Source organism: Microtus pennsylvanicus, chromosome 1 (assembly GCF_037038515.1).
Source record: "Microtus pennsylvanicus isolate mMicPen1 chromosome 1, mMicPen1.hap1, whole genome shotgun sequence".
NCBI lineage: Eukaryota > Metazoa > Chordata > Mammalia > Rodentia > Cricetidae > Microtus > Microtus pennsylvanicus.
In genome coordinates, this window is record NC_134579.1 from 74,314,330 (window position 1) to 74,386,418 (window position 72,089).

A 72,089-nucleotide genomic window follows, 5' to 3' on the forward strand; every position below is an offset into this window, starting at 1 on the left:
ACCCTTTGGTTTGTCAATGCCCAGCGTTCATGCCCCTCACGATGCCTACTTTCTGTACCTTTTCTCATCCATGGCTATGACAGATTAAAGTGAGTTTCCAAACCTGCAGATTTTCCCTGATCTTGGGCCCCTAGCTTGACTTTTAACAATTCTCTCTCATGATGGCTCTGTCCTCTGCCTTCCAAGTCATAAAAAGATTTCTCTCCAACACTGAGTCATCTTCTGGAAGAATCACTTTCATACCAAAACTTGCACCTGAATTTGAAGCTTGTGAGGTGTTCCAACTTGTCCTGAGTGTAGGACTGCTTGCCTTTTGTCTGGGTTACCTTTTGGAATTGGCTTCTGTATCTATTCCCTCTGCCAGGGAACTGTGTAACCGGATTGACAAAGCTATTACTCTAGTTCTGTCTTTGAAATATAGTCTATTATTTCTTCTTCTGACTCTCTCATTTACTAGCATACAAAGAATCAGCCAGTAATCAAGTTCCACATAACCATGTAGGGACATTTTGTTGGAGAATTGTAGCAAAGTCCCTAATCCTTTCCCACAAATGTGAGACTACTTTCTACACATCACTGGAGGCTGAATTCACCACAGTCATCTTTCCCACACTTGTTCTAACTTTCTGGCAACATGCAACATGCTTATTCTTAAATGCATATGGCAGCAGGAGATATGTGTGTGTGAGAGAGGAGGCAGGGCATCAAGGACACGGTAGGGTTCACAACAAAAGGCAGTTGTGACAGTTTTTACTGATCCTTAATACGACAGGACCTAGATCCCAAGAAGAGCCTCTTGGTGTGACTGAGGGATTGTTTTGATCAGGCTAACTGAGATGAGTAGGAGGCCTGCATGTAGGCAGCATCATTTCATGAGTTGGGTTCTAGACTGGCTAAAAAGGAAAATGGGGACTAAGCATTCAGTGCTCTCTTGCTTCCTCTCTTCAGGTATATGAAACAGTAGCCTCAGCATCCTACAATTCTGACTTTTTCCACCCTTGTAGGCAGAGGCTATTTGTTTGTTCCTGGCTGCCCAAACCTGAAATAATCACACAGAAACTGTATTATTTGTGATACTGTTTGACCAATAGATTAAGCATATTTTTAGTTAGCTCTTAGATATTAAATTAACCTATTTTTTTAAGATTTATTTATTTATTATGTATACAGTATTCTCAGTATTTTGTCTACAGGCCAGAAGAGGGCACCAGATCTCATTACAGATGGTTGTGAGCCACCATGTGGTTGCTGGAAATTGAACTCAGGACCTTTGGAAGAGCAGGCAGTGCTCTTAACCGCTGAGCCATCTCTCCAGCCCCAAATTAACCTATTTTTATTTTTTATATTTCGCCACGAGGCTCATGGTTTACCAGTAAGGTTCTCTGGTCTCTGTCTCCTCTGGTAGCTACATAGTGTCTCCCTGGCTCCGCCTACTTTCTCCCAGCATTCAGCTTAGTTTTCTTGCCTAGCTCTGTTCTTCCCTGCTATAGGACCAAAGCAGTTTTATTTATTAACAAAACACATTCATAACATACAGAGTGGAATCCCACAACCCACTCTGGTACACTGTGCTTTCAAACTGGAAGCCAAAATAAGTCCTAGTCCTCTGGTCTACTTACTTCTCTGTGTGATAATAAATGCCATGGCCAAAAGCAACTTGGCGAGAAAAAGGTTTATTTCACCTTACAGGCTATTTGTCCATCACCGAAGGAAGTCTAGGTAAGGATTCAAGGTGGGGATCTGAAGGCAGGAACTGAAACAGAAGCACAGAGGAATGCTGCTTCCTCCCTCTCCATGGTTTGCTTGCTTGCTTTGTTTATACAACCCAGGACCACATTACCAGGGGTGCTACAGTTCTCAGTGGGCTGTGCTCTCCCGCATCAGTCATTAATCAAGAAAATTCCCCAAACACATGCTCACAGGCCAGCCTGATGGAGACAATCCCTCAAGTGATGCTCCCTCTTCCTAAATACCAGTTTGTATTAAGTTGACAAAAAGTCCACCAGCTCCTCTTCTTTCTTTACATTATTTTTTTTAGAGATTTGCCACAGTGGTAAGACAAGAAACCAACACAGCAGTGTTTTCAAAGAAGGTTCCATCCCTTGTGGCAGCTCACGGTGTAAATCCTGAGTCAGAGTTAACATTAATGGTTCTTGCAGTAGTGAGGAGTCTCACCAAGAATTGCACCAACATGGGTGCCTAAACATTAGCTGAGGAGGAACAACATCAACAGGCATGCAAAGGAAGCTCAGGAGGCCTCAGTTCTAGACAGAGGACCATAGGCAACTAAGGATGCTGGGAGTGGGAGAAGGCATCATCTCTAGGCTATCCAATTGGTTATCCATGCAAACATACATCCGAGTAACACTATAAAGACTGAACAGGTTGTATTTATGTATTTAGGAACACACACATATGTGACAACATTGAAAGAAGAAAGCCATAAGTCTGAAAGAGAGCAAGGGCTTATGATGGGGGAGTGTCATATATCAATCTGTTGATTTCATTGTAAGCAATAAAGAAACTGCTAGGCCCATTGGATAGGCCCACCCTTAGGTGGGTGGAGTAAACAGAATAGAACGCTGGGAGGAAGAGGAAGTGAGGTCAGACTCGACAGCTCTCCTCTCCAGAGCAGACGCCTTCAGAGATACGCCATGCTACCCGCTCCAGGGAAGACGCACGCCATGCCCCAGCTCCGACCCAGGATGGACTTAGGCTAGAATCTTCCCGGTAAGCGCACCTAGGGGCGCTACACAGATGATTATAAATGGGCCAGAGCAGTGTTTAAAAGAATACAGTGTCCGTGTAATTATTTGGGGCATAAGCTAGCCGAGCCAGGCGGCTGGGGATTTGGGGACGCAACCCTGCCGCCGCTCCATATTACTACAAATGACGCCCAGACGTGTGGCTAACTAAACCCACTTAAAAAACCTGAGAAGGCTTAAAAATAATGGAGAGAGAGTTTAACACAGATTTTTGCTGTTTGTTGGTGGCGTGCTGTAGAGAGATTTCCTGATTCGGCAACAGCAGCAGAAAAAACACTGTGTCATTTCAAAGAGTGGCTTCCTGGGGCTGTGCCGCCAGTGCAAACTCTGGCTTTATGTTTGTGTTCCCGCTTGGGATCGGAAGGAGAGTGCTCTGAGACCGTGCGATGACTCAGAGCTCCCTGCCTGCTCCTGGGAAGAAGGCAGAATCAGGTTTAGGCAGGCGGAAGAGCATGGCGGATTCCTGCCGCCATACAGGGACGTGTTTTCAGACTGCGCAGTGCTCTGTGTGTCAGATTTGGATGTTACTTGGATGAAAAGAATTTCTGTGCTGCACGCTCAGTCTCAGAATTAAAGTGCTGAGTGCTGCTCCTACCTGGTAGCCCCAAGAGGCTTCCTGACTCAGCTTTAGCTGCAAAGCCTGCGGCTCATTAAGAGGTCCTGCCACAAAACACTTAAACAGTGTTGATGAAAAGCTGAACGCATGCTTTTCGGTTTTCAGGCGTAGCAGGAAAAAAGGTGCGCCGTTTAAAAATGCCGGCTTTCTGGGCTATCCTGCCAGGGCAAACTCTGACTGTTTGAGGCAGGAGGGCCGGCTACTGAGAGAGGACTTGAGTGTTGTCTGTTGTAGCTCGCTGGCTGGCAGGGACCTTGAAATGCTATAAACATGGCTACAGACAGTACCTCAGCCAAGAGGCTGAAAAGCTAAGGAATGGACTGGATCTAGCTGGCAAAGCCACGCCTTTAGTCCTACTGAGATTGCTTGGCAAATTAAAGACTCACGTGGTCAGAAAAAGAGAGATATACAGTAAAGAGAGATTCAAAGACAGAGAAAATTTCTGAATGGTTTAAAGTGTGTTAAAAATATATGCAAGCTGAAAGTTGAAGTTCTTAAAGCAAAAAACAAAAAAGGAAGAGAGTTGTTGTGTGTCTTAGTACACACCTTTAATCCCAACACTTGGGAGGCAGAGGGAGATAGACCTCTGTGACTTCAAGGTGTGGTAGCACACGCCTTTAATCCCAGTGCCTAGAAGGCAGAGACTAACAGATCTCTGTGAGTTCAAGGTGTAGTTGCAAACACCTTTAATCCCAATGCCTGGGAGGCAGAGACAGGCGGATCTCTGAGAGTTCAAAGACAGCCTGGTCCACAGATATACGCTCAAAAAGCAAAAAGTTAACTAAGGAATGTCTCAGCTTAGATTCTTAAGCGCCTAATGATTTAAAGGCGCAAATCAAAAGTGCTCCTGGATAGTAAAAAATTGCAGATTCACAATAGGACAGATTCAGACCACTAAATGAATCACACTGTTGTATGAATGTACGTTGGCTTGGGAGAGAGAAGAAAAAGAATATAGAGAATAAAGTTAATGGTTTAAAAAGAAAAAAGTAAAAGTAAAGTCTTTAAAGAGACAGAGTACAGATAGTTATAGATATAAATAAAAATAAGCCGCGTAAAGATGGAAAATTCACAGAGAGTCTGGATTATGTACATTGTGTTTTCTTTAAAATTTTTGACTGTGAAGGAGCTAAGTACAGAGAGACATTTCATTACATGGGCTGCCAAGCTAAACCAGAATGGATATAAGGGTATTATGATTTCAGAATTTGGGTCTAAGGATATGATGCTTTGGAGAGAGTCTTCTTTTGTTTTCACAGAGGATGAGACCCTGTTCATTTCTTCAATTCCGATTTGGTATGATGGACCACGTCCTCCTGAAGGTTTGCTGTGAACACCTTCAGAAAATTGCTTCGCTCAACTGCCAACTGAGATGAAACTAGCACACAGGTTATACCATGAAAGACCTAATTAACGACGCCCCCATTCAGCAGGAAGCAGTTTGGAGAGAAAAAACTGCGCCCATGTTCCCAAAAATTGTTTATAAATGTTCTTTTACATTTAAAGGGGGATATGATATAGACATGAATAATTTGCATTAGTATAGATTTTGCTTTATTGATAGAGATTTACAGTCAATTTTGTTATATGTATAAATGTTTCTGATGTAACTTTTACTTGATAACTTTTGTTATATGTAATTTTGCTATGTTAAAGTTAAAGCCTTTTTTTTTTGTTTAAACTGAAAAAGGGGAAGTGATGGGGGAGTGTCATATATCAATCTGTTGATTTCATTGTAAGCAATAAAGAAACTGCTAGGCCCATTGGATAGGCCCACCCTTAGGTGGGTGGAGTAAACAGAATAGAACGCTGGGAGGAAGAGGAAGTGAGGTCAGACTCGACAGCTCTCCTCTCCAGAGCAGACGCCTTCAGAGATACGCCATGCTACCCGCTCCAGGGAAGACGCACGCCATGCCCCAGCTCCGACCCAGGATGGACTTAGGCTAGAATCTTCCCGGTAAGCGCACCTAGGGGCGCTACACAGATGATTATAAATGGGCCAGAGCAGTGTTTAAAAGAATACAGTGTCCGTGTAATTATTTGGGGCATAAGCTAGCCGAGCCAGGCGGCTGGGGATTTGGGGACGCAACCCTGCCGCCGCTCCATATTACTACAGGCTTAGGTGTACATTGGAGGGTTGGGAGGGATGGAAGGGAGAGGAAATGATATAATTGTAATCTCAAAACATGAAAAAAATTATTTTAAAAAGATCCCACCTTATTCTAGTCAGAAAAGAGTGATGGCAAATGCCTAGGAGGATGTGGGGAAAGTGCAATGGTTGTTCACAGCTGGTGAGAATAAAGGCTTGTGCAGATGTTATGGAACTCAGTGTGGGGGTTCCTCAAAAACAAGAAAATAGACCTCACATGATCCAGATTGATCACTCCTGGGCACAGCATAGAGATACTTGCACATGCACGTATATTGCTGCACCTGTCACAATAGGCAAGCCATGGACCACCATAGACCAGTGAAAATGTAAGACACAGACACATTGGATTTCATGTAGTCTTAAAGAAAAATAAAATAATGTCTTTGTAGTGAAATAGATACAACTGGAAAATTATTGTAAGCAAAATAAGCTGGACTCAAATATGTATACTATATTTTATCTTTATTTAAAACCTAGATTTAAAATTACATGCATGTGTGTGTATTTGTAATAATTCATCATATTGCTAGAAAGAAGATCATACAATGAAGTATTGTTAGAGAAGAGTGAGATAGGGAGGCAATGGAATGTATGTGTGTTGTGCAGTACTACTTTGCAAGTCAAACAAATGCCACCTGAGGCATTCAACTATGCCAGTTTGTAAAATATCTTGCTGGCTATCAAAGTCCCCTCACCTGAGTATCCACCTGCTCTCTACCACTTCTATATGCAACTCTGTCTTACCTGCAGATGATCTAGGAAGGGGATATAGACCCAGCTGCCAAAGTATATAGGCTAGAGTGTATGAAGGCTATATAGTCTCCACCTATGTGGCATTGACAAAGGTCAAACATATGAGGTTGAGAGGGATCAGAAACTCCCTAAATCTTCCTGCAAAGTACAGATCTCCTCCCATAGGAAATGAACAAGCTATAGGTTGTGTGAATGCCAAAGTGTAGGGCTAGGAAAAGATGTTCAGTGCTCATGTGCACAAAGATGACCATTTGCCTTGGATCATGGAGCCCTGCGATTATTCTTAACTTTCAGTGCATGACAAACCATCATTTGTGACCCAGGAACCAGTCCCAAAGTTCTCTAGAATAGAAACCTAGACAAGGCTGTGTTTGTTTGACTTGTATCCTGAGTGTTCTGGCTCAGGGAAATGATATCTAACCCAGTCTGTCTAAGGAAAGGACTCAAGTGCTGCATTTATTTGAAAACAACCTTCTTTCGTTACAGAGCCCTAAGTCCTCATGTTAAAAGAGGGCAGAGTTGCATGCCAAACAAATTGCTACTCATCTCAGTAATTATATTCTGCCACAGTTACGAGTTAGGGCAAGTGCAAAGAGAATAAGGTCGTCATTATACGTCTACATGAGTGTTTTGATGCTCAGCTAGCAATTATGCTATTACTGCTGGGCTGCTTATTGAGCTTGAGGCAGAGGCTACAAAGAAAAGAAAGGAAGCATAGACCTACATGGACACACTTACAGATGATACTTAATAGAACTGTAGTGTCAGGAAGTAATAGGAACATATGACAAAACAACACTTGGAACATTAACCACGTCTCTGAGTTCTGGGAAGCAGAGTAAGACACATATACACAGATTAGGGACAAAGCCTCATGAATATATATATATATATATATATATATATATATATATATATATATATATATATATATATATATATAGTGCCAATTGTTGAGAGTCAGTTCTCTGTATACCAAGCCCATAAAATCAATGGTAGGATCTGGTATGATCCAGTGGGGGAAATGCAATGTAAAATATGGGATGGAGAGATCCATATTTACCATTTATGGGAGGTTATATTGGTGAAAGAACTATGGTATGGTGGGATGGGAAAAGAGTGCCTTATCAAAGACTGCCCTTTATAGGGAGATTGAGACATGGGATCCTCTTGTAGAAAGGGAAACTGTATAAGAGCATATCTTACAGACATGAAGGAATCATTTGGGTTAGAATATTATTGTTCTTAAAGCATTGTAGCCATATCTATTACTTTTTAACTTTGTAATTTCAAGGAACTAACAGTTGACATAATACTGCAAAAACAGTTGTGTCTGGCTCAATATTTAGTTAATGTTGTAAAAATGCTGAATTCTATGTCTAGAATATGGGAATGGGAAAGTGTATTTGGGGAAGCACAAAGAGAAATAATGGGGGATTTTATAATGACTATTATGTACTTTTTAAAAGTAAAAAATAAGAGACAATAATAAAACTGTTCATGTAAGCTTGGTAGAAAAATAGTTATATACAAATACAATTAATTTGTATGTATAAATAAAGATGGCTCAAGCTATTTGGGGCCAATTGAGTGCAATCCACCAGGTGGTCAGAATCTTCCTTGCACCGATACCCCTTCCCCATCTCAGGACCTGAACTCCAGCTGAGGTTCAACCCTGGTAACTTTACAAGATCACAGTGAAACAGATAGGCTGAAACATGAGCATGTTTGTGCTCTTTACTTCATTTCCACCATCCCAGTTTTGCTTTTCTTGTTTCATTGTGCCCAACTCCCATACTGACATTCCATTCCCGGGCCGTTGCTCCCGAGCTTCCTAATAATGGCTGCATCACCCTACTCATGAACCATTTCCTCCTGTCGTGGACATTGCCATATGAATGTAAAAATATATAAAAGAAACTTTGTAATGTATACTTTAAGGAGTTCTCGTGAAGATTAAGTGCATTAGAGACATGATAGGCACAAATAATACCTGGAATGTAATAGGCCATTATCATCTATTTATTTCTGTAATAGTAATTTTTCAGCTATGCAGAGGTGGAGGCAGGAAGATCAGAAGTGCAAGATCATTTTGAACTCATAGCAAGGTTGAGGCTAGCCTAGGTTGCGTGAGGACCTTCTGTTGTCTCAAAACAGAACAACAAAATATTCTTTACAAGTACTGATGCTTCTATTTGAAAGCCAGACAAGTTTTATAGTAAGTTTTACAGTATGTTTCTGCGGGCACTAGATGGATTTCATAGTCAGGACTATGGATGCCAGCGCTCCCAGGTGGCTGTCCAGCCCCCCTCCCGCCCCCCCCCCCAGGGATGAAGATGGGAAAGAAGACAGGCAAACCATGAAGAAGGGAAAGGAGAACCTGGAAGACCATGGTTCATTCTCTGAGAGGCACTTTAAATAGCCTGTGGGAGTGGTCTTGACCCTCTATAAGGAGGGGTCACCGATTGGCTTGCTTTCTCTGAGGTGGAGTCTGGACTGAGGTAACTCCCAGAGGAGGGGGCCTGGAATGGAAAGTTTCACCCAAACATTCCAGACTCTTGGGATCTAAGGATGAAGCTTTCAAGCAAACATTTTGGTCTAGCCATTTGGGCACATTTTGCTGTTCCCTTTCTGGTGTAAAGCATTGCATTTGCATAATGATTTCCTCATAGTCCAAGTAGGTATGAGTCCTTTGGGGGACGCTTAACAAATAATGATGACTAAGACACCTTACCGTCCACTTCATATCTGCTGTGCCCCTCGAGAGCATAATTATGTTATCAATTTAATTCCTAAGACAGGAAAGAGTTCATGGCTTCCTGACATAGGCAGAAGCAGACTGAGCATTTGAGAAGTCATTGGTCTCAAACTTTAGTCTGGGCAAATCACCTGGTGACTGGCTACACCTGCAGATTCCCCAGGGCCCCACCTCAGGGAATTAGACTCAGATCATGCCAAGGAATCCATAGTTTAGTCAGCTGATTTGGGGCTTAACGGTGGGTTCTGGTGGCTCAGGGACACACCAAGAGCATCTGGGATTCCCTCCGGGATCTTTTGGCGACCACCTCTAGGGACAGAGAGTTCCTACTCAGCATGTGCAGTGGGTGGCTTCTAGAACATGTTATTGAGCCATGAGTCAGCAGGTCCATTCTCACGGATGTTTTCTGCCCCAGGGCTGGGGCGTGCATCTAGGCTGTCTACATCTTTCCATTGTCAATGACATACAGTTCTAGAATCAAATGGATTAGCAGCATTAGCTGTCAGCTGGTGAGCTGGTGCTAATGCTGAGCTTGCTGGAGGATCAGCTGCTGTTTCCTGACTTCATTCTTTCCTATTTGTCACTGAGAGGATTCCAGCTTACTGTTTCCTGCAGATCTAGACATCATGTGGATAAGAGAATGTTTTCATTGTAAGTACTGAAGCATGATGCCCTATTAGTTTGGAAATAAAAAAAAGAAAGCTGGATTTTAAAGGAAAGGGCAGCTGAGGAAAAGGCAACCCAGCCCTTGGACTGAAGAAATTTAGGGTTGGGGACAAGGTATGCCAGCCAGGAGTCCTATCCAGTATCAGGTAGGGACTGAGGGATGCAGGAAGAACTTGGTGGTCCACATCAGCTTCGATATGTTCAATAGGCACCTCAAATGTTCAGACTAACAGTAGAGACCAGGTCTAATTGCCTAGTCAACTACCCTGTATTCTTAATAAACAATTTGGATACCTAGTAGGTAAATCTATAAAGCTACTAACTGCATTTCTCTACGGTGGACCAGGTCTTAGAAATATTTCTTTCTCCTTCTGGAAATGCAGTAACTGTATTCTCTGATGCTCCTAATGAGGGGTGCCCCTGAAGTGCTGAGGTACAGAAAGGCAGCATATCAGATATGCTATTTTAGAAAAACTAGTTTTGATTGTCGTTTGTTTGGCACCCTCTTATCGCTGTATGAAAACACTCAATGAAACAGAAGAAAGGGGGAAATCATAGCCATAATGTAAGTGTGACAAAGTCTGCTCAGTCTCAGAGTTAATGGAACAGCCTGTGACTCCCAGAAGCTGCCCAGCCAAGCTCATTGAAGAGTTCTCAGAGCATGCCACAGTCCTGAGATGCAAATCGCGGGTTTCACCGGAGATTTCAGTGAAGGAGGGCTGGAGTGGGGTTCAGGAATCTCACCTGTTCACGCTCATGCATGGTGACAGGAGTGCTTATGGTACGAAGACCACACTGAGGTGACATGGCACTGGACGTCATGTTGACAGGCTCAAGGACTTGGAGAAAAGGAATGTGTAGCAAATTGGATTTGGAACTTCTAGGATAATGGAGAATCAAAAACTTTCGAAGAAGTGATTATATGAGACAGATGCTCTGTGTGCATCTTCACAAGAAGTGGTGATTATATGAAGCGTTGAGACTGTATTTTCATGAGGGAGCTAAATAGGAAATGTGGTAGAATGATTTGGTCAGCACACACTGTGATGTTTTCAAACAGAAGAATTACAGACTTATGGATAATAGTTAAACTATGCAGTCAGAGTTTCAGGTGACAAAAATATCCAGGTAGTATTGAGGATCAATCTAAACCTATCAAAAATCATCTAAACAGTAAGAAAAACAAATAATTACTAAGAATATTAATGGGAACATTAGGCCCTTAGGTATAAGAATCTCTGGGGAGAATATGAAATAGGCAAAGTATATATTTGATATCCATTTTGTCTTCTGTTTCTTAAATCATTTCCTGTTTTCAAAAACCTTAGGATCAATTATTCCTGTTCCTCAAGTCTGCCCTTCATCTATTAAATATCTTCATATCTTGCTTTCCTCTGACTTCCCCCTGGAAACCGCGACCTCATTCCCCAGGTAAAGCTCATTGGGACTAGAGATAGGAGAGTCTCTGCAGGAGCAAGTTCCCAGCTGTGCAAGCGATACTAGCTTATCCTTTTGTGGAAACACCGAGTCATTGCTCACTTTCCTGGTAAATCCCTCGGCAGTGTCCTAGGCAATGGGAACGGAAAGTAGAAATGAGCACTAACCTCTAAAGGAATAAAAATTACTGAGCCAGAGGAAGAACCTAATTTTTTTCATTCAGAGGTTGGTGGAAAAGTGGGAAAAGAGGGCTTTGAAGGACTGGTTAAGAGGAGCTAATTCTGCTGGCTGACTGATCAGCTGGGAATCTGCTCCCAAGATAGACACGCTGAGTAGTTTCTACACTGAGCATGAGAGCAAGAGGAAGAAAAAGATCCAAAATACTGTGAGAGAAAGAACAGAGATTAAAGAGGAGAGGAAGAAAGAAAGGGAAAGCCAGATGGGGGAGGGAGAGGGAAAGCAAGGGGCAGATGCAGAAGGAGAGATGCTGCTCCTCCCCCGCTTCCCAGCAATTCCAGTAGTAAAGAGATTCCTCCTCCCCCCCTTTTTCACCCTTCTCTCTGTTTTCCCCTTCTTTGATAGGATTCCTCTATGTAATTCAGGCTGGCCTTGTACTCCCACCTTAGCCTCCCATACTGGACTATAAGCAAGTGCCAGCACGCTCTGATCCTCTTCCTTTAAATGGCTTATCTCTGGCATTTTGTCACAAGGACTCACATCAAAGACCTTTCCTCCCAAATACACCACCGGGAAGAGGGAAATTTAGTAATTATTCAGTGTTTCTTACTTAGAATGCCTTTCCATCTTGGCTCCTATTTTCAGTAACTTCATATAGTTGATCATTTGATTTACAAGTGCAAGAGAATGCTTGGCTGGTGAGAGATTCACCTCTGTATGCTATGAAAGTTTTATTGCCATTGATTAATAAAGAAGCTGCTTTCAGCCAATAGCTTAACAGAGTATAGCCAGGCTGGAAGATATATATATGTGTTTGTGTGTGTGTGTGTATATATATATATATATATATATATATATATATATATATATATATATATAGAGAGAGAGAGAGAGAGAGAGAGATTAGAGGAGTCAGTGAGAAGCCTTGTAGTCACCGTAGCAGATGGACGCCTCCTCTAGAGCCTGCTGAAACTTTGCAGGTAGGCCCCTCATGGTGATTCACAGTTTAATAGAGATGGTTTAGTTTAGGATATAAGAGCTAGCTAGAAATTCATTCAAGCTATTGGCCAAACAGTATTTCAAATAACATAGTTTCTGTGTGATTATTTCGAGTCAGGGTGGCCGGGAAATGAACAAGCAGCCTCACACAATGCTTGGCCTTTAGCATCCTGTTATTATTGTTTATTCTTGGAGAAAAGCATTAGCTGTAGTGGTTCCTGATTTTAAGGATGGGAATAATGCGGGCAATAATTTTTCCTTTGCCAGCCAATGTCAACCGCAGAAAGCTTCCTGGCTAGCTCTTTCCTCGTTTGTTGTCCTTTTTTTTTTCATTTATTTATTTATTTATTTATTTATTTATTTATTTATTTATTTAAGATTTCTGTCTCTTCCCCGCCGCCGCCTCCCATTTCCCTCCCCCTCCCCCAATTAAGTCTCCCCCCAGCCCGAAAAGCAATCAGGGTTCCCTGTCCTGTGGGAAGTCCAAGGAACCCCCACCTCCATCCAGGTCTAGTAAGTTGAGCATCCAACCTGCCTAGGCTCCCACAAAGCCAGTGCGTGCAGTAGGATCAGAAACCCATTGCCATTGTTCTTGATTTCTCAGTAGTCCTCATTGTCCGCTATGTTCAGAGAGTCCGGTTTTATCCCAGGCTTTTCCAGACCCAGGCCAGCTGGCCTTGGTGAGTTCCCAATAGAACATCCCCATTGTTTCAGTGTGTGGGTGCACCCCTCGCGGTCCTGAGTTCCATGCTCGTGCTCTCTGTCCTTCTGCTCCTGATTTGGACCTTGAGATTTCAGTCCTGTGCTCCAAATTGGGTCTCTGTCTCTGTCTCCTTTCATCGCTTGCTGAAGGTTAATATTCAGGAGGATGCCTATATGTTTTTCTTTGGGTTCTCCTTATTTAGCTTCTCTAGGATCACTAATTATAAGCTCAATGTCCTTGGTTTATGGCTAGAAACCAAATATGAGTGAGTACATCCCATGCTCCTCTTTTTGGGTCTGGCTTACCTCACTCAGGATAGTGTTTTCTATTTCCATCCATTTGTATGCAAAATTCATGAAGTCCTTGTTTTTTATTGCTGAGTAGTACTCTAATATGTATAAATTCCATACTTTCTTCATCCATTCTTCCATTGAAGGGCATCTAGGTTGTTTCCAGGTTCTGGCTATTACAAACAATGCTGCTATGAACATCGTAGAGCATATACTTTTGTTGTATGATAAGGCCTCTCTTGGGTATATTCCCAAGAGTGGTATTGCTGGGTCCAGGGGTAAGTTGATCCCGAATTTCCTGAGAAACCGCCATACTGCCTTCCAAAGTGGTTGCACAAGTTTGCATTCCCACCAGCAATGGATGAGTGTACCCCTTTCTCCACAACCTCTCCAACAAAGGCTATCATTGGTATTTTTGATTTTAGCCATTCTGACAGGTGTAAGATGGTATCTTAAAGTTGTCTTGATTTGCATTTCCCTGATCGCTAAGGAAGTTGAGCATGACCTTAAGTGTCTTTTGGCCATTTGAAGTTCTTCTGTTGAGAATTCTCTGTTCAGCTCAATGCCCCATTTTATAATTGGGTTGATTAGCCTTTTACGGTCTAGTTTCTTGAGTTCTTTATATATTTTGGAGATCAGACCTTTGTCAGTTGCGGGGTTGGTGAAGATCTTCTCCCGTTATTTGCAGATGATATGATAGTATACATAAGCGACCCCAAAAACTCTACCAAAGAACTCCTACAGCTGATAAACACCTTTAGTAATGTGGCAGAATACAAGATCAACTCCAAAAAAATCAGTGGCCTTCCTATACACTAAGGATAAGGAAACAGAGAGGGAAATTAGAGAAGCATCACCTTTCACGATAGCCACAAATAGCATAAAATATCTTGGGGTAACTCTGACCAAGGATGTGAAAGATCTATTTGACAAGAACTTTAAGTCTTTGAAGAAAGAAATTGAAGAGGACACCAGAAAATGGAAAGATCTTCCTTGCTCCTGGATTGGGAGGATCAACATAGTAAAAATGGCAATTCTACCAAAAGCAATCTATAGATTCAATGCAATCCCCATCAAAATCCCATCAAAATTCTTCACAGATCTGGAGAAGACAATAATCAACTTTATATGGAAAAACAAAAAACCCAGGATAGCCAAAACAATCTTATACAACAAAGGATCGTCTGGAGGCATTACCATCCCTGACTTCAAACTCTACTACAGAGCTACAGTATTGAAAACAGCTTGGTATTGGCATAAAAACAGAGAAGTCGACCAATGGAATCGAATAGAAGACCCTGACATTAACCCACAAACCTATGAACACCTGATTTTCGATAAAGGAGCTAAAAGTATACAATGGAAAAAAGAGAGCATCTTCAACAAATTGTGCTGGCAAAACTGGATGTCAACCTGTAGAAGAATGAAAATAGATCCATATCTATCACCATGCACAAAACTCAAGTCCAAATGGATTAAAGACCTCAATATCAGTTTGAACACAGTGAACCTGATAGAAGAGAAAATGGGAAGTACTCTACAACACATGGGCACAGGAGACCACTTCTTACGTATAACCCCAGCAGCACAGACATTAAGGACCTCATTGAATAAATGGGACCTCCTGAGACTGAGAAGCTTCTGTTTGTTGTCCTTCTTAAGGGAACAAATGGGCAGGGAGTTGACTGCATGAGGAGGTAGAAAGGATCTGAGAGGAGCTGGGGAAGTGGAAGCCTTGTTCGATTATATTGTATAAAACTTTTCCCCATAAAATAATATTGACATTAAATAATACCTTATATTATCATGCACTACTGAGCTATGGCTGAGAGTGTCTTCTACACATTTATTTTTAATATCATAAAATTACTGAGCAAGAGGAAGAACTTAATTTTATTCATTCAGAGATTAGTTTTTATTTTTTAGGGAAGAAAAAAATAATTTTAATAATCAAAATAGTTTTCAAAATTTACATTAAAATAGATTGGGGGCAGAGAGATGATGGCTCAGTGGTTACGAGCCCTGACTGCTCTTCCAGAGGACCTGAGTTCAATTGCCAACAACCATGTGGTGGCTCACAGTTATCTATCATGGGATCTAATGCCCCATTTTCTGGTGTGCAGACATACATGCAGACAGAGCACTCAGATACATAAAATACATAAGTAAATATTGGTTAGACATTGATAACTTCTTCAGATAAATTAAAATAAAAAGATTTTATAAAATTCCTTCTAGCTGGAAAATAACTTGCTTACTTTTTAAAAATTGTTTTCATTTTGTTTTAAATCATGTATTTCTTCAACATATGGGGAGAAAGCATTCAAACTTTATCAGTTGCTGAGAAGACATAGAGAACAGTATTCTGTGTGCTGCTGAAGCTGTACCTCAGCTGGTGTCACTTTGAAACAGGAGAGAGGCTGCCGAGCAGTTGCGGTCAAGGGAAATGACTGTCCAGCGTCGGCTCAGCTGCCTTCATTGCTATCCTCTTCCTTAAGGATACAATGCTCATAACGGCTCCCATCCTATCCCGTTGGCCTCCTAGATGAGGTTGTTTATGAGCTGTTTCCCTCTTAGAACAGTTGGCTGAACAACCTTTAGTGTATCCCAGAGGCAATTCTACATCAGATGACTTCAGAGACATACATAGGATTCCACAAGAAAGCATGGCTGCTGTGTGCTCTGAGGCAGTATCGTTTCATAGGTCAATGAAAAGAGCAACAGAGACAGCAAGTATCACCAGTGGCTCATCTATGGTTAGTCTTTGTGGTCTATTACTTAACAAGCAAGCTTTTACTCAAGTATGCTCTCTTCTTCAGAGCTTTTAGGAAGGGTAGTTCAAGGTTTCCCCCAACAGCTCACTAGTGGTACCTGTCATGGTGTTGTAGATCATAAGCAGATGGATGTTTCATAGCCATTATCATACATCTTTCATCCTGACCAGAAAATAGGTGATTGAAAGACTGACTTGAAAAATATCTCACAGCTAGCGAGAAATATGATTCCATGCTATCACAGAGTAGGTAGCTACTGTTCGTGCTTGCAGAGGGCTCGGCAGTATTTCACTTTTTCCTCACAAGGTAGGGACTAAAGGGCAGCAAATTGTCCACCTCTGGAATCTTTCCTTGTACTAAGTACTCTATTAGATTACGTCTAACCCATTGTACCAGCCCAGTGATTAAAGGAAACAACTAATCTATAGAATTCTTACCCCCAATTACTTTTAATTTAGAAAGTATTCAGGAATTTCCATCATGGGCTACCTCTCTCATCCAGGTTTGTGTTCTTTTCATTCCGTAAGAATGCTTCAAATTAGAATTCACGACAGTGATTGTAAACTCACATTGGTAGGTTGACTGGAATTGAAAATTAAACAGGTAAGCCTGATTATAGGCCTGAGGTCTAATCTAGATCTAAAATCTGAAATTTGGGAGACTGAGGCAGGAGGATCAAAAGTAGTAAAAATACAAGATTTACCTCAGCTACAGTATTGTGAGTTCAAGAGAGCCAGAGCTGGGTGGCATGGGGAGGGGAGTGGAGGGAGGGCTATCTGTGTGCCTTGTGGGCTATTGTGAAAGTCACTGTATTCGAACACAAGGAATTCTTGTGAACCTTATACAAGCATTTCTTTTTAAAGACTCTTTTGAAAACAGCCCCATACATCACCCAAGAGGCTCTTAGTATGTTAAGCTTGATGGAGAGAGAAGTCCCTTTCTGGTCCCCATCCCACCTGTCTGGCATGTACACCACCACCAGCAGCAGCTCCACAGGATGACACAATTGAGTCTGTGCCAAGGCATTTCTGCAAGCCCAAGAGCGCATCTCCTGAATGATGAAGCCTGTACATCAGTGTAAAAACCTGTGAAGTTCTGTTTTCTTGAACACACATGGGCTCAGAGCACACATGAACACACACCAATCAAAATTTCAGTGTGGATGGGGTCCTGAGCAGCTAGCTATAGGGAGGTTGATGGCTACCGAGTAAAAGTCATTTGACTTTGGGGGTGGCTGCTGATGGGTTGCCCGTGCTCCACAGAATGGTCCTATATCTATAAGCATATGAACAGCACTGATTGGATTCAATGACTTATTAGTTATAAAACTTAAAGGACATAGAGTTGGGGCTGCAGGATCTGGATGAGAGTAGCGGGTGTGGGTGTGGTCAAAATAGGGTTTGTACATGTGTAAAATTTTCAAAGAATTAAAAAACCATAAATATAGTTTATATAAAGATAAAACAAGATCAGGAACTTGCTATACTGTTGAAGGCCAAAAATTCAAGTCCCAGAACTGATATTAATATTAAATGGATTATTGCTTTTTTAATATTTTTAAAGGTTCTTATTCCCAAGATATATATCATTTGCATATATTTAATGCTATTTTTTGGTGAATGGTGTGTGAGTTGTAAGCAGCTCAGAAGGCCTATGCTGAGAGGTAAAGACCAAAACTATATGGGAGAAGCCATTAAAAAATAAAGCTTCCTGTCCACATAAAATCTCTAATAATTTGATTCTACTGGTAGTCACCTTTAGTAGCTGTTTGACTTCTGCATAAGTTTGCTTTTCTGTTGCTGAGACACCATCACCAAGGTGATTTATGGGAGAGAGGACTCGTTTGTGCTCTGGCTCCAGAAGACGAAGAGTTCATCACCATCAGTTGCAGTGGGGAAGTATGACAGCAGGCAAGGCCATACAGTGGCTACAACATTTTTAACTTCAAGCAGGAAACAAACAGAAAGTGAACCCTAAACAGCTTCTGCCATTTCTTTAAACTTTGTCAAAGTCTGTCTCCAATGACATACTTCCTCTAATTAAGGCTCCACCGACTAAATCTCCCAAACAATATCACCCACTGAGGACTAGGTATTCAAACATCTGCATCTATGGGTCATTCTCAACCAAAATGCCACATTCTACTCTCTGTCTCCCATAGGCTCCTGCCCATTTCATAACTGTTTAAAAGTACAAAATCTTTTCTGAGAATCCAGGCAATCTCTTAACTGTAACTCACTGTAAAATCAAAAACCAAATTGCATATTTCTAATAGATCAGAGCACAGAATATACATTAGCATTGCAAAGGGGAGAAATGAGAATATAGTAAGAAAATACTGGACCAAAGCAAGATCAAACCCCAGCAGAGCAAATGTCAAATCCTATGTGTGACTCCTTGTGGATGTAAAGGGGATTAGACGACGGTGCCCTTTCAGCTTTGCTGCCTGCAACATACATTTTTCTCTTGGACTGGTTCTGTGTATGCGACTCCTTGACAGATAACCCATAGCTCTGGCATTTCCTACGTCTTGGGGTCTCTAATTCAGACTTCACCCCTACAGATAGGACCTCTCAGGGAATCCAGGTAGGGATGTTCCTGCCACACATTTGGCCTCAGCAGATCTCTGAAACCATGAATGAAGATTCCCCAACTCTTTTACTCACGAATGTTTTGTGACTCTAAAGCCAGCAGTATGTAGACGTCACCGCCAAGTATGGTGGCCATCTTGGGATGGCCCCTGGCTCCTTGAGTCACATTTGCAGCAGCTGTTGGTTGTGCCTTTCTTGGAGGCGCAAGGTTGGAATGTTATCTGGCTGGGGTCTTGCCTGAGGGTGTCCTTTCCTGTATTTCACCACAGATCAGGTTTCCCTTAATCTCTTTACCTCTTTACAAACGTTGGCTGCAGCAGTGCCCTTTCTTTGTAAATGGTGCATTTTGTATTTCTTTCCATCTCATTTGCTCTTTTTTGTTGTTGTAGACCTGGAATCATATAGTAACCTATAATCATGTAACAAAGTCAATATTAGCCTGTTATGAACTCTTCTAAGCGAAAGAATTCAGTCCATTTCTTTAAATTTTAGCTTTAGACAAATTCTTCAAATGGGAGCAAAAAACAACCATATTCTTTGCCAAAATATCATAAAAATGGTCTTTCACCCAGTTTCTAATGCATTGTTTCCTACCAAACTCTTTCAGTGGGACTTACACCGTCTCTGTTGCTCTCAGCACTGCCTTCCAAGTTCCTACTAAGACAGCCCAGTAAACTCTGCTTACAGAATTCAGCCATTTTTCTCGCAGCAAGTTTCCAAGTCCTCCCCAGCCCTCCAGAAACAGCATGGTCAGGTCAGTCATAGCAGGACACACTCCTGGTACTGCTTTAGTAAATGCCTATCAAAAGGAGATGCCTCAGAGGAGGGATTAAAAAACCAAACAGAATGACCTGATCCCTAGACAGTCAACATCTTTACCTGCTATTTCTTGCAGTGGCTTATGGGAAAGATTCAGCATGTCTGACTCTGGCGGCTCTATGGCGGCTCTCTCCATTTTCACCTTTCTTCCTCCCAGGATTCAGTTCTGTTTTCCCCACCCACCCAAGTTTTGCCATATCAACTAGGTCAGGGCAGTTTCTTTATTCATTAACCAATGAAAGCAACCCACAAACAGAAGGAACTCCTACACCATTTCCCCTTTTCTGTTTAAACAAAAAGGGAGGTTTTAACTTTAACATAGTAAAATTACATATAACAAAACAGTTATCAAGCAAGAATTATAGTTATAATATTTATATTTATTTTGTCTTTTATCATAACTAAGGAAAACTATAACTATAGATAGTTCAACTCCATCAAAGACTCCAGAGGGATATAACATTACCTAAGTAAACATGAAGTGCATTGTAAGCAACTTCTAAAACTCTAGAATTGACAGAGACATCTTGCTACCTAGATAGTCACCCAAAGTTCTTCTGTATTGTTAGAGCATCCATCTTTGGCCTATAGGCTCATAGTATGCATCAGACTTTTTAGTGAAGAAGGAAATTTCAGTCACTTTCTTCTGTGTCCTGCAGAATGTCTAGCAGACTCTTTCATGAAACAGGAACTCCCAAGGATTGTTTCACCTTTAGGCAAGTTCAGCAGTCATTTCTCTGTGGGTCTTGCATGCACAGTTTATCAAGCAGTCCAGGCAAGAGCAGTTTTTTGCAAAATGGTCAACCAACTCCATAAGGAGCCTATTCAATGCCTATCATCCTCTTGAAATTGGTGCTGCCAGGAGCAGATATGTCTCATTGTCATGAAAAGTCCTAAACTCTTAAACATTTTAAATGTCATATTCTGTAGTTTTTGAAAGGTTTGAAGAATACATCTCTGCATGTCTAGAAAATCTAACTAGCTTGACTATTATAGATGATTATCTATTACCCTATATTTCTTAATTATATATTATATTTTTAAATGAGCTGGACAAACACAATACCTTAATCAAGATCAGAAATACATATATATAGTATGACAAAATTGACCTTAAATTTTTATCAATAACCAAGATCCATACCAATGTAAATATCTATAGCATATCCCCCTGTAAATGTAAAAAAAAAACATTTATAGGCAATATTTGGGAATATGAGCATAGTTTTGTCCAAACTTCTTCCTGCTGTTTTTGGGCAAATTATTTTGAGGAGTGTTTAAGGTGACTTTTCAGGAGATCTTGGTCTGTCAAACTACACCAGTCTGGAAACAATCCACAGATTCTCATCCTATCTGGAACCAAGAGAAGAACCTCTTTTCCAAGGCAATATATCCTTAGACCCAAATTTGGAAGTCATAATACCTTTAACATGTTAGTTTAGTTTAGCAGCTCATACAATGAAATGTCTGTCTGTATTTAGCTTATTCATAATAAAAAATTAAAAGATAACACAATAATATACATAATCCAGAGTCTCTGAATTTTTCTTTATTACGGGGCTTATTTTTCTTTACTCCTTTTTAATCTGTGACTATCAGTACTCTGTATGACTCTCTATACTCTTTTTCTTCTCTCTCCCAAGCCTACTGTGACCCAGTTAGAGGTCTTTTATGTCTGAGTCTTTCCTATTGTGTATCTATAATTCTTTACTTCCAGGAGAGCTTCTTAAATTGCTAAACGCTTCCCAAAAACTTAATCTGCATCATTGCTAGGGGTAATACAACATTTTCTGCTTGCTCCACCAAGTCCAGCATGGCAGAGCTGCTCACTGCCTCTGAGCACCATGTACACTGCCCCACTTCTAGGTACACAGCTGGTCTAAGTTGCCATCAAGCAAGCTGCAGTATGCTGCTCAAAAAACGCATCTAAATATTCGGTCTTTTGGAAGAGCCAGAGGTTGCCCTGGCAGCATGGCCCAGAAAGCTGGCATTTCAAAATGGTGTAGTTTTTTTTTCTGCCGCTGAGTCAGGAAAATCTCTCTTAAAGGAGCTGTGGTATTCTGCCAGTAAACAGCAGGAAGCTGTGTTAAACTCCATATTTTTGTGTCTAGAATTAAGCTCTCTCAGGTTTTTAAGTGGATTTTAGTTGGCCACCTGGGCACAAATTTGTAGGAAGAGCATGAGACTCTTAATCTCAGGATCATGGTTTTGTGCCCCACATTGGGTGCCAATTTGTTGGAGGAGGCCACTTGTTCATTCCTGGCTGCTCAGTCCTGAAATAATCACACAGAAACTCTATTAATTAAATCACTGCTTGGCCCATTAGGTCTAGCTTCTTATTGTCTCTTACTTATTAATTTAACCCATTTTTATTAATCTGTATATCACCACAAGGTCGTGGCCTACCAGCAAAGTTTCAGCATATCTATCTCCATCAGTGGCTCCATGGCATCTCTCTAACTACTCCTTTCTCCTCCCATGCTATAGGCCAAGGCAGTTCTTTATTCATTAAACAATAAAAGCAACACATAGACAGAAGGACCTCCTACACCATCTCAGGGGGGTATTTTCTTAATCAGATTATTCGAACCCAGAATACAACCCTAAATCTGGGCCATACCCTCTGGTGTGTGATTTGAATGAGAATGGCCCCATAGGCTTATAGGTTTGAATGCTTGATCATTGTTTGAAAGGATTAGGTGGTGTGGCCTTGTTGAAGAAAGCAGGTCACTGGGGTTGGGCTTTGGGGTTTCAAGAACCTATGACAGGCTCAGAGTTCCTCTCTTCCCACTGCCTATGTATTTGGATGTAGAGTTCTCAGCTACCCTTTCTACCTGCATGCTGTCATGTTTTCTACCATGAGGATAATGAACTAAATCTTTGAAACTGTAAGCCATCCCCAAATAAATGCTTTCTTTTATAAGAGTTGCTGTGGTCATAGTGTCTCTTTAGAGCAGTAGAAGAGTGACTAAGACATGGTGGCAACCCACAGAAAAGGACATGGATGGATATAACTTTGCCTTTTAATCTCTTGGCTTTCATTACATGGCAAGTTCATTGAACTTATTTTTAAGGGTTTCCTTTGCTGGTATAAGTACCAACTTCTTAAGAATTCCTAAATAGACTGAAGATTAGGAGCTCTTTAGAAGTGTGTGTGTGTGTGTGTGTGTGTATATATATATATACATTCATTCTATCCACTTCCTTTAGAGAACCTGGACTAATATAATGTTTGAGATAATTTTATCACAAAGGTCTATTATTGGATTTTAACATGCCTCCAAAAGATGGTTTCTTTAGTAAAATAGAATATTTTATATCCATTCACTGTCAGTTATATTCAAGCAGAAAACAGTATTGTTTTTCCAACTATTGTAGTAAAATGTATCCCTGATGCTCAGTAAACAAAGCTCTTGCTGTCTATATATGAGGAGGACATATGGATATTACATCCCATGTAATGTTGGATGCTGTGGTGGGCACCTCTAATTCCTGAAATGTCTAAGGCAAAGTTAGAGACAGATACTGGAAAATTCAAGAAACTTGTGAGCCAGCACTGTTGTATGCAGTAATGAACAAAAGACCCACTCTCAAGTTTTGAGGAAGGCAAGAGTACTAGCACTTACGGGAGTCCTCTGATCTGATGTGTGCTGCATGCCAGCACTCACAGACATGAACACACTCACACGTCCACACACACACAAACATGACAGAGACCATACATGCATATATAAAAATAGTAAATTAAACTAGCAAAAAATTAAACAAGCAAAAAAAATATTCCTTGAGGTACAGTGAATAGCCCAATTTGAGCATTTCTGAACATAAAATGTTAATGTCATGTCCTCCAAAGAGCACCACTTGGCAATGATGTATTATTCTGTTGTTTCCATAAATGAATTTACCTTACAGAATTTTTCTATCTTGAAACATACCTACTTTCATAGTTTCAGATACATGCTATGCTGGATAGTTTTATGTCAACTTGATACAAGCTGTAGTCATTTGAGAGGAAGAAACCTCAACAGAGAAAATGCCTTGTAAGACTGGATTGTAGACAAGGCTGTAGAACATACTTATTTATTTATTTATTTAGATTAAAAGTTTCCGCCTCCTCCCAGCCTCCCCTTTCCCTCCCTCTTCCCCCTCCCTCCACTCCTCTCCTCCTCCCTCTTCAGTCCGAAGAGCAGTCAGGGTTCCCTGCCCTGTGGGAAGTCCAAGGTCTTCCCCCCTCCATTCAGGTCTAGGAAGGTGAGCATCCAAACAGGCTAGGCTCCCACAAAGCCAGTACTGTAGAACATATTCTTAAATAGTGATAGATGGGGGAAGGCCCAGGACATTGAGGGTGGTGCTATCCCTGGGTTGGCGATCCTGGATTCTTTAAGAAAGGAGACTGAGCAAGTCATGATTCACAAGCCAGTAAGCAGCAGTCATCCTCTTGCCTCTAGGTTCCTGCCCTGTTTGAGTGAGTTTCTGCCCTGACTTCCTTCAATGATAAAGAGTGCTGTGGAAGTGTAGGCCAAGTAAACCTTTTCCTCCCCAGTTGCTTTGGCCATGGTGTTTCATCACTGCGGTAGTAACCCTGCCTGACTCTTGTGTTTAGGTTAGTTGATGAATTATTGTATAGTATATATACATACAATAATTTAATTTTGTACCATAATAATTTATAGTAGTCCCTTAAATCATATTTGTCATAAGAAAGACAGAGAAAAAATGTGAAACTGTTAATGAAAAGTTTATGTTCATGTGAAACATTGTTAATGCAAAATTAGCCAAATTCATTATGAGATTAAAGAATCTACAAGGCTTTTGCATTTTGTTAAAATGTTGCATAATGTTGTGTTCCAGTCTTAGCTATATTATTTGATATGAATTTCCTATTTACTCTTGATAGTCTAGATTTGAATTGTGACAAATAGCTGATAGAAAGTTATTGGTGCTTAACTTTATAGACACACTATGTTTGAGTGTAAAATATTACGATTCATAAAATTAATAAAAGATTAATAAGCATAAAGTACACATTTATAAGTACTACAAGCAAATACTGACATCAGAAAGTACCCAGGAAGGGATCTGAATAATCTTTACATAGGTGAATATGTTGATAGAATAATATTACTATGTAATTGGATATGCTGAATCTCTATGTCAGAATTTACATTATAGCTAGGGAAAAAAATGGGACAATTAGTAGCAGTTGTCACAGGTGTGACTGTGGGTCCAGAAGGCAGGTGCTGTACAATGACCTGTACAGGGACACATGGATTATTACAGGAAATGGGGATTAGTTAAGAAGGACAGACAGAAATGACTGGAGGTGTGCCACACTTTCCTTGTGGCCTGGCAGGGGGAGAGGAAAGTACATGAGGTCTGCAGTGACCTTGTATGGGTCATTAACATAAACTTACCTCTTCCAGATTCTTATAACCAGGACTTTTTAGAGCACTCCCCTTCAGATGCATAAAACAGAGACAGTGCTCTTGACAAAGGAACCCAACAACATCAAGGGATAGAAAGGAATTTGTGACACTGTCAGCAGTAAGCAGAGTAAACTTACAGGGGATATATCCATGGGGCTTCTAAAGCCAGGTGGAAGAGTTTAGGTTCCCCAGAGGAAGCAGGATTTGAGGTACAGAGCAAAGGAACAGTGTAAGGGAAGCTAATAAATTTTGTTCTGATACAGACACATAACTGACTGGAAGAAATAGCAGGGGAGACATCTAAAGCCTTCTCGGAAGAATGGAGAATCAGCACATCCAGAGATCACAGGGCCTACTCTCATTGTAGCTATGATGTCCAGGTAAACTGCAAAAATTTACTTTAAGTTAACTAGTTCTTCCAAGTGATGAAGTACAGACATCTCAGGTGTACCCGAGTACCTTCCAAGTACAAAATTCTGCTACACCCGAGTAATGCAGATACTTCCACACTCTTCTTTTACTCTGCCAATGAATGAAGTCTAGCCTCTTTAAATGGCATCTTAGCTGCGTGTTCTTTATTTTATGCCATTTTGAATAAATGATTAAGGAATAGCATTTCCCCAGCACAGAAGCAGACCTCAATAGGCAGCCCCATAATAAATTCTCTCAACTGAGCAGAGCAGCAATGTGAAAACAAAGAGGACAGTATCAAAAAGAAGGTGATTATATACAAAATGATGCCCACACAGGATACCATTAATGAATAAAGAAACTGCTTTGGACCTATAGCAGAGCTGTAGGGGAACAGAGCTAGGTGGGGAAAACAAGACAGAATGCTGTGAAGAAGAAGGCAGAGTCAGGGAAGACGCCATGGAGCTGCCAGAGTCAGACATGCCGAATCTTTGCCGGTAAGCCACTGCCACGTGGCGATATACAGATTAATAGGAATAGGTTAAATTAATATAAGAGTTAGCCAATAAGAAGCTAGAGCTAATGGCCAAGCAGTGTTTTAATTAATATAGTTTCTGTGTGGTTATTTTGGTTCTGGGTGGCTGACGAACAAGTGGCCTCCTCCTACAGCTCCACAATAAATGCTCTAAACTGAGCAGAGCAGTAATGTGAAAACAAAGGAGACAGTGTCAAAAATAGGGTAATTATGTACAAAACGACGCCCACACAGGAGTCTAAATACATTGTTGATGGTTTTTAAGTAATTTATTGGAAAGCATAAACATTTTAGACCTCCTAATTATTTTGCCATATAAGATTGAAACTCAAGCAATATAAATATTGAACATTTTGGTATAAAACTAATAGCTGAATAATATATGCAAACCAATCAAGAATTAAGAAGTTTTTTTTAGCAATAATACTGTATATAGACATGTTTTTCTTTTACTCAAGAGACCAGTAGTTTGTTTTCCTTTTCTATTTTATTTTTCATTTTGAAAACAACACTGCATTTCAGCACCAAAGTTTTTCTTCCTTTTTAAAAGGCTAGAATAATTCCATTTACACACTTTTCAGGCCGTTGGGTCTGTTGGTGGAATAATCTAACAATTCCAAAAGACACAAAGTACCTTCATATTCCTTTAGCTTCAAACCGGTTCTATTCTATTCTAAGCAAAAATAAAAAGGATGAACACTGTTCAAGAGAGCTCAATCAAGCAAATAAATAACTGCTTCATAGAGTACTGAGTGTAAACAAGACCACCTCAGTGGCCACAAGGAAATTATGTTTTCTAATCCGTGGCAACTTTTCAAAGCTCAAAATTGAAACTCGGGCACATAAAACCCAACGCCAGCAGTTATCAAAGGGCCAACTGGTGAGTGTTGGTTAGCTATGAAACTGCTTGTCAAATAACACCTTTGTTTCCTAGTTTTTTTTTTTTTTTAAAAAAATGGATCAGAAAAATCTGAACTGTAATAATCTAAAACCCTGAATCTATCCTAAAAATAACTATCTTAAGAATCTTTAACACCACATATTGAGGTTAGTAAGAAATTATCCAAGCAGTGTAAACAAGCTTCAAATATCATAGTAGAAAAATTCACAAAGATTTCTGTAAACATTAAAAAAAAAATCTACCTGCAAAAACACAGGTATCATTTAGTTGTGTATTCTGAGAAATTCTTAGATTTTGTTTTTGTTTTGCTTTGTTTTACTTTTTTTCCAATACTATCCTAATGATAGCTGAGCTTTTCTCTAACATGTGCCTCTGTCTGAAGTTTGTTAAACGGGCCATTTGCTTTTGCTGAAGTCATTGTTTTGGCCTGCATTGCATGTCTCCATCCATGGATGTCTCTTAGTCTTTTCTGTGCTCGTGCATTGTTGACATTCCAGCACATTTTTCATCATACTTTGTAAAATCACCGCTGGTTACAAATAATATGCAGCTTTACCAAAACTTTTAGCCTCGTTTGGTTAGTTTCTCTACCACTCTTGCTCTGCTTCCATGTTTGAAAGACTTAAAAGATCATCACTGATAGTTATTTAGCCAAATAATGTATTATTTAGACATGGTAGCATATTAAAATCTTTTAAATTAAAAGTCAATTTGGAACAAAATCTGTAGCCTATGAAACCTTGCTGGTAGGTCATGGACTGATTCTAGTAATCACTGCTGTGATTTGGACTCTAAGCTAACACATCACAAGTTACAAGGAAAAGAGTCTTTTTATGAAACTTTGTCTTTTCTTGTTGGGTATTGAGTTACAGCCCTAGCCCTGTCTTTTCTTGAAGTCTCTTCCCTTATTATATTCTTCTATGTAAGCAGTATTCAAACAACTACCTTAAGCAAAGGCCAATATTTAATGCTTTAAAATCCATGGCATAATTCATTAAATCAAAACCAGCTTATTGAAGTTGACAGCAATTTCTCTTTAGAGAGGGCTCTCACAGGCCAAGAACTATTCCTGCTTGATAATTTTAGATTATTCTGGTGAGAGCAGAGCTGATGACTTTCTTAAATTTTATATTAAAAATTAGAGAAAATGATATAAGTATATTTTAAATGGTGCCAGAACTGTCTAGATACATATTTATAGGAATGCCAGTATTTAGTGATTCAACCATAATGAGACTGTAGACATTTTCCTCTCTGTCCTTATTAGAATGAAACTTTCTTCACGTTGGTATACTTTTCTTCTATACCATCTGCCCACGTCTGCCAAGTACTCTTTAATAAAAATAAATGGGAATGTTTGTTCTAAAGACATTAATTTCTTAGAAATGCTCCGTTATACATCTGTTAGGCATTTCCCCCAACCATTATTTTGATACTAAGACATCCCAATTGCTCTTCATACCTCAAAGACACATGTGGCACCAAGTGAGAACTTGAATTTTGCTTTACTTTTGCCTTTGCTCATGATCTAAAATTTAAAATTTGCTCATGATTTAAAATTTGAAATCCTTGAAATGAATTTAAGCCATGAATTAGGTGTTGCATTCACTAGTTTCTGTAATCAAAGAAACATTTTAATTCCCTGGGATCTTAAATGATCTTTTTGCTTTTAGTTCATTTTACTTAGGGTGTAGAGAAATGTTTGCAGACTTTTTTCCCCTCCAAGTTTGGCTCAATGACAGAGAATATGAGTATTCAAGTACTGTTAAGCAAATGCAGCCCTACAAGGGTACGGACTCCTGTAAACCAATCTGCAGAAGAGAACTATCTTAATTAACCTGCAGTATATTTGACCAAAAAATCCTTCTGAGATGTTCTTTACTTTAGGATCTGTGGCCTCCATCCAGAGCTCCTGCAGATCTTGTAAGTGTCCATGAGATGTCATCATCTTTTCATAGATGCAAGGATGATAAGGAGCCTTACCTTCCCCAGAAAAAAACATGTGGTCCTGTGGCACTATCCCCACTTTATTGGCACACAGGCCCATGAACACATCATCTATGTACAGACTGGAGTTCAGCATCTGCGATGCTTCATATACTTTGGCAGCCACATCGCTGGAAATGACATAGGCAGCCCCAGCTGTATAGTCAGGGTAAGCTGGCCATTGGTACATTTCATAGGGAACATAGTATTTGCTGCTTTTATCCCTAACAGGAGGGCCGCCACGATGAACATGACCAATCCAAAAGTCTCGAACACCAATTTGCTCTAGCCCTTGAAGGTACCCGATGAGGTTTGGCATGTGGATAAATATGTCGTCATCAGCCGTCATCAGGAATTTGGCATGTGGACAAAAGCTGTTTGTCCAGCTGAACTGAAGGAGCAGTTTTAAAGTAAGATTGTAGAAGGAATCAACAAAGTCTTGCTGAATTATGTCCTTGTACTTTTCATCTTCCCAAATCAGTTTTCTTTGCAGTTCTTCTCTCTTTGGTGGAGCAGGAGTCCCCAAGGCAAACAGAATTTTGATGTTGGCATTCAGCTGGGACCGAACATAATCCTCATTGCCCCATGTTTTTCTGATTGCAGAGCGTCGGCCATAGTTTGCAGGGGCAGTCTTTATGAACAATAAGAGGAGGACATCTTGAGCCTGACACTTTTCTTTGTGGTTGATCAAGTATCGGTAGTGAGGTTGCTCGGAGCTGTGCTTGAGAGACAGGGAGTCATTCACAAAGCCGTATCTGTTCACGAGGTATCTGTAGGAGTAGGACTTCATATGGTTCACAATGTGATTATTGATCGGGCCCCAGAAAACCATGAAGCTTAATATAAAACAAGTGGCAAAGAGCTGAAAAAATTTCCATCTTTTGCCTCTTCTGCCACTAACAGACATTCTCATGTTCTCAGGTCTGTTGTAAATAGCTGCTTGCTTCTTCAAGACAATAGCGCTTCGTATGTGCAGAAGAGATGTGTTTCTTAATACATATTGGTCACAAAAGATAGGACGGTCTCATTCCACATAATATTCTCTTCTGGCAACATTCCTCTGGGGTTGCAAAGGAATGGAGCACTATAGTCCAACGACACTGACACCTCCAAGGCTGTCCACCGGGCGTTCCTCATTAAATTTTGTGCACGGCCTCATGTTGTTGCTCCCTGTGGTCCTTCCTGTGAACATGCACAGTGACTCTACGAAAAGGACAACATATGAATGGGTCACTGAGTTACCATAAAGAGAAAGAATACTCCTTGTCCTTTAAGCCAAATGTCACCTTTGTGGCATTAGTATTTAATAAGTGAAATAAAAAAGAAAGCAGAACTGGAGGAAAATAATTGATACAGGCTTTTTATTCAGAATATTGACAACTTTGTTTCTTCCTGCTCTTAAGAAAGGAGCCTCCCAATAGCTATCATCTCTATATCTACAATTTAAATGCAAGCCTACAGCATAAATCCCAGAGCAAAATACTGCTTTGTACCCTTGTACTTGTAATTGTGTATCTCCATCCTTGATATTGTTATAAAAACGGTTGTACACATGGAAGACCCCGAAGAAGGAGCCTATTTCCAGTTGTAACACTGCCTTCCAGACCACTGGGTTTTCAGGTTCTCCTCTATTTCCCATTCCCCACTATTACTCCTAGTCAGGGTAGTAACTTCAAAGGCTAGTCATGAGAAATGTCCAAAAAAGGAGATGAAAGCCAGCTCCATTGAGACTGTGTTCATAACTAATCAACATGGATAGCACAACATGGTAGGATATCAATTCTGAAACTGCAAAAACTGCTTAGGAAGCCACAACTGCAAAAGAAAAACAAACGGTATAAAGAAAGCAGTAGGTAGATATGAGACTTATGTTGCATGCATTCAAGGATGCAATGCTAATGCGTTAGTGGGCTTGATTATGAAAAAGCTGAATGCCTCGCTCCAACAGATCAGTATGGCAATGCCTTCCAACCCCTCCATATGCTTACCATGTCTGGATTGAATACTCTAAAGGTGAGAAAAACAACTAGAAACACTAATTTCTGATGCTGGTTTCTGCCTCTAGTTTGCAAAATAACTTTAATACAGGGGCAATATCTTTGTTTGTCATCATTCAGGTAAGGGATGCCTGTGAAGGCAAAACATAAAGGATCTAGAGACTTAAATTGAGGTAATAGATAATCCTTGATGGATGAATCTTTTATAGCAGCATCAATCAACATTTACGAAGTCTAGGAAAACTCTAAGTTGGAACAAATCTGTAGTTTCTACTCCAACAGATCTAGGAAGAGGACAAAGGTTGGTAAATGTGATGATTAATGTTGATTTTCAGCTCTTCGGTGTCTAGAAGCACCTAGGAGACAAGCCTTTGACATGTCTTATGAATGGAGTTCTCCACTGAAACAAAAAGGGAGGCAAGCAGAAGTCCAGCGTTCACTTCTGTCTGCCGCCTGACAGTGGATGGATGGTCTGTGGCCCATGCTTCATCTTTCTGCTGCCACAACTTCTCGGCCATGATGGCTACCCTCAAACTGTCAATCAAAACACACCTTTCTTTCCTTAAGTTGATTTTGTCAGGAGTTTTGTCCTAGCAATGAGGAAAAAAACAATGCACTAACTTTTGGAATGTAGGGAAGTACAGACATTGGGCTGGAGATTTAGGAACTCTTCCAGATTTCCAGCATCCACACTGCATCTCACAAATGCCTCGAACTCCATTTCCAGGGGACCCAATGTCCTCCAAAGGCATGGCATATATGTGATGTGCAGACATGCATGCAGGCAACACACACACACTCTACAGGCACAACCAACTTCTTACCTTTGAGCTGTGCTCAGCCAGCTTACCTTGTGCATTCTTACCAAGGTCATTTATAAGCCTGAGCTTAGGAGACTATCAGCTTGTGAACCCACTCCTCCAAGCATTCAGATGCAAGCCCGACTCACCAAAGATACTAGATCCCTACAGTGAATCAGGGCCCTGACTCAGCATGGTGTTCTGTTGCTGCTGCAGCTGCTGCTAAAAATAGCAACTGGTCTATAATAATCATTTTGTTTTTCTAGGATGTCTGTGTCCCCATCTTTTTTCAAATACTCTTAAGTAGACCTCAATTAGTCAAGAAACATTTCTGAAAAATGGCAAAGCCAGCAACCTTAACCACTGCGTTTAGCCTATCATGAGGTTTGAGAATGAGATTTCTCCTACTCACCAACAGAGACAAACACTGATTCACTATTTACATACACTATAACCAAATCTCACTGGAAGTAGTGGTGTGATTAGGGGAAGATTTAGAAAAGGTAAACTACTTGTTTATTTTATACCTTCTTTCTAATGCCCAAAGAACCAAAGTCCTCCAAGTAGAGCAGCCATGGGAAGCATTTCCCAGCCCGAAGGAGAGCCGAAGCACTTGCCTCCAACAGGAGTGAGCAAAGCTGCCCCAGCTCTTTGCAACAGGTACCCTCCCTCCTCTTGTACCTCACAGCACCAAGCACATCATTAGTTTAGCATCTGGAGCGTAGGTAAGGTCACTGAAGAGAAGCCCACAAGTTGGCTCATCGGGTGGAGGAAAATGTGGGGCCTTGCAGACAACTCAAAACAAGTGTGAAGTTCAGCACCCACTTGCAACACAGTGTCAGCCCAGAAACTGGAGACAAGGGTCACCTCTGCTCCCAGCCAGACTTATTGTGTCACCCTGGGAAGCCTTTACTTCACTGGCTTTAGTATTTCATCTGCACATTAGAGGGGACCATCAATGTAATGTTTCTGGGGGAACTGAAAATGGCAGCTCACTTTGGAGCTTCCTGGAAACGTGGAGCAGAGTGCTGGAAAGAATAACTTAGAGCAAAACAAAGAGTTGTGCTACAACTCTAGTTTGTTTCTATTTCGGAGAAAGAAACTTTATATTTTTAAAAAGTAATCAGAAAAACAAAGAACAGAAGTAGAACATTGGGGGTTCAGAGGTTAAGAGTCTTTGTCTCTTTCTTGAGAGGACCCCCATTCAGTTCCCAATACCAGTGCCTGCCAACTCACAACTGTGTGTAACTCCAGCCCAGAGGATCTGACACCACCTTCTGATTCCCAAAGGCACTTGTACATATACAAGGGCATGCATACCCACCACACACACACACACACACACACACACACACACACACACACACACAGTGATTAAGATGGAGGAAACACATACACACAAATAAAAATAAAATCTTTAAATTATTTTTTTTCTAAATAAGCAGAACAAGGTAACAGACATCTCCTAAAATACTTTCTAGTCATGGAGCTGTGCCCCTCAATTACTCAAAAGAATATTTATTCAGACAAAAGAGCTCTTTAAAATTATTTTAAGAAAACTCCACAAGTTAGTGTGTCAGTGTAAAGATTGTTTTGTCTCTTTAACAGACAATCCATGCCCACTTCCTTCCTGCTTGTAGCCTCAGACTTGCACTTTCTCTCTTCCTGACCCTCTCAGAGAGGCAGCCTCTCTCTCTCTCTCTCCCTCCCTCTCTCTCTCTCTCTCTCTCTCTCTCTCTCTCTCTCTCTCTCTCTCTCTCTTCCCTTCTCCCCTTTTTCCTTCCCCTCCATAATCCACCTAGTAAATGTCTAACTTTACTCTGTATGGTATGTTTATCCATCTCTCTCGCCAGCCGGCCACAGTCACATGGAGATCTGCCACGTGGTCTTGTGCGCCGTCCCTGCTTGGGACTGGCTGTTTTTGGGACCCAGGCAGCTTGCAGCAAACCCATTTGCATGGTGTGCCTATCTGTCTGTCCCTTGCCCACCCACCGCCCACATGTCTAGCCGCCAGGGACGCCCAGGGGACCAGTCACCTTTGGAGACCTGCTTCCTGGTGCCAGGACTGGCTGCTCTCGGGACTCGCTGCCCCCTCTGCTCTTGGGACTCGCAGCAAATCCATTTCAGTCAGGAAGCTACAAAGCTCCCAATAATAACACCTGATTTCTAATACTTCAAATTGTCAACTCACTTTGTTGTTGAGTGTACTTTTGCAATATGCAAAACTTGATAAAAATTTTGAAGTTTTAACCAAGATGGTGATGCTTGCAGTGTAAGTTCATGTTAAACACCTGCAGCCTTTAGCATTCTAATTAGCCCTGCAAGGATGTGAGTGTGTGCTGTGCAAACCATGAATGGTAGAAGAGCATGGCATGGTTATGTGTAAGCTAGGCATAATGGAGGGGTGTGGCGTGGCTAGGTGTAAGCCAGGCATGGTGGAGCGGTGTGGCATGGCCATGTGCAAGCCAGGCAAGGTGGAGGGGTGTGGCGTGGCTAGGTGTAAGCCAGGCAAGGTGGAGGGGTGTGGCGTGGCTAGGTGTAAGCCAGGCAAGGTGGAGGGGTGTGGCGTGGCTAGGTGTAAGCCAGGCAAGGTGGAGGGGTGTGGCTTGGCTATGTGCAAGCCAGGCAAGGTGGAGGGGTGTGGCGTGGCTAGGTGTAAGCCAGGCAAGGTGGAGGGGTGTGGCGTGGCCATGTGCAAGCCAGGCATGGTGGAGGGGTGTGGCGTGGCTAGGTGTAAGCCAGGCAAGGTGGAGGGGTGTGGCGTGGCTAGGTGTAAGCCAGGCATGGTGGAGGGGTGTGGCGTGGCTATGTGCAAGCCAGGCAAGGTGGAGGGGTATGGCATGGCTAGGTGTAAGCCAGGCAAGGTGGAGGGGTGTGGCGTGGCTAGGTGTAAGCCAGGCAAGGTGGAGGGGTGTGGCGTGGCTATGTGCAAGCCAGGCAAGGTGGAGGGGTGTGGCGTGGCCATGTGCAAGTCAGGCACGGTGGAGGGGTGTGGCGTGGCTAGGTGTAAGCCAGGCATGGTGGAGCGGTGTGGCGTGGCCATGTGCAAGTCAGGCATGATGGATGAACACGGTGTGATAATTTCTGGCCTCATTGTCCCGTATAAAGTATAATTTCTGTGCACACAATGGTGAGGTACTCTTTCATTATGACTGGCTAGAAGAAAACCAGCTCACTGAGGTGGGGGTGAAGCAGGGTTCTATTTGCTAGATAACAAGGTGGGCATGCAGAACAGGAAGATGGCTGATTTTATAAATGTGGGTGAGTTTTTTACAGGGCAAGAAAAGCAGGAAGATGGGGAGGTGCAAACTCTGGGGCAGGAAAAAAACAGGGAGGGCAAGACAATAAATAATGGACTTATTTTAAACGGCACCTTAGGCAGTTAAGGTATGGTTAACATGTGGGTAGTGGGAAAATGCCAAAAAACCTTTCACAAAACAAAAATAAATCCTAAAACTCTGTTTAAGTCGTCAATGTTACTTGAAGGCAATGGGTTAGACTAAGTGATTAGAAGAAGAAAATTAAGCAATTGAGCCATTCTACCCTAGTTTTGGTTTTTTTCTTCCTGAGAGGAATAAATTACTGTCATGAAACTTGCCTCAGAAGGCCTTGAGACATGCTCAGAGGTGAGGAGCTCTTGTTCCTGCTGGACCTGGGTCTGGTTTCCAGCACCACACGATGGCTCAGAATCATGTATAACTCGAGTTTCAGAAGATCTGATACCTTCTTCTTATGCTTGTGGGCACCAGATACAGGGGTGGTGCCAAAACAGATTGGCAGGCAAAACACTCACACATGTAAAATAGAATAAATAAACCTTAAAAATAAGTTTTTAAAAGAAACCTTGCTTCAGAAGAGTTTTATAGAAAATGGCACAGGATTGATGGTTACCTTCATTTTTGAAACCAGTACAAATTATAGACTACCCATGAGTCATGCATATATTAACAATCCCTTTAAAGAAAACATACTTATAAAAATGACATATGAACTAGTAAAAACTCCAATAAATTACCATTTTAAGGTTTAATGCATTATATCATTTATATTTAAGCTTGAATTACATGAAGACCCATGGAAGAGATAACTTTTGGATCTTGTTCTAGCATCACTCAGAAGAAATAAATGCAAAGTTTTCTGTAGCCACATAAACAATTACCAGCTAGTGGTGCTGACTCTGCTCCCTAGGGAGGAAAACAACCTGGTGTTTCAGCCTACACATTTCCCGAGTGAAACATCAGATATTTTCCAATCATATCTGTAGTATTATACAATAATGATAATAATAATGATAATAATAATAATATTCTTTAATTCAGGTTTGAATATTTCTAATGTAAGTGTTATAAAAAAGGAAAAAAATATCCAACATTTGTCTTTGGTCATAGAACTTGAGCTCAAGCCATCAACAAAATTCAGAAGCCATTTGAAGTCATTAACCTTCTATAAAGAATGCATTCATAGTCAGCTCTTCAATGTTAGTCCAAAGACTTTAGTTCCAATTTATTAAAAAAGGGTGTGAGGGGCACAGGGATTTGCATTATACAATCTGTTTGATGGTCTAGTTGTAAAATCTTCACCTAGGTAAATTAAATTAAGTTTCTTTTTATTAAATATGGGCTAGATCCATTTGCCAGGTGTGGGAGAAGTAAAGACAAAGAAATATCAAATGGCAAAAACGGGTGAAGATGGGCCTTAAGGCTTAGCTAAGACCTGGTAGCACGGGGCTAGAGAAAAGCATGATGGTTTATCGTCTCACTAAAATTTCCTTAGTTTGAGTATGTGGAATTGGAGACAGAAAATATGAAGAAAGTTTCAGGCTGGACATTTACTTCTTAAACTTGGCCTTCTAAACTCATTGTTGCAACACAATTGTTTGGGTTGAAAGGATGCTTGGTTATTCTAAATAAAATCCTCCTCCACCACCCGATTTCATTTTGTTTTGTTTTCTGGCTGAAAAAAAAAAACTTCTTTACTCCTCTCTCAGCAGTTACTAATATAGGTATGTTTTGTACGTAACAGACATTATTCTACGTGCTTCGTGTGACTGCTCATGCTTTAAGCCTAGCAACAACCTACGGGAGCGAAAAGATCTCTCCGTATTTGCAGAGGAACAAACTGGAGCACTGAGATACCAGGGTAACCATTTAACCTTCAAAATTTCCAGACCAATGCTCCAACTGTTCATCATTGCCCTTTCTCCCCGCCATGACTCACACCACAGTTCCCACAGAGACCACAGAGCAGGGAGGCAGGTTGGGCGAGGCCAAGAGGAGTAGCAGGGGAACAAAGAAAGCTGTTACACCATGTAGAATCTGAAGCCATTCATGACTTTCTACCATCTACAGAGTTTGTTGTTGTTGTAGTTGCTGTTTTTAAACTCTTTTTCTTTACTAAGAAGCCTTCTCTGGGCTCTGCAAGGGCGCAGATGCTCCCCTCCTCAACTCGATCCCTATATCAGTGAACAACGGGAAAAGGGGATCTGATGAGCCCGTGTCTTCTATGTGTACAGTCCTTTCTCCAAAGAATACCATCGGGTATAAGGATAGCCGCCCAACATGGAGGAGGAGGGTTGAAGAAAGAAGTGGAGAGGAGGGAAGAAGAGGAGAGAAAACTCAGAGGGGACGTGAAGCAAGAATTTGATAAACAAATACTGGATAAATTGAAAATTGAACAGTCATACCACATAGTGAGTCATACCCTAGCCTCAGAAATTATTCCTTTTCCTTCCTTCCTTCCTTCCTTCCTTCCTTCCTTCTTTCCTTCCTTCCTTCCTTCCTTCCTTCCTGTCTTTCTTTTTTGTTTAAAAAGGCTACATCAAAATTTTAATCCTGAATAAGGGTAAGCAAAACTTAAAAAATATATTCAAAGTTGGCTCATTAAATAATAGGCAAAAAGTAAGCATAATTCAGAGATGAAAACCTGTTACTATATAAGGCTTATAGCCAGAGTATGAGTCAAAGGCACAAGTCCATCATCTGTCAGAGTCAAATGTCCATCCCTTTAATGTGATACAAGACACAGTAAACACTGCTACCACCCCCAACTTCACTAGGATGCTTCACACATAATAACTGCTTTGTCTGAACCTGAGAGGTTCAAAATTTGAGATTTTTTTTTTCAAATATTCTTGAGATTTCTTAGGATCCAGAAAAAATATTCACCAAGGTACATCTGAAATGTTGGATTCAGCTGGGAAGGGAAGTGGGGGGGGCATGAATCTGATATCATCAAGCATTTGCTAAATCAAGAGTCCTGTAGGGAAGGGTTGCTGTCTGAGATGAGAGGCAGAAGGTGGAAAATGAGGACAGCTGGCCAATGAGAAGGGCCTAGAGAGGAAGAGCAGGAGTTCATACATCAAGGAAGAGTAGAGAAGCAGCCTCAGAGCCAGGAAAGAACACAAGTGGAGTGCCGTTGAGCTGGTTTCTGGAGTGGGGTTGAGGAACAGAGAGGAAGGCATTACATAGCAAGACAAAGTACAGCAATTTCAAAGTTCTCAAAGGGAAACAATGTAGCTAGAGTGAGGAACACCAAGTTAGCTACTGGCACATAATACAAGAGAAAAGATGTCAAAAGGAGAACAGAAAGGAGGGCTTGGTTTTAATCCTGGTAAGATCAGGAATACAGTGATGTTGGGCACCTTATACCGGGTGTCCATCTGCTTATGGGCATCTAGAAGTGTCACTTGATTGAAAGTTTTCCACACAGAGGACAAAAAGTAAACGAGAATACAAACATAAGAGTACAGAACTGTCTTCACTGAGCAATGATGCATTATAATACGCCTCCTTTTATGAAGCACTTGCCTCGCTCTGGGCAGCCCTGAAAAGTAAATGATGTTTACATTTCACGAGGTTAACAGATGCTAACTAGTCACATACCTGAAAATGCCACAGTCAAGATGCTGGGGGTAACTTCAGAGATGCTTCAGGGTTTGCTATTCTACCAAAGAATCAGTTCTGCTGCAACCTGAAATCTGGGCCTGATAGATACGAGAGAGAACAGAAGATTCCGGAGTTTTAGAATGAAAAAAAAAAGGTGCATTTATTTGGTCTATTTTACTCATCATGTGCATTTGACTTGCCTTTGAACCAGGTACTAGTGTATTCTGAGGATCATCTGACATAACTTAAGAGTGTGGGCCACATCAGTTACTTTATATGCATCAATTTTCCTTCTCTAGAAACCATTCATGGATTGTTAGTTACTACAGACTGGTAGGTGACTAATGTTTCCAGGCAAATATCAAGCTTTTAAAGCTGCTGCATTCTAATAGGTTTCTTCTGAAACAATTAGTCAGATAGAAGCTTATTAAAATATTGATTGCTAGCAGTCACCTAACAGATCCTAACTGACGAAGCATGGTGTCCACTGTCTGTGACCAGAAAGGATGCTAAGGACCATCCAGGCGCTGAAGATGTCTTTCAGTGATGATGACACAGAAGTCAGATAAAGCTTGTCAGTCAGGGAGACCGAAACCTCAGGAGTCAACCTGTTAGCTTATTTTGCTTAGAGCACTATCAGACAGTTATAGAAAGAGTTGTGGGAAAGTAAGAAAAGAGATAAAATAGGAAACTTTAAGTGGATTTTATGTGGTATCACATAATCTTGTACCTTTTAGAATTCTGTTGCCTATATACTTGGCAGCAAGATGTTTTTGTATAGCAAACTGGCTGTCTATTTTTAAATGATTCACTATAGAAGATAAATCTTGGTACAAGACCAATCCAAGGCAGCCTTTAAATTTATAACATTAAATGTAAAAGAGTCGTTTTATTTATTCAAAGTTCATACCTTATCTAACAAAGTTTCTCCTCCTCCTCCTCCTCCTCCTCCTCCTCCTCCTCCTCCTCCTCCTCCTCCTCCTCCTCCTCCTTCTTTAAATCTTTTTTGGCTGTTCGAGACAGGTTTTCTCTGTGTGACAGTCCTAGCTGTCCTGGAACTCGCTCTGTAGACCAGGTTGGCCTTGAACTCACTGAGATCTGCCTGCCTCTGCCTCCCAAGTGCTGGGATTAAAGGTGTTGCCACCATCACCCAGCTTCTGATCACACCTTTTATCTTTAAATATAAAGATTCTTAAACATGGAGTATATGGGAATATACATACATACAGATATATGTATATATGCATACATATGGAAATATAAAAATTAATACATACTGTGTACTGTGATGTGCACTGCTTACTGTAGGTAGTTATAGATTCACACTATTGCACATTTTTGCTGGGAGAGATTTGATGCTCAGTGGAGGAACTCTTTGGATAATTTGCTTGAATCTGTTCAACTGAGCACAGAAAATTTCTAGCACATCAGTGTCCACCTTGTTTGTTACTTTGGAAAAGTTATCTATCTTCTGGCTTTCTCTCAGTCTCTTTCAATGTATGTTCTGAGATGCAAACCTGAATGCACTTTGGCTGCAGACCGAACTCAACCCTTTACAATTTGTAAGTCAGAAAGAGTACAGCAATTCTGTCCAAAGTGACCCATTTTAAAAGATGACCCATTTAGAAACCCAAGCTGTTCTATATCTGAAAATTAGAAACCTATGGACTTTTACTACAAATCTGTTTTGATATATTTATTATTATATAGAGAGATTTGATCCAAATTTTAATGAAATATATAAGTACTTTTTCTGTCCTTTCTCCTCTTTCTTTCTACCCTTCCTTCCTTCCTTCCTTCCTTTCTTTCCTTTTATTTCTCAATAGGGCCTGGATTTCATTTTGAAAATCCTTTCCCATCTTCTGAAATTTCTTTGTAAACAAAGCAATGAAAAGTCATGTCTGCGTGTACTCATCTCTCATCTTCCCGTTCCCTAAGAAGGGCTCCAGGGCTCCTGAGAGTTAGAGAACTTACCCATCATAACACATAACCTTATGTGTCATAAGTGAGCACTTGGATGACTGACAGGTACAGACAGAGTCAGCCTCATCTGTGGTGAGTGCTTAGTAAGAATGGTAAAGTGGGAGGAAGTGGCAGGGAGGTGAAGGGGGAAATGAGAGAGAGAGAGAGAGAGAGAGAGAGAGAGAGAGAGGGAGAGGGAGAGGGAGAGGGAGAGGGAGAGGGAGAGGGAGAAGGAGAGGGAGAGAGAGAGAAAGATGTTTTAAGTATATGTATATATATATATATATATATATATATATATATATATATATATATATATATATATAATGGAAGTCCCTCAGGTACCAAATTTATCTTGCATTAAAAATACACCACCCCATCACCCACTTGTTTCTTCTGACAAATCTTTTCCCTTGATCTGAGATTGAACCAGCCTGTATCTCCAGCCCTCTTTGGATAAAGTTCAAACCTTATCAGCTGCTCACTAACCACGCTTTCGGTGTTCAGGGTAGGGTCATTTCCGCACCTGCAATCATCCTTTTCTGGGTCAGTTTCAGATTTCTCATATCCATCTCCCCGGCATCCTTGCCCCTTGGGACCAGGCTGTTTCCCAAAATAAAGGCACAGAGGAACAAATCCAATTCTAATGGATGTACTTTCGCCAGAAAGTTACCCTAAATATTTGCTCTACCGCCACGAACGGCCCATATGGTGGCATCTGAGTCCCTGTATTATTAGACCCATAACCTAGGAAAACCAATACTGTTGCAAAGAATGCGAGCCCAAAGCAAACAAAATCAAAATGCAAAATAAAATTTGGTATTGTTAAAAGGAAATAGAAGTAGCCAGGGGTTTCTCATTAGAAAGAACTTTCCCCAGTTTCCCCTACCAGCCTGTTTCAGTGTTTCCATTTCTTCAGGCAGTAACTAGTCTAAAGCAGCGGTCAGCTCCCCATCTGCAAGCCGCCCCAAGCATTTGGTAGGAATTCACTCTGGCGTCGGTAAAGCTCGGGACCCAGCCTGAAGCCTGGCGAGGGCTGGGTCGGGTCCTGTGAAGCCACAGCCGCCTCTCTCCACCGGCCGACCCGGGAAACCGGCTGCACTGGACCTAGCCAGTCAGATCGGACCTGCCGCACAAAGGCGGTGACTTGGCCAGGGTGGTCGCCGCCCCGCGCTTGCGCCCACAGGCCGCAGTGAACAAAGGCGTTCGGCCGCCCGCTCCCTCCCTCTCCGCATCTCGGGACCCGGCAGCCTCGGACAGCACCGAAGAGCCAGCCGTCCATCTTTCCGATGCTTTCCGCCCTGATGTCCCCCATCATCAGGGTGGACTAGGCTGTCCTCTCCTTCCCGCCTCGCGGAGGTGAGTCCGGTCCCGGGCTGGCGGAGGAAATCAGGAGGTGCGACTGGGCGGGTCCGGGCGAACTGTACTCTGAGCAAGCCATCCTCTAGGAGGACCTCAGAGCCCGCACAAAGCAAGCCCACCCGGGGACTTAGACTCTGCAGCGGGTGCGAGAGTGTTCCAGTCTAAAGCAAGGCGCAAGACCACATTCTCCCCCCCCCCCCAGGGGACTTGGCTCGCACAGCAGGATGTGGCGGTCTGGGAGCGAACACACTCTGCGTGGGCAATGACTGACCTCGGGATACTTTGATCTAGGAGCAGCGATGGTGAAGATTCACTATCCATTCATCCACGCTTCACTTAGTCACTTCCGAGCTGTAGGTTTCGAATGAGCAGCAGTTTTGAGATCGTCCTAGTTTCACAGCAAGAAACCTTAAGAGCTGACGGGTCTTTTGTCAGTTCGGACACTTAGGACTTGAGTTTCTGGGAGTCTAAATAACAAAGAGAGCAAACTCGAATTTACATCAAGTGATGATAGCACGCCAACAGTCTGTTTTAAAAGCAAATCCTTCCTCTCTACCCAGCTTCCACATTGATTTTTTTTTTTTTTACCTTTAACCCAGATAATTTCAAGCGGAGCACACAGCAAAACTCACCAAGTACAAACCCAAGTTCCTAAACATCCATCCCAGTCAGGAGGCCGGCTCTTCTCCCAGAAGCTGAAAAAGGTCTCAAGAAGAAAACTTGCAGACTAAATTTCCCTGTAAGTCAGGCAGCTGGGGCGGGGCTGTGCTGGAGACCCCGCTGGAGCCGGTTGGAGCCGGTCGAGTTGGGCGGGTCTGATCAAGGGTCCAGGTTCCGGCAGGGGAGCCGCCACGAGAGCCTCCAGCTTGTTACTCAGTCACACCACTCCCTGCGTCCTTTCCCAAGCTCAGCCCCGCCGGGCAGTCCTTCCCGACCAGCGCGGTTTGTGAAGGTGCTGCTCACCGCCCGAACGCGCTGTCTGTGGTGGACTCTGGGAAGTGTCACTTCACGGATTTAGAGAAACAAATGTGTGGCTGAGCTCACACGAATGTACTTGCACAACCTGCAACCGGAAATTATCAGTAATTACAGGCTAGAGGAAGGAGCAAGCAAATACATTTTTTAATTGATTTTTATTGATCTCAACATTTTTCTCTGCTCCCTTCCCTGTTTCTCCCCTTCCCGCGAATACGTTCCTGTGCCTAGTTGCTTGTTTGGCAAACGGTATTCCAAAAATTTCCTTATAAAAGCATTCAACGGAGGTCCTATTTTGAGCAGTTTTGTAATAAAACACGCTGCAAAGGACTAAAACTGTTCATTCAACAGACTTGTTTCAAACTCTAATTTTAGAACATTTTGTATTTGTGTTTTAAGAGCACTTCAGCATATTTCCAATCATAAATTGACGTATTCATGTATCACTCACACAAGGCATGGTTCACTGTTAGTCTCAACCTGCCCAGGAGACCACAAACAGGAATACTCATGTAATGGGCCTCCTGACTGAGTCTGACAGTGATTATAAAGAAGATCATTCATTGTTCCTACAGGGTTAATTACCCACTTGTCTCTTCAAATACTAGCTGTAATTCCTCATACAGTCCTGCCCTAAAACACATGTGTATGTTCTATTCATATACAAATATTCATTTGGGGCTTTATTCCTTCCCAGTCATTTGGAACGAGTTCCATGTATCAGCTTATATATGTTTTACACACACACACACACACACACACACACACACACACGCACGCATGTGCGCGCGCACACACGTACACACACACCAGGGGACAGGTAAAGGAGGTCCTTTCATCCATCTAGAAAATTTTCCTAGAGCAGCTGACTCCTCATCCATAGTACCTCAGAGAAACACATGGTTTCACTGGCAGAGATTCACTGGCCGAATTTGCACGAAGCTTTTGAGATGGGTTGGGAATAAAATTCAATAGTAGCAATAGGAGGAAAGGGGTCATTATAGTCTCCCGTCCACTGTAGTTGCTTGTGAGCATAGAACCCTACAATTCCATATACAAAAGACTTCATGCTGTTAGGAACATGCTTTGCAGAGCACCAAAGAACTGTAAAAAACAAAATTCACGTTAACTTATTAAATGTAAAAGTAAGAGGTTGACATGTTAGAATTAGAAAGGGCAGATAAGATGTTGACGGTGGGGCGGGGTGGGGGGCAGGAGGATAGGAATGGACCAGTGAGTGGAAGGAACATTAAACCCCGAGTGTAAGAGAATTTACCACACTGTTCAGCAGACAGAAGTCCAGTGATGCTGAAATTCTGCTTAACACAGTTGAATTATATCATCACAGTGTCAGGCTTGACTTGTTCAGCTTAGTTTGCTTTCTGGACTATCAGACATAGCCCTCTACAGACGCTGTTATGAATCCAGAAATATTCCAAGCTTAGTGTTCTGAAACCAACCAGCATTCATGCAAAGTAAAATCCTGAACCAGCTTTCTCGTGAGATTTCAGACAAGGTACCCAACTTCTCTCACTCATGAGTCTTACCTGCCTGCTTGGTAAGGACTTGGTTCAATGTCAGTGATTAGCAGAACACAGTGACTGGGGCCCTCATGTTGGGTGGGGTGCATGGTTGCCTTCCTCATCCTCATCACAGGCTGTAGAAAACTCCTGCCACCTTGAGAAAAGGCAGAGATGGCTTCAGGCTGGGCATCAGCATCACTGTCAGGAGGGGATCAGTGGTGTTCCATCTTTGGGAATTCCAGTAGTTAAAACAGCAGTGCCCCTTAAAATAATGCCCACCCCTTGGCTGCTTCTTCCTCTACTTCCCACAAATTCTTCTCACTCGTGTACCTTTCTGGGGTGGTTACTCCTCTCATACTTGCTTCTTGGTGACCTCTTCCATTGCCATTCACCCCCACCCCCGTCAATATTTCTGTCTTCAGGGAAGCACGTGTAAACTGGAATGTAAACAAAGGCGTCTTGAGAAGCAAAGATGAGAGTCTACTTTCCGTCTCACTACTACTGTCAGTCTATAACAATCTGTGACGTTTTGCCGCGGAAGGATGATTTCTTTCCTTGCCTAGGTCAAGAATCTTCATATCCTGACTGTGAAGGTGAAGACTGAGTCCCACAAGCTCCCTGACAATGCCTTGCGTAGGGTAAATAGGTGCCGTATTACTATCTGGATGACTTGAAATTTTGCTAAGTGCCTCCACATAAGCCAAATACTACATTTTCATTAAAGAAGCTCCTGGCATTGTAAAGGGTCCTCAAAGCTTACTTCTTTCCTGCAGCTTTCCCTATCACTACTGTGGTTTGGCAACATTGATATCCCTCTTCAATGCCAAGACTACAGAAGTCAGTGAGATCATATTAACTTTATTTAGAACTGTTGCAATATGAGCGGCGGGGCTGCGTCCCCAGCACCCCGGCTGCCTGCTAGCTTATGCCCGAAATAACAACACACAAACTGTATTCATTTAAACACTGCTTGGCCCATTTCTATCTAGCCTCTTCTAGGCTAATTCTCACATATTAATTTAGCCCATACCTCAACCACTGACAGAGATACAGAGTGTGCATCAATGGATAAAACGGGACTGTCATATCCTGCCAAGACAGGGTAAGGTAGTTTTGAAAAGTTTCTTGCCTTTAATAATGGTATGTCAGTTATGTTAGGCCTTAGCCAAAGTTGGTTGACTCAACATTGCAGACGAGACTTTGGGTGATTGCCCAGGTAGTCAGTTGTCTCTGTCAATTGTTACACATTTTGGATATATCTCGCTTGTTAAGTAATATTTATTCCCTTCCCAGATCTTTGACTGAGTTGAAGATTATATAATTGTAGTTACTCTCTACATTATTTAGACTCCTTGAGATAGAATGTTTAGCAAAACTTTTGTGTTGTAGCTTTTAAACTTTTTCTCTGTACTGTCCATGTTGCTCTTTCTCCGTTTGCCTGGCAACTCCTTGCAATTCTGCCCTTTTTCCCAGCATCATCTCTGCTCTGAAAATCCTGCCTAGCTATTGGCTGTTGAGTTTTTTATTAAACCAGTCCATTGGATGTTGAGTTTTTGCTTAAACCAATCCAAGTGACACATATTCACAGTGTAAAAAAAAAAAGGTTATTTCACAATAGTGTGGGCTTCAGCCAGAGATGGAGAGAAGCTGACTGTTTTTCTTCAATATCAAAAACACTCAGACAGCTCCTGCAGCAATGACATAGTACCAGTTTTTAAGCTATCCTCAGATCCTTCTTCATTTTCTGGCAATAGATCAAACATTTAATTCTAGGGGCATATAGGGTCCTGAGAAGGTGCCAGGGACTCCATCAATTCACCTCTGTCCCACTCAGGAGAGCTCATCCAACCTCAACAGAAAAGCAACAGTGCATGCAGTCTTGAATGCTGTCTGACTGACATTTATGTTTTTAAAGTCAGTTGATACCCAGCCTTGCCACACCTGAAAATGATTTGAGTTTGTGATGGGATAAAGAAAGGTGTGGGCGGTGGTGGCACACACCTTTAATCCCAGCACTTGAGAGGCAAAGACAGGTGGATCTCTGTGAGTTCGAGGCCAGCCTGGTCTACAAGAGCTAGTTCCAGGAGGACAGGCACCAAAGCTACAGAGAAACTCTGTCTTGAAAAACAAAAACAAAAACAAAAAAAAAAAGGAAGGAAAGAAGAAAACAATACAGTTATTGACTGTATTGTGGTGCCATCCTATAGATAGGCATTTGTGTTGGGAACTTTGCATGTAAGTTTAGGGAGGATAATATTTAATGGACAACTATAATGTAATTGCCTATCTTCCCCTCCTTTTTTGAGGTACTTGGAATGAAACCAAGAACCTTGGAATGTACTTTATTTTGAGAAAATTGCCAGCCTTTTTTTCTTTGATAGTTATTACTAAATTCCCATAAACCCACTTTATGGAGTGCATGTGGCCACCAGAACTTCTCAGTTCTAAACAGTACTAAATGAGCTGTCTTCAAATTCTAGTGTGTTATTTGTCACAACTCGAACAACAACATATCTGTCATACTTCCAGAACTGACTTCCCATCTAAGAATATCTTACATGCTGATGTCTGAAACCCTTGATTCATATACATTCCCTGCAAATGTCTTAGTTGGTTTTCCACTCTAGACCTCTTTGCCCCAGATCAATGTTTATATTGTTTAAGTATATTATATTTTATATACATAGATATACAAGGCAGACCCTTCCCAATATAAATCCTGTAAGCAATTCTTTGGTCTAGATGCATTTACTATTTAGTATAGGAGAAAACAAACTCACATATTAATGATATGGATATGCTTAATTATTTTTAAGAAATAAATATTGACTAAATATTTGAAAATGAAAGGCATAGAGCACCTTTGGCATTTTCTGGAGTTGACTGATATTTTGATTTTTTTTGTTTTTGTTTTTTTAAGACAGGGTTCCTCTGTGTAGCTGTCCTGGGACTAGGTCTTATAGACCAGGTTGGCCTCCAATTTACAGAGATCTGCCTGCCTCTGCCTCCCGAGTACTGGGATTAATCAACGTTCATTGAATGATTTTTAATGAAACTCAATTCAGCAACCAAACAACAATTTTAACTAATCAACCAGTTCATTTATTTATCTTTTTATTTTTATTTATTTGATTTTGAGACAAGGTCTCAGGTAGCTCAGGTTAATCCGAAACTTACTTTGTAGATGAGAATGACCTTGGACTCTGATTGGCCATCCTCTCTGCCTCCTGAGTATGGGGCTCATAAGCCTATGCTACCATACTTGTTTCATGCAGTGCTGGGAATTGAACTAAACTGTGCAGTGCTAGGTAAACACCCTGTCAAATGAGTAACCCCTAGCACCAAACACCAATTTAAAAAATAGAAATTTGAACATGATAAAATCCAAAGATATACGAATTTCATGCTAACATGCTAAAATATGATGGCAAAAGAATATGAGCAGTCTTTGTTTTCCATAGCGGAGCCACTGTGTTCCTGTAAGAACAGAAAACTGTATATACAGCAAAATATTACAATTCATAATACACAATAGTCTAAAATCTTAGCCAAGAGTCATTGGCAGCATTCATTGAGTTGTGTGTTCAGAACCTAAGATGCTGTCACACAGCACACAGGAAAAAACTCTGCTTAGAATGTGTGAACACATTATGATTTTAAATTAACTTTTGGCTGTTATTTGTTCAGAAGCCTTTTATTTTTGCCAATCTTTTGACCCTCACATTCTGTCATGTGATACCTTGTCGAATGGCAGCCCACATTTGAAGAAGCTGAAGTCTAAAGTAAGCCTGATAGGAATATCTACCTGGTCCTGTGGGTTTAGAGCTAAGAAGTCCTGGGAAGAGAGAAAAATCCTTGTGAGAAATGTTTCTATCATCTTGGGGAAAGAAAGGAGTGAATAGAGCAATAGGAAATATATTTGCAGAAAGTAGAATAGGACAGAGAGCATAATGCTTCCTCCCAACCTTGTTGGTCTTATGATGTCCTCAAGCATGAGTAGACTGGAGGAATTTCAGTTTTTGCAAGTAGACCTCCAGGTTTCCTTTAGTTTTTTTTCTTTCTCTATTTACTTCCTTCCTTTTTCTGTCCTTCCCCCCTTCATTTCATTTCTTTTCTTTCTTTTTTTGGGGGGAAGGGTTATGGCCTCCCTAGCTACAGTTTGACTAGGTTTACAGGTTCTGCATATAACAGACAGCATGCTCTTTAACTTTCTGAGACTGACTTTTACTCCACCTAACATCATGTTTTTGGGTTACATTTGTTTTCCTGCATATGTCATGATCTATCTTTCTTTATGACTGAATGAAATTCTATTGTGCATATGTAACCCATTTTCTTTACTCATTCTTCTCTTGATGGGCATCTAGGCTGGTTTCATTTCGTAGCTATCATGAATAGTGCAGTTATAGAATTAAATTTGTTTCTCTGTAGTATAATGACTGTGAGTCATTCTGGGTATATACTTGAGTGGTAAAGCTGTGGACCGGAGAGACTGCTCAGTGGTAAACTGTTTGTGGTGCAATCGTGATGAACTGAGTTACAACTCCAGAGCACAGGTAAGTGTCAGGCACAGTAGCACATGTCTGTAACCCCAGCATGAGAGACAGAGACAGGCAGATCCCTGGAACGGTCCTTCCAGACAGTCTAGCAGAATCAGTAACTCCAGATTTAGTGAGAAATCTTGTCTCAAAATGATGATAATAATGATGATGGTATGATTGTAGGGTTAAGCCAGCCCCTTTAGGGGGCGGGTTTGCCTCGGGCGAATGCATATGGATAAATCAGGCGCGCAGGAGGCGGCTAGCCCCTTTTCCTGCTTCCTGTGAAACGGCTAGGCGGGAACCTTGGTTCTGTAAGTTTATTTAAACATTAAAGCTGTATATATTCTTTAATATCTGCCTTGCATTTATTTACGCCTATACATATGATGATAATGATGATGATATTAGAATCACTATTGAAGATACCAGTATTAATCTTATCTCCACATGTGCTTGAACACATATGTGTATACCATCTCCATTCACGTACACTCACACCCACACAAACATATATACAAGCATGCCTCCTCTCTCTCTCTCTCTCTCTCTCTCTCTCTCTCTCTCTCTCTCTCTCTCTGTCTCTTTCTCTCTCTCTCTCTCTCTCTCTCTCTCTCTCTCTCTCACACACACACACACACACACACACACACACACACACACACGCGTGCGCGTGCACACACACAATGGTATACATGAGTTGTATTGTAAAAAAAAAAAGGAATAAAAAGAAAGGGACATGACTGCTCCAAGGTATAGTGGAGGAGAAAGTTTATTGTAGACAAAAGGGAGAGCGGAGTCAGAGACAGGGACATCTGGGAGACCCCAATTCATGTGAGGAGACAGAGGAAGGTCATGGTGGTGTAATCCTGGCAGGTCCCATGGCAGGTAGGAGACCGCAGAGGGTGAGAGACAGACAGATATGCCATGCAGAGAGAACTTGGATTTAGAATTTATTTAATGGGTAAGGGGATTATGGAGAGAAGAGAAAAAAAGATAGATAGATAGATAGATAGATAGATAGATAGATAGATAGATAGATAGATAGAAGTGGGAAGTGGGATAGGCAGTAGTTAACTCTTCAGAAGAGGGACCTACAGAGAGAGCAAGGAGGGGAGAAGGAGATCAGCTAGCTTTTGGGGGGTGGGTTCGGGGTGGGCGGAACTTGTCTCTTAAAGGGACAGATTACTCAGGTGAAGGTCAGCAAAATGAAAACAGGAAGGAAGAGGGGAGAGAGGAGAACTAGGTGCAGCAGCCAAAAGTGTAAAAGGTAAAAGGAAAAAATGTGGGTAACCAAAATGGCTGGATTATTTAGAAAGGGCAACCTAGCTCCTGGGCTAGAGAGTTTAGTGTAGAGGGCTGGGTAAAGGAGCCATACCCTGTACCAGGTAGGGATTGAGGGATGCTAGCAGAACCTGATGCTAGCCTAACACTTTGATATGTTAAATAGGCACTTGAGTCATTTGTCCCAGGGTTTGAGACTTTACAGCTTTTTGAGGCACCTCCCTCCATTCTGGTTTCCATAGTATCAGTTGATATTCCTAAGGGCAATGATTATGTGTTCTACTTACCCACAACCCACATCAGCATTTGCTGTTGTTCAAAATGAGGGGATATGACATCACAAAGATGTTTTCATTTGCATTTCTCTAATGGTGAGAGATATTGAATACTTATAAAAGTATTTATTTGTCTTTGGTAGTTATTTGTCTCGGTTCGTGTCATTATTGCTGTGGTGAAATACCATGACCAAAAGCAACTGGGGAAGGAAAGAGTTTATTCAGCTTATATTTCCACATCACTGTTCATCATCAAAGAAAGTCAGGGTAGGTCCTCAAGCAGGATGGGAACCTGGAGGCAGGAGCTGATGCAGAGCCTATGGAGGAGTGATGCTTATGAGCTTACTCCCCATGGTTGCTCACCCTGATTTCTTTTATTTTTCTTGTTTTTTTTTAAAAAATATTTGATTATTTTTATTGAATATAGATTATTTTCTCATACAATATATCCTGGTTATAGCTTCCCCTTCATCTACTCCTCCAGTTCCTTCCTACCTCCCCTCACCTCTGGATCCACTTTCATTCTGTCTCTTATTAGAAAAGTACAGACTTCTTAGAGATAACAACCAAACCTAGCAAAATAAAATACAAGAAGATGAAGCAAAAACTATCATATTGAATTTGTTCATGGCAATCCAACAAAAGGGAATGAGTTCCAAGAGTAGGCACGAGAGTCAGAGACCGACTTGTTCTCATTCAGGAGCCCCATAAAAATACTAAGCTAATAGCTATAATATACTCTGAGGACCTGATGCAGACCCATATATGTCCCGTGCTTGCTGTTTTGGTATCTGTGAGTTCATATGCACCTTGTTTAGTTGATTCAGAGGACCTTATTATCCTGGTGTCCTCCCTTCTCTCTTCTGTCTCTTCTTCAGAGGATGTGGTGGTTTGAAAGAAAACGCCTTCTCCAAGGAGTGGCAGTAGTAGGCAGTATAGCATTGTTGGAGGCAGTGTGTCATTTTTGGTGGTAGACTTTGATGTCTCATATATGCTCAAGCCACACCCAGTGTGACACATAGTGTCTCCTTCTGCTGCCTAAGGATCAAGATGTGGAACTCTTAGCTCCTTCTCCAGCACCATATCTGCCTGCATGCTGCCTTGCTTCTTGCCATGACAATAATGGACTAGACTTCTGAAACTGTAAGCCAGCCCCCATTAAATGTTTTTCCCTTATAAAAGTTTCTGTGATCATGGTGTCTCTTCACAGCAATAGAAACCCTAACTAAGCCAGAGGGATTCCCTGAGATCTAAGGGGAGACATTTTATGGAGACCTCTCATTTAGACTCTCTCTCCACATAATGTCTGGCTATTGATCTCTGCATCTGTTTCCATCTGCTGCTGGAGGAAGCCTCTCTGATGAAGACTGGATAAGATAGTGATCTATTAGTATAGAAAAATATTATTAGGAATAATTTTATTAATTTTTTTGATCAACAGTGTTTAGTCAAGCAGGTTTCTGGGCTATCTAGTATAGTGGTATTTAATTTATATTTTAAAAAATAAAGCTTGCTTGAAGATCAGAGAGTAAAACAGCTACTCTGGTTAGCCTTACAAATCCAGGAGTGGTGACACACACCTTTAATCCCAGTAGCCATAGTGTTTGCCATAGAAACTGGTTGGTAGTTGGTGGTACACACCTTTAATTCCAGCACTAGAGAGGAGTATAGAATGGGAGGAGACAGCTCCTAGGCACAGTCTTATTCTGAGATTCCTGGAGGCTGGCTCACCATTTCAGACTGAGGTAAAGATAAGAGCCAATGGCTGGCTATTTTGCCTTTTTGCCTTCATTTTGAACCCCAATATCTATCTCTGGGTTTTTATTAATTGTGCTACAATCTAGTCTCTGGTTCTTGACTACCCATGCAGTTTCAGATATGGGTTCCTTCTTGTGAAGTAGGTTTTAAGTCAAACCAGACATTGGTTGGCTACTTCCTCAAGTTATGTGCCACCATTGCCTGGCATATTTTGGAGGCAGGACATATTGTAGGCCAAAGTTTTGTGCCTGAGTTCAGGTGAGGTCCACATTTTTATTTTCCGGTAGCCTGCAGAGCACCTTACCACACGAAAGAGACTAGAATGTAGGGGTAAAGTTCTGGGTAGGTACCACCATGACTTTCACACCTTCAGTGAGTTGTGTGGTGTCATCCTTGGCAATGGGGCTCTGCTGTCAGTTTGAAGAGAGCAACCCTTTGTCTTAGCAACATCTTGAATTGTCTGGGAATTTCCATGGGACCCCTGATGGCCAACAACTCAATTGAACGTTACCCAGTCTTATCACTGGAAGCCTCACCTGGCTACAAGAGATGAGCAGTTAAAATGTATCTTCCGTTACTAGGAGTCAACATTAGCATCATCTAACAGATTCCAGGAGTTTCTATTGCACTAGATTCCCACCTTCAATAGCCCCCAAATTCTAGTCATCTCTCTCATCAATCCTACCATCCTCTATCCCTCCTACTGTCCCCACCTGCCCCAGTTCACCAATAAAATCTACTGTATTCCCTCTGTCAGGGAAATCCATGCTCCCACACCCCAATTATTCCTCTTTTCTTAATCCCTCTAGGTCTATAGATTGTAGCTTGATAATTTACTTAATGATTAATATCCATTTATAAGTGAATATATGCCATATTTGTCTTTCTGGGTCTGGGTTACCTCACTCATGATAATTTTTTTCTAGTTTCATCTATTTGCTTGGAAATTTTATAATGTCATTTATTAAAACATCTGAGTAATACTCCACTGTGTAAATAACCACTTTTCCTTATCCATTCTTCTGTTGAGGGATATCTAGATTGTTTGCAGCTCTGCCTATTATGGATAAAGCTGAAATGAACATGGTTGAGTAAATGTTTTTGTGGTGAGATGATGTGCCCAAGAGGAGTATATCTGGGTCTTTGGGTAGATCAATTCTCAACTTTCTAAGGAACCACCATATTGATTTCCATAGTGGCTGTACAAGCTTACACTCCCATCAGCAATGGAGGAGTGTTTTCCTTGTTCCACATCCTCGCCAGAATGAACAATCACTGTGATATTGATCTTAACCATTCTGACAGGTGTAGGATTGAATATAAAAGTAGTTTTGATTTTCATTTCCCTGGTGGCTAAGGATATCAAATATCTCTTTAAGTGTTTCTCAGCTATTTGAGATTCTTCTATTGAGAATTTTGTTTAGATCTATTTAAAAAGTTAGTTAATGTGGTTTTTGATATCTAGTTTCTTGACTTCTTTAATTTATTTTAGATATTAGTCTTCTATCGGATGTGGAATTGCCAAAATTCTTTTCCCATTCTGTAGGCTGCTGTTTTGTCCTATTGATTATATCATTTGCCTTGCAGAAGCTTTTCAGTTTTATGAGCCCCCTACCTTAAATTGTTTATCTTAGTGATTGCACTGATAGTACCCTGTTCAGAATGTCTTTTCTTGTTCCAATTCATTCAAGGCTATTCCTTACTGTCTCTTCTATCAGGTTCATTGTATCTGGTTTTATGTTGATGTCTTTGATTCACTTGGATTTTAATTTTGTGCAGTGTGGTGAGTATGGATGTATTTACATTCTTCTACTCGCAGATACTCAGTTTGACCAGCAACATTTGTTGAAAATGCTGTCTTTTTTTCCAGTGTGTATTTCTGGCTTTTTAAAATCAAAAATCAGGTGTCTGTAGGTGTGTGGATATATGTTTAGGTCTCCAATTCTATTCCATTGCTGAATGTCTATTTTTATGCCAATGCCCTGCCTTTTTATTATAGCTCTGTAATACAACTTAAAATTAGGAATGCTGAGACTTCTGGCAGTTCAGAATTGTTTTTAGCAATCTGTTTTTTTTTTGGTTTTTCTATATGAAGTTGAGAATTGTCCTTTCCAGATCTGTGAAGAACTATGTAGGAATTTTGATGGGGTTTGGACCTTGCTTTTGGTAGGATGGCTATTTTTACGATGTTAATCCATGAGCAAGGAAGATATTTCCAACTTCTGATATCTTCTTTAATTTCTTTCTTCAAAGACTTGAAACTTCTGGGTTATGAATCTTTCACTTCCTAGTTTAGAGTCACCCCCAAGACATTTTATATTATTAGAGGTTATTGTGTATGGTGTGGTTTCCCTGATTTCTTTCTTGGTCTTTTGTGTATAGGAGGGATACTAATTTTTTTAAGTTAATCTTCTTTTCAACTACTTTGTTGAAAGTGTTTATGGACTGAGGGGTTCTCTGGTGGAATTTTTAGGGTTGCTTACATATACTATCACATCATTTGCAAATAATGATACTTTGATTTTTTTTCAATTTGTATACCTTTGATCTACTTCAGTTGTCTTATTACTTTAACTAAAACTTCAAATACTGTGTGGAATAGGTATGGAAAGAATGGACAACCTTATTTTGTTTCTTGTTTTAGTGAAATTACTTGAGTTTCTTTCCATTTAATTTGATGTTGGCTGTAGGCTTGCTGCAAATTGCCTTTATTATGTTGAGGTATGTTTCTTGTATCCTTAGTCTCTCCAGGATTTTTAACATGAAGTGTTGGATTTTGTCAATTGTCTTTTCTGTATCTAAATAGATAATATTGTCATTTTTGTCTTTCAGTTTATTTATATGGTGGATTACATTTACTGATTTTTTTTTATATTGACCCACCACTGGGATAAAGCCTACTTGATCATGGTGGATGAACTTTTTGATGTGTTCTTGGATTTGGTTTGCTGGTAAGGCATGTTTCTTGGATGCAGCAGAAAGACTGGTCCTGTTTTCATATCCAATTTGTTAGTATATGCCTTTTTTTTCCCCATTTGGGCTATTGAGACCATTGATGTTGTGAATTATCAAAAGCTATGTTTAGATTATTTTGCTGTTGAAGTGTTTCCTTTTTTTCTGCCTCTTTTGATTTGCTGGTCTGAGATTATTTGTTCCTTGTGGGTTTTCTTTTTTGTTTGTTTGATTTTTGGTGTAGTAACCTCTTCAAGTTGAAGTTTTCACTCTTGTGCCCCCTGTAAAGCTGATTTGTAGATAGGTATTTTGTAAATTTGTTTTTATCATGAAAGTCTTTCTCCTATAACTGTGAAAGTTTTGCAGGATATAATAGTTTGGGCTGGCATCTGTAGTCTTTTAGAGTTTGTAAAACATCCACCAGGCTCTTCTGGCTTTTATGTCTTTATTGAAAAGTCAACTGTTATTCTAATAGGTAGGCCTTTATATATTAATTGGTCTTTTCCCCTTGCAGCTTTTAATATTTTTCTTTGTTCTGTAACTCTAGCATTTTGACTATTATGAGTCATGAAAATTTATTTATTTATTTTTAATGTTTTTTTATTTTTGAGACAGGGTTTCTCCGTAGCTTTTTGGTTCCTGTCCTGGAACTAGCTCTTGTAGACCAGGCTGGCCTCGAACTCACAGAGATCCGCCTGCCTCTGCCTCCCGAGTGCTGGGATTGAAGGCGTGCACCACCACTGTCCGGCTATTTTTAATTTTTTTAACATGAGAATATTCATATAATTTTAATTTTATTACCCATTAATCAGACAAAATTGACAGACTAAGTAAACAAAAATATTTATACAACTTATTTATTTATTTTTTATCCAGTCTATTTGGCATTCTGTGTGCTTCTCGTACCTTAGTAGGCATCGCCTTCTTTAGGTTAGAGAATTTTTCTTCTGTGATTTTTGTTGAAAATATTTTCTGTGCCTTTGATCTGTGACTCTTCCTGTTCTTCTTTTCTTATTATTTGTAGATTTGGTCTTTTCCTATTGTCCTAGAATTTATGGCTTTTCTATGCCTGGATTTTTTTGTATTTAACATTTTCTTAGATAGAGTTATCTATTTTCTTTCTTTTCTTCAATTTTCTGAGATTTTCTCTTCCATCTCTTATAGTCTGTTGGTGAAGTTTGCCTCTGAGGTTCCTGTTCAAGTTTTCAAATTTTTCCATTCCAGTTTTTCCTCAGTTTTGGTTTACTTTGCTAATCTATTTTCACTTTGTTATTTTGAACTGCTTTCTTCATTTCTTTCTACTATTTGTATTTTCATAAATAGAGTTACTTGTACCCTCATTGATGTTCTAAAATATTTATAATAGCTGTTTTGAAGTCTTTATCTTGTGCTTCAACTATATTGCTTTTTCTTAGGACTTACTATAGCAGGGTTGTTAGATTTTAGTGAAGAGATATTGTCCTGGTTGCTATTGGTTGTGTTTTTTATGCTGTTATCTAGGCATCTGGGTTTGGGCTGATTATAATTCTGATCTTGTTCTTGTTTGGTGTGTGGTTTTTTTTTCTGTGAATCTTAGGAGTGTGTGGTGGCTGTGAGATGCTTAGTAGGGGGTGATTCTGAGTCCTTGCCAGGTTTGCTCACTGGGGGTCACAAATAGAACTTGTTTCTAGGTATTTGGAGCTAATAAGCAGGAATGAGATGTACTAGTGGGTAGGGACTAAGAGGGTCCACAGGAGGGAGGAAAGTTAGTTCTGCCAGGAGGATCTGTAGAGTTCACAGGGAATGAAAGAAGAATGTAGTGGGAGGCTGCTTGTTGGCTTGCTTAGACCCGGAATAACCACACAGAAACTGTATTAATTAAATCACTGCTTGTCCCATTAGCTTTAGCTTCTTATTGGCTCACTCTTACATATTAAGTTAACCCATTTCTATTTATCTGTATATCGCCATGTTGCTGTGGCTCACTGGGTAAAGTTTCCAGTTTCTATCTCTTGCAGATCCATGGATTCTCTCTGACTCTACCCTTCTTCCTTTCAGCATTCAGCCTAGCTTTCCATGCCTACCTAAGTTCTGCCTTGCTATAGGTCCAAAGCTGTTTCTTTACTCATTAATGGTAATCACAGCACACAGAGGGGACTCCGAAGGTTTTTTTTCTTTTTTTTTTATTGATAAAAGGAGAATAATAAAGAAAAAAAAAACAAATTTCCACCTCCTCCCAGCCTCCCATTTCCCTCCCCCTCCTCTCCCTCCTCCCACTCTTCTTCCCCTCCTCCCACCCCTCTCCCCTTCTCCCCACTTCTCTCCCCCTCCCTCTCCAGTCCAAAGAGCAGTCAGGGTTCCCTGCCCTGTGGTAAGTCCTAGGTCCTCCCCCCTCCGTCCATATCTAGGAAGGTGAACATCCAAACTGGCTAGGCTCCCACCAAGCCAGCACATTAAATAGGATCAAAACCCCGTGCCATTGTCCTTGGCGTCTCATCAGCCCTCATTGTTCGCCATGTTCAGAGAGTCCAGTTTTATCCCATTCTTTTTCGGTAACAGTCCAGCTGGCCTTGGTGAGCTCCCAGTAGATCAGCTCCACTGTCTCAGCGGGTGGGTGCACCCCTCGTGGTCCCGACTTCTTTGCTCATGTTCTCCCTCCTTCTGCTCCTCATTGGGACCTTAGGAGCTCAGTCCAGTGCTCCAGTGTGGGTCTCTGTCTCTATCTCCATCCATCACCAGATGAAGGTTCTAGGATGATATGCAAGATATTTGTCAGTATTGCTCTAGGATAGGGTCATTTCAGGTTCCCTATCCTCAGCTGCCCAAGGAACTAACTGGGGACCTCAGCTTGGGCACCTGGGAGCTCCTCTAGGGTCAAGTCTCTTGCCCACCCTAAAGTGGCTCCCTTACCTAAGAATTGTGGTTCCGTGCTCCCCTATCCAACCTTCCTTTATCCTGATCCTCCTGTTTCCCCAAGTCCCCCCTCCTTCCCTTCTACCTTTTCTCTCCCCATCTCCCCTTACCCCCATCCCACCCCACCCCCAAGATCCCAATTTTCTCCCCGGCAATTTTGTCTACTTCCCTTAGCCAAGAGGATAACTATATTTTTTTCCTTGGGTTCACCTTCTTACTTAGCTTCTTTAGGTTCACCTATTGTAGACTCTGTGACCCCTATTTATGGCTAGAAACCAATTATGAGTGAGTACATCCCATGTTCATCTTTTTGGGTCTGGGATACCTCACTCAGGATAGTGTTTTCTATTTCCATCCATTTGCATGCAAAATTCGAGAAGTCATTGTTTTTTACCGCAGCGTAGTACTCTAGTGTGTATATATTCCATACTTTCTTCATCCAAAACAGAGTACAATTACATATAACAAAACAGGTACAATATTTATCTACTTTATCTTTTATCATAAATAAGAAAAACTCTAGCTATTACTATAAATTCTTCAACTCCATCAAAGACTCTAGAAGGACATGATATTACCTAAGTAAACAGGAAGTTCATTGTAAAACTCTAGAATTGACAGAGACATCACTTCCTGGACAGTCACCCAAAGTTCTTCTGTACAACTAGGGTATCCATCTTCAACCTACAGGCCCATAGTATCCAGCATACATTTCTATGAAGCAGGAAATTTCAAAGACAGTTCTGGCTATATTGGCAGTTTGTCAGTCACTTTGTGTGTGTGTGTGTGTTTTTGTGTGTGTGTCTTTCAGAATGTCTAGCAGACTCTTTCATGAAACAGGAACCCCAAAGGATCATCTCACCTTTAGGCAAGTACAACAGTCATTTCTCTGTGGGTCCTGCATGTTCAGTTAAGCAGTCCAAGAAAGAGCAGTTTCTTACCCAAATAGCTAACAAACTCCATAAGTCGCCTCTTTGATGCCCATCTTCCTCTTGAAGTAATTTGGTGCTGCCAGGAGCAGATGTGTCTCATTGTCTTGAAAAGTCCTAAGTTCTTAAAACATTTTAAATGTCATATTCTGTAGTCTTTAAAAGGTGTGAATAATGCCTATTCATCTCAAATACATCTCTGTACATCAGAAATCTAACATGACTACAAGCTTGACTATTATTGATGACTACTTATTAACTTATATTTCTTAATTATACATTACATTTTTAAATGAACTACACAAACACAATACCTTAATCAAGAACAGAAATATACATATAACAAAATGGACCTTAAATTTGTGTCAATAAACCAAGATCCATGCCAATGCAAATATCTATAGCATATCATCCTTTAAATATAAACAAACATTTATAGACAATAGTTGGGAATATGGGCATAGTTTTATCCAAGCTTCTTACTGCTGTTTGGGGGCACTGTTAATGAGGTCTTTCATGATGTATCCTGTGTTTTAGGTTCATCTCAGTCAGCAGTCAACAGTTGGGCAAAGAATTTATTGGGGTTGTTCACGGCAACTTTTCAGGAGGTCATGGTCTATCAAACCATATTAGTCTGGAAGCAATCCACAGGTTCTCATCCTTTGTGGAAACAAAAGAACCTCTTTTCCAAAGCAACATATCTTTAGACTCAAATTTTAAAGTCAAGATACCTTTATGTTGGTTTATCTTAGCAGCCTGTACAATGAAATTTCTCTCTGTACTTAGCTCCTTCAAAGTCAAAAAAATTCAAAGAAAACACAATAATATTCATAATCCAGACTCTCCATGAATTTTCCATCTTTATATGGCTTACTTTTCCTTTACTCCTTTTAATCTATGACAGTCTGTACTCTGTCTCTTTAAAGACCTTTTTAAAAAAACGATTTACTTCTTTTCCAACTCTCTATACGGTTTTTCTTCTCTCTTCCCAGCCTACATAGATTTATGCAACATTGTGACCCATTTAGAGGTTTTTAATGTCTGAACCTGCCCTTATTGCATTATCTGTAATTCTTTACTGCCTTGAAGAGCTTTTAAAATGGTAGACAGCTTGGTTGCAGTTGCTCTGGATGCTGGCTCTACCTCTCTTCACTTTTAAAATGGTAGAGGTACCATTACTACCAGCTCTGGGGCCACCAGGTAGGAGCTGCACTCAGCACTTTAACTCTGAGAATGAGTGTACAGCACATATACCCTTTTAATCTGAGTAATGGCTAAATCTGCCATGCAAAGCACTGTGCAGCCTGGAAATATCTCTGTGTATGGAGGCAGGAATCCACCATGCTCTCCTGCCTGTGCACACTCAGTAAACCTGATCTCACTGCCTGTCCAGGCAGGGAGCACTTAACCAGGGGCATGGTCTCATCCCCTGATCTCCTGATCCCGAGTGGGCACACAAACACCTGGGCTCACAAATGCCATTCAAATGTTCCATAGCTGTATTTTGCACTGGCAGCATGGCCCAGGAAGCTGCCTTTTAGAACATCTCCTAGGGCTGAATCAGGAAAACCTCTCTTAAAGGTTTGCTTTTAGCAAACAGAGCTCACCCAAGAAAATGCCGGTACCAAACCATTGCTTAACTCTTTTCCCATCTAGGTGATCTGCTATAGATCTGGGGTTGATACTGGGGAATTGGAATTGGAGGAAGAGAAGGAGATTGAAGATTACCTACCTGATTCCATGGCTAGCCTAGCCAGTGGGTGTCCCCGGAGAGAGTGCACAGTTTGTTGGTGACTGAAACTGGGGGATGAGGTTAGGAAGAAAGGCTGTAGGAGAAACTCTGTTTAGTTTCCTGGGAATGGGGACAGGGAGAAAGGAGAGGCAACGGGTGGTCTTTTACAGAGCTGGAGGAAAGGCTGTAGGAGAAACTCTGTTTAGTTTCCTGGGAATGGGGACAGGGAGAAAGGAGAGGCAACAGGTGGTCTTTTATAGAGCTGGAGGTAACACTGGGGAATTTGAATTGGAGAATGGAAAGGAGAAAGCCAATCACATTCCTGTTTCCCTAGCCAGCATGGCTAGTGGGTTTCTAGACACACTGCCAAGGATGTTGGTGGGTGAACCAAAGAGATGGGGTAAAGAAGGAAGGCTGTGGAAGAGGGTCTGTTTAGTCAGTTTCCCTTTTAATGCAAGGCCAGTTGAGAGTCTAATCATCAGGGACTACTTGGGATTTGGGAGGAGTCTTTGGCTCTTTTAGCCTTTTATCATAGTGATATCCGCTAGGGATGAGTCAAAGTCTTTTTGACTGTGACATTTCCTTAGGAAGAATAGGGAACATACTTATGCTGACTATCCTTTTTTTTCAGGTTTTACACTGTTCAGAATCTGTCCTCTGAGATCACCATGGCCTCTTCAAGCAAGGGGACAGGTCACTTACCACTGCTGTCCCATTCTCTGGGTGATATCTCAGACCTCTGGGACTTAATTGACTTAGAAATATAGGCCAGAATATTTGTCTATGTGCATATTAGCATCTGTGTCTATGTATGGTGTTCTACATTGAGCACCCAGAAGGTCAATTACATAACCACTGAAGAATAATTTCTGCTTTAAAATGTATGTTGCATGGCACTTAGATGAAGCTTGACAGAGATGTTTTTAAGCAAACCTAATGTAAGACTTTCTTAATTAGAAACTTGACAAATTTATAGAAAGTATAAGCAATTATTTTGATAAAACATAAAACTTTTGTTCTGTAACAATATTAATTCCATAAGGAAAGCTAAAAGTACAGGGCAACATTGCCATTACAATCTGCAGACTCTAGGAATAGCAGAGCCTAGAGGATCACCATTAGATGAGAGCAATAGTTTAGAAGGGTGACAGGGCCTGCTATATCCTGAAAGTCAGTTTGGTTTCCAAACAATATGATTTTTTTTTTAGATCTCTTACAGAATCAGAGTGGAAACAATGATTAACCAGGTAACATCTTGACTAAGTCTACTTAACTATTTATCTTAAATTTTAGTTATACTATAAACTAGAAGGAATTTGGGTTAACTTGCAAGTTTAAGTTAATGTCTGTTTATGCATTAATTGGTAATCCTGAAAATACCACACACTTATGTCCATAGGCCTTGGAGACTGTTCCTCAATTGAGGGTCCTTCTTTCCAGGTGTTTAGCCAACACAATACACAAAGATAGATTTGAAAAAAAATATCAAATATTTTGCATCAGTTCTTAGAAATATTCTTGAAGTCCGAAGCTTTCAGGTGAGCAGTAGATATTGCTGAGAATGTACTAACAATTCTAATCCCCCTAACCCTGCTACCACTGTCTGTCTGCCTCAGTCCCTTCTCTATTCCTTTGGGGGCTCCCCAACCAATGATTACAGCCCTGCTTTCTACCTGGTATCACACAACCATACTTGGAGGATCTAGGTAGGCTATATTCTCCCTCTTCTACTTTGTTCTGCTTTTCCTAGGGTACCTTCAATTCTGCCACTTCCACTAGCTCTGCCTCTTCCTCCCAGCCCATCTTAATTCCTTTGGAATTCCATTTCCCACCAGTGACCCTATAGCCACCATACACAGTAGGTTGTAGCATAGCAGCATAGCCTCAGATGGGATACCTGTGCGTTGCCTCATCACACATTCTGTGCCAACTCATTTTGATCAACTCTTTTGCTCCTAACCTATTCTCCACTATAATCAACATCCAGAACTAGCCCTGGTGGCATAGACTGTGCTCAGGTCAGGTCTGGTGAGCCCCTGTCTTAGTTTGTGTTTTATTACTGTGAAGAGAAACCATGATCAAGGAAACTCTTATAATGCAAAGCATTTAATTGGCACTGGCTTATAGGTTCAGAGGTTTAATCAATTATCATCATAGTAGGAAACATGGTGGCACACAGGCAGACATGTTGTTGAAGAAATGTAGCTGAGAGTTCTAGATCCAGATAGGTAGACAGAAGGAAGAGATTGACACTGGGCCTGGCTTGAGCATTTGAAACCTCAAAGCAACCCTCCTCCCTGTAGTGGCACACTTCCTCCAACAAGCCTACACCTACTCCAATAAGAAAACACCACTTAATAGTGGCATTTCCTATGGGGACCATTTTTATTCAAACTGCCACATTCCATTCCCTGGCCCCCATAAAGTTATAGCCATATCACAACACAAAGATTGCATTTAGTTCGGCTTCAAAAGTCCCCACAGTCTATAACAGTCTCAAAATCATTTAGAAGTCCAAAGTTCAGAGTCTCTTTTGAGACTCAAGGCACTCTTTTAATTGTAACCCCCTATAAAATCAAAATCAAAAAGCAGATCACATACTTCCAACATATAATGACACAGAATATACATTACCATTCTCAAGGGGAGCAAATGAAACACAGTGAGAAACTATCTGGACCAAAGCAAAACCAAAGACCAGCTGGACAAACTCCAAATTCTGCATCTCCATGCCTGATGTCAAACTGCTTTTCATATCTCCAACTCTTTTCTGCTTTGTTAACTGCAACACACTTCTTTTTCTTGGGCTGGTTCTATTCCATGTTAGTAGCTTTCCTTGGCAAGTATCCCTCCATTCTGCTGTCTCTAATATCTTGGGGTCTTGGTGTAGGAGGTTCTTCTGTTCATATGTTGCTTTCATTGGCTAATGAATAAAGAAACTGCTTTAGGCCCAATAGGGGAGAACTTAGGTAGGTGGAGAAGACAAAACTGAATGCTGGGAAGAAGGTCAGCGTGAGAGATGTCATGGTTAGAATCTTGCCAGTAAGCCACAGTCACGTGGTGATACACAGATTAATAGAAATGGGTTAAATTAAGATGTAAGAATTAGCCAATAAGAAACTAGAGCTAATGGGCCAAGCAGTGTTTTAATGAATATAATTTCTGTGTGGTTATTTTGGGTCTAAGCTAGTTGGGTGGCTGGGACAAACAAAGGGCCCCTCTTCTTGTAACAAGGTCTCCAAGAAAATTCAGGTTTCACCTTCAGAGCTTCATGCAATGCCTCTTTAGTCCTCCATACAGGGACACCCCTGATGCAGTCCTGGTCTCAGTGGCTTTCCCTAGTACTAGAGGGAGAGTCCATAATACCTTTTTGTATCCTTGACTCTAAAGCCAAAACTGCCAAGTTCTGCTGTTTGCTGGGGCTGGAACATGGCTTCCCCCTTTAATTATGTCTTTATCAGCTTTCTGTTTTCAATGGTTCTCTTCATTGTCTGAGCTTGGTTCTCCTGAAACTTGATCTATAGACCAGATTGGATTTAAACTCAGAGATTTTCTTTGCTCTATCTCCTGAGTGCTGGGATTAAAGTAGTGTACCAACTGCCTCGACCTAAGTTTTTCTTTAATTCATTTGCACAAGTTAGAAGCTTAACGGGGTAGGGTCTTTCTCTGAAGTTACCACTACCTTTATTCCATATAACATCAAGATTTCTTAAATCCATTCATCTCATTGAACACAGGAGCTGTCCTCTAAACTTTCTGTGCCTCTTTCTCCTCAAACTGTATATTTTATATTTTTCCTTGCTCAGTTTGCTCCATTTCATTATATATTTGCATAAGACTGGCCATTAATAAACATTGGGCTGTTTTGAATTCTCTGCAAATACAATTAATCCAAAACTCTTCAACTTAATCTTAGGCAGATTTTAAGGGCAACAAGAAGCCACATTCTTTGCCAAAAATATCACAAGAACAGTGTCTAGCCACATCTGAAACATCTCGAGCCGGGTTCCCACAGTTCAAATCACCCTTAGCACCACTCTCTTCCATGCTTCTACTAGTATGGCCCATTTAGTCCCACTTAAAGCATTCAATTGCTTTTTTAGACTTAAGTCCCAAAGTATTCCATATTCCTCCAACAAAATCATGGTCATTCCTATCACAGCAACACTTAAACTTCTCTCTTAGTTTGTGTTCTATTGCTGTGAAGAGACATCATGATCTTGACAACTCTTATAAGGGAAAACAGTTAATTGGAGCTAGCTTATAGATTAGAGGTTTAGTCCCTTATTGCTGTGGCAGAAAGCAATGTGGCACACAGACAGATATGGTACTGGAGGTGTACTTGAGAATTCTATATCTGGATCAGCAAGCTGCAGGAAGAGAGTGCCAATGGGCCTGGCTTGACCATTTGAAACCTCAAAGTCAACACCCAGTGACACACTTCCTCCAACAAGGCCATACCCGCAGCAACAGCAACACACCTTCTAAAAGCACCACTCCCTATGAACCAGTGGGGTACATTTTCATTCAAGCTACCACACCCTCTTCCTCATACTCTAGTCCATCTGCGCCTTACCTAACCTCTAGTGTTACCCCAGGTTGCACATCTGTGCAAGGATCTAGCTGCTAAGTCTCCAGAACTTGTGCCTAATGGTGCCAGTTTCAGCTTTCAGGCCTCATAATAAAGCTATATGCTGGCCTAAGGCTGCCTAAAAGCTCACATCAAGCACACAACCAATGAGAGAGGTTTACTCATATCCAGGTCCCTCATAAAAACAAAAATAATATAAAAGGCCAAGAGAGTTTATCTCTTCCAAATCCACCAGCCAGTCTTACAGACATTTTCTCTAATGAGAATTGCCTGGATGAATCCCAGGACAAAACCTTAAGACCTTAAAAGAATACTTATAAACTTCATCAAAAATTTCAAAGACTTTAAAGAACACACACACACACACACACACACACACACACACACACACACACAGAGAGAGAGAGAGAGAGAGAGAGAGAGAGAGAGAGAGAGAGAGAGAGAGAGAGAGAGAGAGAGGCATGCACACATCCTACCAGAGCCACCACCATCAAAACAGTTCAACAAAGTTCAGGAGAATAGCAACGAATGCCAAAAAAAATCAACAAGTAAAACCAAAACTTCAGGCCCATATGTCTGTTGACTGTTGATGCAAAAATCCTTAATAAAAGACTTTCAACCCAAATATAGGTACATATCAAAAAGGTCACCCACCACAATCAATTTGGCTTTATCCTAAAGAAGCACAGATGGTTTCACATATGTAAGTCAATAAATGTAATAAAGTATAAAAACGCACACAAAGCCATAATCAAGTTGCCATTGCAATAGATGGAGAAAAGGCTTATGACAGAATTCCAACACACCTTCACTATAAAAGTCCAAGAGAGAGTAAGACTGTTGGAATATACTTTAGCACAATAAAGCAGTGTATTATTATATTACAGTTGACATTATCTTAAATGGAGAATAACTCAAAGTAATCCAAATAAAATAAGGAACTAGACAGAGATTTCCATTATCCCCTATACTTCTTAATCTAGTGTTTGAGGCACCATTGAGACTAATAAGTTAAAGGAATGCAAACAGTAAAAGAAGTCAAAATATTCCTATTTGTTGATGATATATTATACATAAAAGACCTTAATAACGCCAACGGAAAATTTCTAGGAATTATCAATGAGTTGAGCAAGGTTGCAAGATAAAAATCAGCTTACAAAAATCAGTAGCCTTCCTACACCTCAACAACAAACATACTCTGAAAGAGATAATGCACACACTTCCATTCACAATAGTCTTAAATATATTTAGAAATTAACTTAACTAAGGAAATGAAAAACCTCTAAACTGAAAACTGCGTCTCTGAAGACAGAGACTGGGGAACACATTAAAAAATGGAAAAGCTCCCATATTCATGGGCTGGAAGAATTAATACTGTGAAAATGACTGTTTTACCGAAAACAATGTATATAATCAACACTACCTTAATCAAAATCTCCTGGACATTCTTCAAAGAAAAAACATTAAAATCCTAAAATTCACATGGGACTACAAAAGCACAAGGAAAACAAAGCAATCCTGAGCAAGAAATTACTGAGTTGGAGGAGAGATCATCATTCCAGATTTCAAGATACATTGCGGGTCTATTTTTATAAAAATAGCATGTTTGCCACAAAGTCAGGCTTGTGGAACAATGAATGAAATAGAAGCCCCATACATGAATGCACTCAACTACTGCCATCTGGTATTTGACAAAGATGCTAAAAACATATACTGGAGCAGAGAGTGCCTTTAACAAATGGTGCTGGGAAAATTGTATGTGCACATGCAGAAGAGTATAGTTAGACCCTTACCTATCACTCTGCACAAAAAGCAATAACGGATGAATTAAAGATCCAAACATGAATCCTGAAACACTGAAACTGTTAGAAGAGAACACAGGCAGTCCCCTACAGGCAGGTGTAGAAAGGGACTTTCTGAACAGGACTCTGTGTGCTCAGGCATTACGAATAACAACCGACAAATGGGGACCTCATAAAAGCTGAAAAGCTGTGCAGCAAAAAATCAACCAACTGAAAAGGAAGGCATAGGGTGGTATGCTTCATCATTTATTCATTTGACAGAAGATTAATATCGAGAATAGGTAAAGAACTGAAGAACAAAACAAAATAATTTAAAACAAAACAAAACACAAAGAATCAAAAAAATAAAGACCCAATTTAAAAATAGGCTATGGATCTGAACAGAGAGTTCTCAAAAGAAGAAATTAAGAAATATTTCAGGAAGTCTTTGACATTGTTATCAATGAATAAAATGCAGATTAAAACAGCTTTGAGATTTCCTGTCACCCCAGTCAGAATGACTAAGATCAAGAAAAAAGCTGACAAAAGTGCTGGTGGGTTGTAAATGCCCGCCCCCTGTCGGTGGAACTGAAAACTGCTAAGTCAATTTGGAGATCAACATGGAGAGTTCCCAATACACCTAAAAACAGATCTACCTACCATACAACCCAGCTATTGTATCTATCACTCTGTAGCACATGCTCAAAGGACTCCACGTCCTACTCCACAGCCATGTTCATTGCCATTCTCTTTGCACAATAGGTGGGACATGGAAACAACCTAAATGGCTTCCAACTAATGAGTGACTAAAGAAAAAAAAAGTGACATATACACAATAGAATGTTATTAAGCTGTAAAGAAAATGGAAACAACAAAAATGCTTCGAATCAGGTAAATGAATGAAATTAGAACATATTATACTCAATTAGTAATCAAGACCCAGAAAGACAGGCATTTCATCTTTTCTCTTATTTACAGTTCTTAGGCTTAACTCTTTAGACATGACTTTCAAAGCCAGAGTAACCACAGAAACCAGGAAATTAAAGGGGGAGGCATCTAAACAGGGCCATAGTAGGACACAGGTGCTATGAAAGTAAACGTGGGAAATGTAGGGGAAGACTTTCATCAAGGAGGAGGAAGGGGGAGGGGAAGTAACACTAAGGATACATATCATTTTATATTTACTAAGAACATATATAATATATATGTGCATATGCTCCTAGAAGAACTCTCACTGGGCTTCAGTTCTTAAAATTTCTGCTACCTTCTGATAGTGCCAAGCTAAGGGTTACCTTGCAAAACATGGGCCTTTGTGGACACTTGCCCAAATAACAGTGCACATATCTTAAGCATTGGGAAGGTTGACTGACTTCAAGAAACAGGCATTAGGTATGACTGTTCTGTTGATAGGCTCTTCTGCCCATAGACAGCTTTTCAACTAGCAAGACTTATGGAAATCCATTGTCTTTTGAGAAGATTTATGGTTACTACCAATTAAAACAACAACAACAACACACACACACACAATACACGACATTTGGGAAGTGTAATTTTCACTCTTGCTGGTAGGAATGTAAAATGACATAATCACTTACAAGATAATTTGAAGTTTCTTGTAAAGTTAAAATAGTCTTACTAGGCAAGATAGCAATCATACAAATGACTGCAAACTGTGTAACATCTGGTATTACTCAATGACGTAAAAATAAGTTATTGAGCCACAAAAACATGGAGACACCTTAAATGGAGGATAAGTGAAAAGGGCCTGTCTTAAAAGATTACATATAATAGTTTGGAAAAGCAAGAAATACGGATAGTAGAAAAGATTCGCAGGGGGAAAATAAATAAGCGAACCACTAGAATTTTTAGGGCAGTGAAGCTATCATACTACAGACTGGTGATACCATATGATACTGTAGACTAGTGATACCATATGATACTATAGACTAGTGATATCATATGATACTGTAGACTAGTGATATCATATGATACTATAGACTAGTGATATCATATGATACTATAGACTAGTGATACCATATGATACTATAGACTAGTGATATCATATGATACTGTAGACTAGTGATATCATATGATACTGTAGACTAGTGATATCATATGATACTGTAGACTAGTGATACCATATGATACTATAGACAGTGATACCATATGATGCTATAGACTAGTGATATCATATGATACTGTAGACTAGTGATATCATATGATACTGTAGACTAGTGATACCATATGATACTGTAGACTAGTGATACCATATGATACTGTAGACTAGTGATATCATATGATACTGTAGACTAGTGATACCATATGATACTGTAGACTAGTGATACCATATGATACTGTAGACTAGTGATATCATATGATACTAGAGACTAGTGATATCATATGATACTGTAGACTAGTGATACCATATGATACTATAGACTAGTGATACACCATATGATGCTATAGACTAGTGATATCATATGATACTGTAGACTAGTGATACCATATGATACTGTAGACTAGTGATATCATATGATACTAGAGACTAGTGATACCATATGATACTGTAGACTAGTGATATCATATGATACTGTAGACTAGTGATACCATATGATACTATAGACTAGTGATACCATATGATACTGTAGACTAGTGATATCATATGATACTGTAGACTAGTGATACCATATGATACTATAGACTAGTGATACCATATGATACTATAGACTAGTGATACCATATGATGCTATAGACTAGTGATATCATATGATACTGTAGACTAGTGATATCATATGATACTGTAGACTAGTGATACCATATGATACTATAGACTAGTGATACCATATGATGCTATAGACTAGTGATATCATATGATACTATAGACTAGTGATACCATATGATACTAGAGACTAGTGATATCATATGATACTATAGACTAGTGATACCATATGATACTAGAGACTAGTGATACCATATGATACTGTAGACTAGTGATATCATATGATACTAGAGACTAGTGATATCATATGATACTGTAGACTAGTGATACCATATGATACTGTAGACTAGTGATACCATATGATACTGTAGACTAGTGATATCATATGATACTGTAGACTAGTGATATCATATGATACTAGAGACTAGTGATACCATATGATACTGTAGACTAGTGATATCATATGATACTGTAGACTAGTGATACCATATGATACTATAGACTAGTGATACCATATGATACTGTAGACTAGTGATATCATATGATACTGTAGACTAGTGATACCATATGATACTAGAGACTAGTGATACCATATGATACTGTAGACTAGTGATACCATATGATACTGTAGACTAGTGATATCATATGATACTATAGACTAGTGATACCATATGATACTATAGACTAGTGATACCATATGATGCTATAGACTAGTGATATCATATGATACTGTAGACTAGTGATATCATATGATACTGTAGACTAGTGATACCATATGATACTATAGACTAGTGATACCATATGATGCTATAGACTAGTGATATCATATGATACTGTAGACTAGTGATATCATATGATACTGTAGACTAGTGATACCATATGATACTGTAGACTAGTGATATCATATGATACTGTAGACTAGTGATATCATATGATACTGTAGACTAGTGATACCATATGATACTGTAGACTAGTGATATCATATGATACTGTAGACTAGTGATACCATATGATACTATAGACTAGTGATACCATATGATGCTATAGACTAGTGATATCATATGATACTATAGACTAGTGATATCATATGATACTGTAGACTAGTGATACCATATGATACTGTAGACTAGTGATATCATATGATACTGTAGACTAGTGATACCATATGATACTATAGACTAGTGATACCATATGATGCTATAGACTAGTGATATCATATGATACTGTAGACTAGTGATATCATATGATACTATAGACTAGTGATACCATATGATGCTATAGACTAGTGATATCATATGATACTGTAGACTAGTGATACCATATGATGCTATAGACTAGTGATATCATATGATACTATAGACTAGTGATACCATATGATGCTATAGACTAGTGATATCATATGATACTATAGACTAGTGATATCATATGATACTATAGACTAGTGATACCATATGATGCTATAGACTAGTGATATCATATGATACTATAGACTAGTGATATCATATGATACTATAGACTAGTGATATCATATGATACTATAGACAGTGATACCATATGATGTTATAGACTAGTGATACCTATAATATTATAGACTTGTGATGCCATATGATACTATAGACTGGTGATGCCATATGATACTATAGACTCTGTATTAGAGAGGATGTGTAACATTGCATGCTAAGACACACTGACCTTTAGGGTGAATGTGATCATAGTGCAGTGAGACTCTACATTTTAGTCTAACTGAAAAACTTCCCTTAAATTTGATGAAGGGAACAAGACTTCAGCAGGAGCCAGCAGAATGGATCGGGCTGTTCTTCACCACAACTGTTCCAGCCCAGAACGTTTGAGGGAAGTGAGTTCTCAGTTGGGAAGTTTGCTAGACTTGAGTTCACACCAGCTCTCAAAGTCCAAGACAGCCAGTTCAGACTGCCATGAGAAAAGAAAAGAAAAGAAAGAAAAAGGGAAAAGAAAAAGAGAAAAGCAAGGAAAAGAGAAGAAAAGAAAGGAGAAAAGAAAGGAAAAGAAGAAAAAACAAGAAAAAGAAAAGGAATTCTAGACAGCAACTGGGCAACTGGACTTTTAAAAAAGATTTATTTATCTATATTTCATGTGTATGTGTGAGTGCCTGCATGTGTGTCTGTACACGACGTACATCCAGTACTAGAGGAGGCCAGAATAGGACACTGATCCCTGGAACCGGAGTCTGGGCAGTTGTGAGCCACCATGTGAATGATGAAAACTGAATACGGACCTCAGGAAGAACAGTCACTGCTCTTGATTGCTGAGTCATCTCTCCAGTCCCATAACTTGTCCCCTCCTCCCTCATTTCTCTTTTCTCACAGCATAAGAAAGGGCTCAACTGAAGTCAGTTCC

At 40.5% G+C, this 72,089-nt stretch overlaps 1 protein-coding gene across 4 annotated transcripts; it reads right to left on the reverse strand.

Annotated features, from left to right (window-relative positions):
• Nucleotides 1-26,134: 26,134 nt before the first annotated feature.
• Nucleotides 26,135-42,768, reverse strand: B3gnt5 (UDP-GlcNAc:betaGal beta-1,3-N-acetylglucosaminyltransferase 5). 4 transcript variants are annotated; one of them, XM_075969100.1, is made up of 5 exons: nucleotides 42,397-42,768; nucleotides 42,036-42,231; nucleotides 40,929-41,005; nucleotides 38,438-38,538; nucleotides 26,135-29,962 (listed from the first exon to the last, which is right to left on the reverse strand). In XM_075969100.1, the coding sequence occupies exon 5, from the start codon at nucleotides 29,670-29,672 to the stop codon at nucleotides 28,539-28,541; it is 1,134 nt and encodes a 377-aa protein (XP_075825215.1). In that variant the 5' UTR covers nucleotides 29,673-29,962; nucleotides 38,438-38,538; nucleotides 40,929-41,005; nucleotides 42,036-42,231; nucleotides 42,397-42,768; the 3' UTR covers nucleotides 26,135-28,538. The 4 variants fall into 4 exon arrangements, with proteins under 4 accessions (XP_075825215.1, XP_075825205.1, XP_075825226.1 ...); XM_075969090.1 differs by lacking the exon at nucleotides 40,929-41,005; XM_075969111.1 differs by lacking the exons at nucleotides 38,438-38,538; nucleotides 40,929-41,005.
• Nucleotides 42,769-72,089: the final 29,321 nt, after the last annotated feature.

Bases quoted from the DNA above. Each gene is read 5' to 3' on its own strand.
- B3gnt5 (XM_075969111.1), bottom strand. From the start codon at position 29,672: ATGAGAATGTCTGTTAGTGGCAGAAGAGGCAAAAGATGGAAATTTTTT.